Source organism: Durio zibethinus, chromosome 6, assembly GCF_047325235.1.
Source record: "Durio zibethinus cultivar Kanyao isolate XHJ-2024 chromosome 6, ASM4732523v1, whole genome shotgun sequence".
Classification (NCBI taxonomy): Eukaryota; Viridiplantae; Streptophyta; class Magnoliopsida; order Malvales; family Malvaceae; genus Durio; species Durio zibethinus.
This window is the reverse complement of record NC_143167.1, coordinates 8567594-8629858: the sequence shown is the minus strand read 5'-3', so window position 1 is coordinate 8629858 and position 62265 is coordinate 8567594. Positions and strand designations below refer to the sequence as shown.

The 62265-nt window shown below is 29.7% G+C and overlaps 2 protein-coding genes, 3 long non-coding RNA genes and 1 other non-coding gene across 8 annotated transcripts; 3 read left to right on the top strand and 3 right to left on the bottom strand.

Moving 5' to 3' along the window:
- Positions 1-4835: 4835 nt before the first annotated feature.
- On the top strand, positions 4836-7771 carry LOC149518408 (uncharacterized). Its single transcript, XR_016343321.1, has 3 exons — positions 4836-5395; positions 5951-6005; positions 6666-7771. It is a non-coding gene; the product is annotated as an uncharacterized LOC149518408 (long non-coding RNA).
- A 1225-nt stretch (positions 7772-8996) lies between these two features.
- LOC111284304 (putative F-box protein At1g67623) lies at positions 8997-9920 on the bottom strand. The gene has a single exon (XM_022873015.2). The coding sequence runs from the start codon at positions 9792-9794 to the stop codon at positions 9054-9056; it is 741 nt and encodes a 246-aa protein (XP_022728750.1). The 5' UTR covers positions 9795-9920; the 3' UTR covers positions 8997-9053.
- A 6212-nt stretch (positions 9921-16132) lies between these two features.
- LOC111285336 (uncharacterized) lies at positions 16133-22752 on the bottom strand. Of its 3 annotated transcripts, XR_002689716.2 has the most exons (5): positions 22612-22752; positions 22413-22516; positions 22179-22317; positions 19874-20059; positions 16133-16405 (listed from the first exon to the last, which is right to left on the bottom strand). It is a non-coding gene; the product is annotated as an uncharacterized LOC111285336 (long non-coding RNA). The 3 variants fall into 3 exon arrangements; XR_016342797.1 differs by having other exon boundaries at positions 19886-20059; positions 22413-22752; XR_016342796.1 differs by having other exon boundaries at positions 22413-22751.
- Positions 22753-28236: 5484 nt separating this feature from the next.
- LOC149518407 (small nucleolar RNA R71) lies at positions 28237-28343 on the top strand. The gene has a single exon (XR_016343411.1). It is a non-coding gene; the product is annotated as a small nucleolar RNA R71 (small nucleolar RNA).
- A 20072-nt stretch (positions 28344-48415) lies between these two features.
- Positions 48416-56041, top strand: LOC149518406 (uncharacterized). The gene is made up of 3 exons (XR_016342795.1): positions 48416-48991; positions 54661-54715; positions 55632-56041. It is a non-coding gene; the product is annotated as an uncharacterized LOC149518406 (long non-coding RNA).
- Positions 56042-56161: 120 nt separating this feature from the next.
- Positions 56162-56954, bottom strand: LOC111284302 (putative F-box protein At1g67623). Its single transcript, XM_022873013.2, has one exon. The coding sequence runs from the start codon at positions 56952-56954 to the stop codon at positions 56214-56216; it is 741 nt and encodes a 246-aa protein (XP_022728748.2). The 3' UTR covers positions 56162-56213.
- Positions 56955-62265: the final 5311 nt, after the last annotated feature.

The following is a 62265-nucleotide window of genomic DNA, read 5'->3' as shown; positions in this document are numbered from 1 at the left end:
TCAAGTTGATTATTTGGGTATTAAGGGTGTCTACATCTTTACGCACTTTTTATTTCATAAAAAATGTACAAACAAGGGCAATTGTAGACACCCTAATCTGTCTGGGGTATAATTGTTTTTTATTAATAAAAATAAAAATAAAAAATAAAAAAGAGAAAATAAAATGGTTGAATTTGTGTGAAACTATTTGTATAGACTGAAGAGTTTGAGTTGGATTTAGAATTTGGAGTTGAAATTTAAAAAAAATTAGAATTCCTTTCTAGTATAAGGTTCTCTTTATCAAAACCCTATAATTACATACACATACCAAACAACAAAGGACATAGATTAGAGAAAAAAAGATAGAAAAAAAAAAGCAGCAAAAGGTAATCACAGATTATTAGAGAGAAAAATATGAAGGCAACTAAAGAATATGAAAATTTTAGAAAAAATTTTTGAAAAAGAAGATTTGCAAATTTTGTTTTTTGGAAAATTTTTCTAAAATCTTAATTTCCAATGGAATTTTTCAATAATCTTTAAAGATTCTGGGAACTCTCTAGCCAAAATCCCAGTTTTCGACGAGATTCACAATTTTTGACATTAGTTTTCTAGAAACTGATGAACTTTTAGTGACTTAACCTTCATTCCGGAGAAAGTTTTCAGAATTTGGTGAATATTTAGCTGGAGTTCTTCTAAGCCTAGAAAGAGAGGAAGAGAAAATAAAAGATGAAAAAGAGAATAAGAGGGAAAATCTGAAGAAAAAAGAAGAAGTTTAACCTTTTATATGTCTGGTCAAATGACGTGGTTTTAACGTTTAATCTAGCCCATGATTCACGTGTTTTATCGTCTGAAGGTTTGACCCGTAGTTTTGACCCACTTTTTTACCGTTCCAGCCTTTATCTCTCAAGTCTAATTGAGCCAAACCGTGGTCTCGAGCTGTTTTGATCTAGCCCCTTAGTCACCAAGCCTAGCCATTTTCCTGTTTTGGTATTTTTATTTTTATTTATTTATTTATTTGTTTATTTATTTTTAAAGTATTTTTGTATAATTAAATTTTAGAAAAAATTAAAAAATTAAATAAAAATGTAAAAACAAAATTGAAACACTATTAATTTTTTTGAGAATAAATAATAATTATCCAATAATGGAATTTTTAGAAATTGCAAAAGGTTAATTTCTATAAAATTTTTAGGTGAGAAAATTTTTTAAATTTGTCCCAAATGATAGAATAATTTAGATAAAATTTCAATAGCAATAATTAATATTTATTTTCAATTTAAAAAAATAAAAAACACAAATTTATTAAATATTTTTGGAATTTAATGTAATTCTTAAACATTTCAAATGGTAAATTTTCTAAGAAATCTTTAGGTGAGAAATTTCTCTAAATTTGTCTCAAATGGTAGAATAATTTATATGAAATTTCAATAAATATAAATTATATGTTCTTTTTCCAAATAAAAACATTAACAATATAACTTAAAAATTTTGGTTGAAAATATTCGACAATTATCCAAAGATGAGAATTTTAGAAATCTCAAATGGTAAATTTCTTAAGAAATCTCTAGGTGAGAAATTTCTTTAAATTTATCCCAAATGGTGGAAGAATTTAAATGAAACTTAAAAAAAATAATTGCCATATTATTTTCTTTCCAAATATTAGTAAAAAGAGAGAAAATTTTTAGATAGACCCAAATGGTGAAATATTTAGAATTTAAAAAGAGAAAATTCTAAACATGCCCAAATGGTGAAAAATTTAGAAATAAAAAAATAAAATGAAAATAATTTTCAAGGACGAAATTCTTAGTAATCACAAATAGATGATTATCTAAGAAATTTCTAGATGAGAATATATTTTTAATTTGGCTTAAATGGTGGAAGAATTAGATATATTTTCAATACAAGAAAACCAAAATAAAAAAAAAAATGACTTTTTCCGATGATGGAACTTTTTCAAGAAAACAAATGGGATTCTTGAATACTCTTGAGATGAGGATGTGTTTTTAAAAATTTTGCCAGATTGATGGAGCAATTTTAAAATTATTTCCAATATTCAATATTAAAATTTAAGACCATTAAAATCAAGACCTTAGGATTTAAAATAAAATAGTATCATCCTTTGGATGGGTATGTAGAGGTGCTATAACCTTACTCATATCTAATCAAACTCCCAAACTTTATTCTGATTAGTAAACCAGAACATATTCTTTAGGAACCTTTAGTTAAGCTTAGGAGTTCTTAATAGATAGATTTATTAGGTAACCAATAACACCTAAATAAAAAATGGGTGGCAACTTCTCTTATGAAGTCTAACTATAAATTTTTGAATCTATACATTATGATATAAAAAATAACAATTCTTCCTTGTAAGAGAATTTTTTTCAAATTATTGATTTCATTTGGAGTTTCTAATACGAGGAAGGAAAAAGGGGCATATATTCATTCATGGACAAGATTTTGCAATTCCCACTAGAGTGAACTATGGGATTTTGTAAAGGCCTTCATCACCATTTTAATTTGTCCCCTAAGATCCTACTTATTTGCCAATACTTCTTAGGCAAAATCATTATTGTTTGGAAACTAGTCTCAATGAAAATCAGAACCCAGTGGATAGTGGGAAACAAAGAGAAAGAAATGAAAAAGTTTGTCCAAGGAAAAAAAAAAGAAGGAATATAGTTATGTTTAGTGCTTTGAATCTATTCTCTTAATTATACATCTCTATCCTGCGTGTTGCATGGCTCAAAATTTCTCAACTAGCAGTTGAAAGGGTATGATATCACAATACAATATTTAATCATGTTTGGCAGGAAGGAAAAAGAATAGAGAGAATAGATGGAAAGAAAAAAAAAGAGAAGGAAATTTTTTAGGTTAAAATTATAAATAAATATTTAATTTGTTAAGTAAAAATGTTTTCTTTCTCATTTGAAAAGCTTAAATTTGGGGTGAAGAAAAATATATAAAAATTTATCAAAAAACTTTCTTTTTCTTCTATCAATAAAACAAAGAAAGTAAAGGAAAGAAACATTATTTTCTTTGCACTCTTTTTCGCTCCTTTCTCTTTTTCTCTTACCAAGGATACTATTAGATAGATGATCTTTTCTACTTTATCCATTGGAAAAAAAGTACCCTAATCACCGTGCCATGAGTCCAAACGGTACTAAACTTATAAATCCACTTCAAAATTTAAGAAGCTATAATCAATTTATATTAGATATAATAAATTTTCATGTTTAAATACTTCATACTAAAATACATACATTGATTTTATTGTGAAAAGTATTAAATTCTGTGGCTCAAGTTTGGGCCCATACATGAAAATGGAAAATCCTGGGCATGGCTGATTTATTATTATCTATTAATACTTGAACATCAGAAAACAACGCAAGGATAAAAGAAAGGTAGAGTTGAAGTTGGACATCATGAAAGGAATGAATTCAAGATGAAGCCAGAAGCCATCCAAGACGTACCAGCCTAATGCCAGTCAATCAATCATTAACGACAAAGACCATCTGCTGATTTTGATCATGACTAGAAGATATGGGAAACTTGGCATCCGACCCATGCCCCCACCGGCCCTTTTCCAGGAATTAAACTGACGCCATAATATCTATCTGTTCAAACATAATTTCATTTCTACGGCACAAGAACTTCCAAAAAATTTCCCGTATATAGCAATAAGGCAATGCAGAAAAAGCAAAGCTCATTGGCATTGAATGCCCCATGCCAAGTTGCCAATGCCATGAACCATGATTGTCCTGTGTGTGCCCAAAAGCTTGTCCAAGTTGAAAAAAAGACACACTCAATAAAGATGCTCCTTGTTTGCATGATGTCATCAGCTTAATCAGTTTTGAAACATGTTCATGTCTGTTGCTGAGCAACACACACACATACACACACAATATTCTGATTCTTTTGTATGGTACTAGAGAGAGGGATGTGTGAGGACCAGATAGACGTTCACATCAAGAGCTCAGCACATCTCTGTACCAGAATCTATGGCTTCTATATTGTTTCCATCAATTGCAGATTCTCTTTTCTCATTATAGCTTTTTGTTTAATTTGCAAGTTCTTCCTCTGTCATGTGTCAGTGTCACCTTCCAGGTTTCAGCTTATATAATATCGTAGAAGTTCTCTTCCATTGTTACAAGTGCTGGATTTCATTGTGAAGGGGCCACCCACAAAGAAAAACATACAGGCTGCAGTTTCTTGGATATATAGAGTTACAGAAAGCCGAGTTTGCACTGTAAAGGTTAGTTTTTCTTGCATTAATTTTAATCAATTCTTACAGTTCTTAGAAGGCTTTGGGGTTGTTTTAAAAGTGCCTAATCCCAAGTTGTGTTAAACAAAAAAACGTTCAACATTATCATACTATCAACTTTTATATATTTAGGACCCGTTTGGAGTTCATTGCACCTCCGGTGGCAAGGAATCCAGCCCCTTTTTTGGGTTAACTGAAACGTAGGGTGTATTTGAGTAGCATCTTGCAATGTAGTTGCCTGGATTACATGCGTAAAGTGAACAACTAGATCCTAGCGCAGGCGACTGCCCTCTGTAGAAATAAAAAATCTCAACACTATCATTGCGTTTGCTTTCAAACATATGTTTTCATAATTAATTTTAATCTTGTCACTTCAATATCCAATGTCAACTAATCTCAATACCATCTTTTTTTTCAATCTCTCTAAAAATAATCCCGCCACTGGTTCATGCAAGTAAACCTTTAGAAACTTTATTTTCAAATGGAGGCCACCAAGGCGACCATATGTAAGTGATTTGTCTAATTTTGGGTCCGCATGTTGACACGTTGGTGACATGCGTCAGCGGAATTAGTACCGATCTAACTCTTAAAACTATGTGATTTTTGCTAATATTTTCTTAATTTCTATTTTCCTTTATTGTTGTTTCTCTAATTTTCTGTTTCAAGTCCTTCCTTTCCACACTTCAGTTTTTGAGGTAATTCTGATACTTCGAACTCTCAAGGTGGTATCCTATATGGTTGTTTATTTATTTCATCTTTTATTCATCACTTTGTTCGGCATCAACCTTAAACAAGAACTCTAATGGTGGCTTGAAGGAGTTGTAGCCTTTTTGAGTTTGAACCTGTCCAAAAGGTTTAAGTCACTAGATTCACTGTCTACCAGGAATAGTAAAAAATCACTGACATAGATTGCATTTCTAGAAACAAAAAATTTCCCAAAAAGCATGCTGTAACTGTTGATGCTGGTATTGATTTAGCAAAACTTGGTTAAATAAAAGCATTTCCTGATTGTACTCAATGCCATAAAAGTACTGAATAATGTGACCTCTGCATGCAGGATATAAACACAGTTGAGTACCCCACTAGGTTATGACATCTGCTTACTCTTTCTGGTTATTCAAATCTGCTTTATGTACCTGAATGCATTTCTTTTAACAGGTTTGATTTGCACCACCACATAATTTTCCTTGCAATTAGTAAACTTAACTGTTATATGTAATTTCTCTTAATTAGTTCCCTGTTCTCATTTCATTCGAAATGGAGCTTTGATTCTTTGACACTGTAAATATTGTAAATATTTCATAAAACCGATGAATAAACAAATTGTTAAATATATATATATATATATATATGTATACTATTCTCAAAAGAAGGATAACAGATTCAAAGTAGATATAAAATATGAAAACAAGTGGAAGATTCTTCTTCAAAGGGAGTAGTGCAATTCTCACATGTGAATGTGAAGGTAAAAGACAGAGAAATTGACATACAAAAAATCAGAACAAACTGCACTAGAAAATTCTAAGAATTTGAATAGCTAGGTTCCCTTTCCATGAGTTTTGTTCTTTGATCCTCACCCTTGTCTTCTTTGGGAGGAGTTGAAATAGAAAAATGATCAGTCGTGGAGAAAGAAATCAGATGAAGGCATTTACATATGATGTGGAGTGAAGAGAAGCTACATAGGAAAGACCCTGACAACATTTTTTTGTTCAGGAATCTGTAAACATCATGGAAGGCAGCAGTAGCAGCTCCTACAATCCTCCAGCAGGTACCAAATTCTTACTACCTTTCAATTAGTTTTTATTTTTCCCTCTACGACAGAGATGACACCATAAATTCCGAACTTGTCCAATTTATCAATTAATTAAAATGACTCAAATCAATAGCTTTTTCCTTGAAGAGAACGGTTTTCTTTGTACAGTAGCCTTAGATATTTGAGGCATTTACAAACTAGTGAGCTAGAAAGAAAGTCAGAAAACTGAACAATGAGCTCTCATGCTTTTCTCTAATGCATTGCTGTCAAGAGTTCAAATACTTTTTCTTTTGAATTTGTTGAAGTTCAAATACTTCCCCTCTCTTCTCTTTCCCCAATATCATGCATTTTCTCAAATCAAAAGTAACATTTGATTCATGAATGTATGGTTTAGCTCAGTAGATTCATGAAACCACTCTTAAATGGTGGCATTCAGGTTTAGGTTCAAATCCCAACACCTGCGACCTCTTCCTCTTTTTTTAGACAGCGGTGGTGTCCCTGTAACATCTGATTCTCTATCTAAAGTGAAACTAGTAACATTATTATTCATTACATTATCAGAAACAACCTCTAGAAAGTAAATTTCAGAGTAAATAATAAGAATATATAGCGTATATGAAATCTATCGTTTCTTGGATTTTGGTTGTCTGAGACACTAAACTCTTAAAGCTTTAGCCAAAGCACCATCAGAGTTGGAAACACTGCAGAAACAGCATGAGGAGAAAATACTACAGATCCAAGTGCTCAAGAGACAAATCGAAGCTGTGAAGCTTCGCCTGGAGAAGAAGAAGAAGGATATCCCCGATGAGAAAAAGGAAGCTTTCAATAACCTAAGCGAAAAATATAACAGCCTGAGAGAGGAATACAACGCATTGTTGGGGGAAAGGTCAAGGGAGCAGAATTGAACAATCGCTTCAGTTTCTTCTTGCAAGTCAGGAACATGCTACCCTACCGACCTGACATCTTATTCATCAGAAACTGCTATAATAAGCTTTCTCGTAAATATTTAATGTTTTGTTTAGTTCGTCACTAATGTTTACTTTGTTTGCTAAACCAAAAAGACTCCAGTCATCTTTAATTATTAATAGCAACTATAATTTATTCAAAACTTCTGAATTCGCGTGGTTTGCTGGTAGAAAACTGATTTCTTAGTTCAGATTAAAATTCAAATTCTCACCGACTCAAATAAAAAAAAAAAAAAAAAACTCTTATGAATCCAATTATATATTATTTTAATAAAAAGATGTAAGAGAATAGATATAGAAGAATTAGCTATTACATGCAGTAGGCCGACTAAACGCCTTTAGGAATTCTTTTTTCCTCAAGCATAGTACAAAATAAAGTTGCCTCACGAATAGGACGGCAATCAACCCAGTCCCCGACGGGTTTCGGCCCGACCCGACCCTATGGGATCGGGTTTTTTTGAATTTCGCTTTTCGAATCGGGTTGGGTCGGGTATAGTTAGTGAATCACGATCCCAAAAGCAGGAGTCACAACAAGGGAGGTTTTCAACCATGTCTGTGTTGTTTCTTATTATCCAAGGATTGTGTTTTCTTGGCGGAATATCGTGCTCACAATTGCGGCCGACTACTTTTGCTTCGTTGAAAGAATATTCTCCTGGCCCAGCCAAAGAAACAAAGACCCACATACGGCTCAGCAACTTCTCTGTTTTGGAACGGCAGCTAGCAATCTTGAAACGCCTTTTGCTCGAAGCAGAGAGATTGAGAGAAGACAAAACTTGAAGCCCTTGTTTCCGTAGCTCACCCCCCAAACAAATCAAGATAATGCCATAAGAATATATGGCTTCGACATGACCTTTTTCGACTGCTTTCTTCAAGTAACGCAACCCTGAGTCAGTTTGCCTTCGATTGAAACAGTTGCACATTCCTGTCTTATATAACTAGAATAGATATTTTCTGTTTCCTACTTACACGAGCCCATATCCTTGCTTTTCTATCAATCTCTAATTCGAACCTCCCCCCCCCCCCCCCCCCCCAATCTGATATTATGGTACCAGTATAGACCGAAATTCCGTGAAGAGAACAGTTTTCTTTGTACAGTTGCCCTAGATATTTGAGGCATTTACAAACTAGTGAGCTAGAAAGAAAGTCAGATAACTGAACAATGAGCTCTCACTTTTTTTTTTAAATGCTTTGTTGTCAAGAGTTCAAATACTTTTTCTTTTGACTTTGTTGAAGTTCAAATACTTCCCCTCAGTTCTGTTTCCCCAATATCATGCATTTTCTCAAATCAAAAGTAACATCCGATTCATGAATCAATGGTTTAGTTCAGAAGATTCATGAAACCAGTCTTAAAAGGTGGCATTTAAGTTCAAATCCCAACACCTGCAACCTCTTCCTCTATTTTTAGACAGCGGTGGTGTCCCTGTAATATCTGATTCTTTATCTAAAGTGAAACTAGTAACATTATTATTAATTACATTATCAGAAATCTGAAACACTAAACTCTTAGAGCTTTAGCCAAAGCACCATCAGAGTTGGAAACACTGCAGAAACAGCATGAGTAGAAAATGCTAAAGATCCAAGAGCTCAAGAGACAAATCGAAGCTGTGAAGCTTCGCCTGGAGAAGAAGAAGAAGGATGTCCCAGATGAGAAAAAGGAAGCTTTAATAACCTAAGCAAAAAATATAACAGCCTGAGAGAGGAATATAACGCATTGTTGGGGGAAAGGTCAAGGGAGCAGAATTGAACAATCGCTTCAGTTTCTTCTTGCAAGTCAGGAACATGCTACCCTACCGACCTGACATCTTATTCATCAGAAACTGTTATACTAAGCTTTCTCGTAAATATTTAATTACTTTGTTTGCTAAATCAAAAAGACTCCAGTCATCTTTAATCATTAATAGCAACTATACTTAATCAAAACTTCTGAATTCGCGTAGTTTGCTGGTAGAAAACTGATTTCTTAGTTCAGATTAAAATTCAAAGTCTCACCGACTCAAATAAAAAAAAAAAGCACTTATGAATCCAATTATATATTATTTTAATAAAAGATGTAAGAGAATAGATATAGAAGAATTAGCTATTACATGCAGTAGGCCGACTAAACGTCTTCAGGAATTCCTTTTTCCTCGAGCATAGTACAAAATAAAGTTGCTTCACGATCCCAAAAGCAGGAGTCACAACAAGGGAGGTTTTCAACTATTTCTATGTTGGTTCTTATTATCCACGGATTGTGTTCTCTTGGCGGAATGTCGTGCTCACAATTGCGGCCGACTACTTTTGCTTCGTTGAAAGAATATTCTCGGGGCCCAGGCAAAGAGAAAAAGACCCACATATCGCTCAGGATCTTCTGTGTTTTGGAACGGCAGCTAGCAATCTTGAAACTTCTTTTGCTAGAAGCAGTGAGATTGAGAGAAGACAAAACTTGAAGCCCTTGTTTTTGTAGCTCACCCCCCAAACAAATCAAGATAATGCCATAAGAATATATGGCTTCGACATGACCTTTTTCGACTGCTTTCTTCAAGTAACGCAACCCTGAGTCAGTTTGCCTTCGATTGAAACAGTTGCACATTCCTGTCTTATATAATGCTTCTGGATTCCCGGCATCTTTGCATAGCTTAAAGAAAACTTGCTCGCTTTTATACAATGGTAAGATGCGGTGTTTCTCCATTGAAACATTCTCAAAAATATGATTATAGTTTGATGCTCCAAAAAATGCCCTACAACTTAGCTTGAGATTGACGAAATCAGAAACTGAATTGGAGGCTGCATGCCTAAGAATCTCTGACAACATCTCCTCCGGAAGAGACTCAATAACGCTGTTGGCAGTTGTATTCGTCATGGTTATGCTAGAAAACGTAAAAAGAGAGTTTTTCTTCCTTTTTTTTTTTGAGAAAACGTAAAAAAATAATTTAGAAGAAAGCTATGTATATATAGGATATAGCAAGGGGAATCAGAGGCGGACTCCCTAATTGTTAAGGACTATAAAAAACAAATCCTATATTTGGCAAGAAGTCATAATTCCTACCTCAACAAGGATTAATGCAACCTTCACTTTGCCTTCCACTTTTTGGCTTATCGAAGTCTTACAAAAACATATAAGTTGTATCCTATCGCCTTCTTTTTTTTTTTTTCTTATTATTCTATTGCTATTTCTTTTACGTCACAAATTGCACCAACTACAATTATTTTAGTATAATTAATTAATCAAAATTTAATATTATATTAAATTTATCAAAAATTTATGTAAAATTCACATTTTAAAGAGATTTACTTTTACATAAAATTTTGTTATAATTAATTAATTGCATGATTGAAATATAAATAATTATAAGTAAAATAGTCTCAATTTTAATCCGATTACTCATCCTATATCCTTAATTTTTTTTAAGTTTAAATGTATTTTTTCTTTGCATCAAGCCGTATAAGTTAAAAAGTATTTTTTCTTTGCATCAAGTCTTATCTTCTGGAATGAAAATAATCAGTTTGTTTTCGTATATAAATTTATATAAATTTAGGAGTCATGACCGGGCTTAGGTTGTTATGAGTCAACCTTGTATAGGGTCATAACCGGATAGAGGTGCTAAGGGAGATGATAGATCTATTTTGTTAGGAAAAAATGTCCCCATTTCAAATATTGTAACGATTAGTGGTAGTGTTACGGTCCATATTAATTTGTGAAGTATTATTCGTTTTAATCCGTTAACCTCACGATTTTATCTCATAAAAAATGCCTCACAAGTTAAAAGGGTATGAACTATTATATCCCAAGATCAACTCTAGTACACAGTTGATGTGGGATTTATGGCTCCTCTCTAGGATCATGACATCCTCTTTCACTCCAATGGAGGCTCACCATCCTCGGTGGCATATCGCTAATACCCCCAGAGCTAACTTCAATATCAAATGTCACGGTCCATACTAATTTATGAGGTATTATCTGTTTTGATCCGTTGGTCTTGTAATTTTATTCCACAGAAAGCGCCTCACAAATTAAAAAGGTGTAAACCCTTATATCTTAAAATCAACTCTAATATATAGCCGATATAGAATTCATGATTCCTTTCTAAGATCAATGATTAAACATGTATGCTTCAGATAATGTACATGTAACTATCAGTAAATTTATTTTGAAGTGATCAATCTTTTCAGCTTCTAACTTTTATCTACGTCTTTATTGTATCTATGAAGTCATTTCTTGGCAGTTCTGCTTTACACTGAATATGTGATTTGTTTTTTTAGAATAAGTCGTATAATGAAAAAAGTTCCTTCTTTCCATTCCCCTCGCTTTTTTCTTGGTAAATGAACAAGTGATTTGTTGGTTGGGAGGGACAAGAATTGACATATCATATGAGAAGTCTTTTGCAGATAACGTTGAAGAAAGTGTTTATCCTTTGATTAATAGTATCTGCAATTATCTATTACATTGGCCTATATTGCATGTAAAAAGTTATTACTTCAATGATCATGATCTTTCAAAGGATTAGGGTTGCTAAGTCATAACATGTCATGGTATATTTTGATTTAAAGACGTAAAATTTTTTAAGAGAAGTTGGAAATTGTTTCAACCTCTTCTTTTTTTCTTTTTTCCTGAAGTTTATTGTCATATAATAAATGCCTAGAATCCCTAATCTATGTGGCAAGGGTTACTCGTACAATTCTTGTTTCTGCAATTTTTGTAGGGTACCTCGTGAGTTGTACCACCGTATGCTTAAGAGCAAGTCATTCCTTGGTAAGATGTGTGTATATAATAAAGCATCATGTTTGTAATTTTATTTTAAATGCTATTAAATATTTGTTTTATATATTTTTGTGTATTTATAATTTAATAGTTTATATGAAATCATACTAGATTAAGATCATAAATAAATTAAGATTATTAATTTAAAAAATAAAGTTTTTAGTAATATCTTAACATTTATATTGTCAATATTGATCGTTAAAAAAGATACAACATCATATCCATTATTGGTTTTGACAAAAAAATTTAAAAATATGATTGGTATTTTGATGGACGTTGATTATTGGTAAAAGATATAATATCGGTCAATCTATCAGTATAAACACAAAATTAAAATATATAAGTTTATACTGACAAAAGTTAATCATTGATAAAAAATATATCAACGAAATACATAACAAATATTATAGCGACAATTATACATTTATTGACGGACCTAAATCATTAATATATTTTTATAACCTATTCTGATAGCTAAAAATCTATCAGTATAGATTTATGCTGAAAAAAAATATATCAATGATTAAAAATTTGTTAAAATACACATTTTATTCATCGATATAAAATTTTTAAATTATATCAATAAATTATTAATTTTTATCGATGATTTTTTAAACGTTAGTATATGAAAATTCTCTTATAGTTTTAAAAAGAACTTCATTGGAGGTTTATAAGATACTAATTATAATTTAAGTGACATTATTTTTATTTTTTAAGCTGCCTGTTCTTCGTTAAGCAAAAAGTTTTAATTGTAGCAGAAGGGTGCACCTCTCATGAAGCCGTCATTCATCCCCCTGTTTACAAGCAAATGAAATCTGTGCCATTAGAAGCTTGTACATACAGTCTGACCCTCTTCAGGCTTCATTTAGTTCTTGTATTTTTTTTATTAGGAATCCTACCATCCTCCAATCGAAAAATAAATAAAATGCATTTTATTAATTGGAATGAAAATTTTCCTTCAATAAAAGGAGAAAACTAATGAATTAATTTTACAAAATTTATCGCCATGCAAAAGACACAAATTATAACTTATTCATCATATACTAAAATGTCTACAATTTGAGTTAACATCAAATAAGAATAAGTTATTATACCAAAAAAAAAAAAGAATAAGTTAAATTATACATTATTATAAGAAAGTTGACATATATTGACGCTTAAAAAACCATCGATAAAATAAAAAAAATTGTCAGTATAACATAATAAATCTTATACCGACGGTTAAAATGTGTATTCTGACGAATTTTTAACTGTTAGTACATCTCTTATATGTATTGACCTATACTGATGTTTTTAAGATGTCTGGATAGCTCACAAAGATATATCTACGATTTAAAACCGTTAGTAAATGTATATCTGTTGGTACAGCATCTATTGTGTGTTCCACCATTATACCTTTTACCGACGGTTAATACATGTCAGTACAAACTTGTATGTTTTAATTTTTTTTATTTATATTGATGGTTAATGCCTGTCAATATAGACTTGTATGTTTTAACTTTCTTGCTTATACCGACGGTTAGCGCCCGTCAATATAGATTTATATGTTTTAATTTTTTTTACCTATACCGACGGTTAACGTTTGTCAATATAAACTTATAATATTTCTTACCTATACCGATGCTTAGCATCCATTAGTATAGACTTGTATTTTTTAATTTTTTTATCTGTACCTACGATTGGAGATTGACAGTATATACTTATATGTTCTAATTTTTTTTATTATATTTTATTGACAATTGATGACTATTAGTATCGCTTGAAATATTCTAACGATCGAATATGTCAATATAAATGTTAAGACGTTGGTAAATTTTTTTAAAAATTATATTTTCAATTATTAATATTAATTTATTTATAATCATAACATGATATGTTTTTATGTAAACTAAAAAAAAAAACCACAATAAAGTAAAAGATATTTAGTAACATTAAAACTACAAGTAAATTATTTATAATTCACACAAACTTAGTATAAGTAAAACACTAAAGTCATTGTACCAAGTCTAACAAAACAAACATCATGACAAGATAGATAAAGAATTACACTACCTCACCCTAAAAAATACAATCATAAGTTTGCAACATCAAACACTTAAAGACCTTTTGATCACCTTAAAACTTCAATAGAACTTTGAACAAAATAATCTTAAAAAAATCTATAAACCAACAAACAATTGCAAAACCACCTCAATAAGAAAAAACATACATGCACCTATTACAAGCCCTTTCCAAAACTAAAATATTTTAATTCACACAAAATATCACAACTCTTGAAAAAATCAACAAATATAGCCACATCATATAACTAAAAAGCTCAATGAACCCAGCTCACTAACAGTATTCAACACACCAATCAAACATCACAAAACACAATAACCTTATTTCAAGAAAGTGTCTAACATTCAAAACAAAACCAAATCCCCTTACAAACATAATGCTTAGAGTAAATGAACAACTTCCTAAAATAAATGATCCCATTTTAAATTTCTACAAAGAAGCATTTGCATAGCATAAAAAAATCTAATTAGATAATTCTTGTAAATTATTTTATATATACAGAAGGTAAAAAGGTAATCATCCATTCATATAAAAGTAGAAATAATTTTATAAATGTTTTATTCATTCATATATACAGAAGGTAATCATCCATTTATATACCACCAAAAATAATTTTATAAACATCCTATTCATTAGTGTTATGCATGAATGAACTAGAAATAACCTAATTTGCATATGTAATCTTCTCATTCTTTTAGTTTAATTCCAAAAAATAACTTAATGAAACCAACCTAATATTATTTTAGTCAATAAAACTATCATTATGTAAATATTTTCACTATAGCATTCAAGTCTACAACTAGAAAACATGCTTACATCGTAAGGAAACCTTGTTAAAGGAAAAAAAAAAAAGACAAGAAAGCCTTCTTAAGGGGAAAAGAGTAGGCTTTAAATCATAGTATAATTTAATGATTATGGCAAAGACAATGGATAATGTTTCAAGAACACAATTACATGATTCAAAACCTAGATTCAAAATTGATTTTGACATTCTATTTAAGAAACAAGTATCAAGCAAAATATTTTCACATATATATCATGTGATGACAAGTTTATCATTTTCATTTTGATTAGGATGATAACTTGAATTTAAAGAATGATAGTTTACACGTGTGATTTTTGGAGCATTACTAGCATCAAGAACCTAAAATTAATTAAAAAAAAAATTCAATAAGATTTAAGATTCATTAGCAAGATGACAAGTTACATATGTATAAACTAAAATAGATGTTATATATACCTCTCTATTCACCATGTGAGTAACAGTATTCAAGATATCCATATTCTCATTAAAAAATTATCTTTTAAATACCGATAAGATAGTACTGAAAGTTTCTTTCAAGTCTTTAATTTTAGTTTTCAACTTTTGTACCTCTTCTTTATGCTGAACCAATTCAAAAGATGAAGGACTATACTATTTAGATGAAGTAGATATTGTACCCATGCAATGAACATGCCATTTTCTCTCCGATCTTTAAACTTTTGAATAAATATCATCTTTCCATGAACTCCTTTCAGAATTTTGAGCACTAGTTTCGCTCAAGCCCTTTTTCATGAGTTTCTAAAATTGTAAACAAACATTTTAGGATAAAGAAACTAAACATAAATAAAAGTAAGTAATAATTAAATTAAATACCACAATTTCAACTGTCTTGTCATTCACAACACTTCTATCTTTATGTGTATGAGAAAAATATGCAATTCAACACGTGATGGTGGAATTCCATTAGCTTCTTGTTTCTATAAAGGTACAACATTAATTATTGTAATGACAAAATCGCATATATAAAAAGTAAACTTCATATTCATTTAACTGAGTGCGACAAAAAAAATTGATATCTGTACCAAAGTTTAAATGATCCTCGAGAATGATTTTATTCCTGTGCAATGAGATTAATCTAATTTTGAGCGTTTTATTTTATTTGTCTTACTTTGTTCTTTTAAACAAATGAACAAGAAAAGATATATTATAATAACTTTGCAATTATTATCATAGTGTTAAAACAAAGTAAATAGTATATTTAGTAAACATTTACTTTCATTTTATTAATAAACCAATGTGCAAGAAGAAATAGGAATTGACTTTTATCCACTCGAGAATCGTCAACCTTTGCAGCAATTTCCTCCAATATTTTATGTTCATCATAAAATTTAGACTTTAATTCGTTTTTCCACTGCCTCCACTTAGCATCCATGTTTTTTTATTGTCCAAGACTTAATTTTTTGAAATATTTCTTCATCAACGAGCTCATCAAAATCAAATTTCTAAAATTCAAACTTCGACTGCAATTTGAATGAGGTAATTGGAAAGAAAATGTCCATATATATTATATGAATTGATACTATTAACTAGAAACTACAAGATTATTGTCATGGCATTAACTAGCAACTAAAACATTATTATATTAATACCTCTAATGTTTTTCACATTTTTTCCTTCTTATCATCTAACATTTCGTGCCAATTTGTATAATTAAATGATGCAAAGCTAGGCATTCTCACCATGCTACCAATGAATCGAGTTAACAAGCAACATTCATCACTGATAGGAATAACATCATCATTAACCTTAACAACATGCTCCCCTTTTTCCAAATCCCAAATATCATCCATACGTCTAAGACCTCGAGCTATTTTATGTTGAATATTTCCTACATAAAAAAATTACATGTAAAGAAAACAATTAAATTCATTAAAAAATGTAATTGTACAACATTATAACACATAAAGAATTGTACTAATAAAATACAGTGTTTTCATACCTAAATTATGTTCAACTTGTTCATCTTGATTTTCATTATTTATAGATTGAGAAATTAGTTCTTGAGATTTTTATAAAGGCTCATGTTATAAAGCTTTTGGATCTAGAGGCACATGTTTTTCAGATTGTGCTTGCAATTGAGAACTAAAGGTATGATTTGCCCTAATGATATTCAATTGTCTACGTTTTATCATCTCAAGTCTAATAATACACAAAATATACTAAGTATAATATAAAAGAAAACTTGATACTGGCAAACCATATAAAGCACTAAGTACAATTTAATAGATTACATGATCACACAAAATTAAGTAATTCAAGCTAGTAACACAAAAATAAAATAATAGTGAACTATGTTTTACATTGCAAAACCTTAACAAAAAGTTAAACTATTACATAGAATTAAAAAATATCTTCCCCATTATGTTTATCTATGGAATCTTCTGTTACATGCTTATTTTTCATTTCTGGTGTGAGCTCCATTCCTTTATCATCAACTTCACTTCTAACCCAATTTGAAGTACTATGTGTGTCATCAAATTCAACATGAATTTTTCCATTCTTTTGCTCTCTATATAAGGATGATTCATCACTCATATCAAATACATCTCTAAGTTTTGCATGCTTGACAAGAACCCAATCATTATGTCTTTCATCCTTAACATAAAAAACTTTCTTAGCTTGTTATGCCAAGATAAAAGGATTATAAACCAAATTAGTTCCACTATGAGCTAGATGTGAAAATTTTATAAAAGTGAAACTAAACTTATCTTTCTTAGAATCTCTATTTATATAAATCCAATAACATTTAAATAATACAACCTTTAATCTACCGGTAAAATTCACTTGAATGATGTTTTTTAAAATCCTATGATAGTTAACTTCCTCCTCAATAGGTTGTGCATCTTTTGTACTTACATAACTCATCATCTTGGTTGCTACAACAACCCCACTATTTTTGAGTTTTCAAGTATCTCTTACGTACCTTGTTATGAAAACTAAAACCATTAATGATATAACTAGTGTATTTTCTAACAGTATCAGTTAAACCATGAGCAAGCCATCTAAGTTGATTTGTGATGTTTGCATCTCCTTGTTGATCCAAATTGACAACCTATCCAATTTCATAGTTGGTTAAAATAATAATCCAACTATAAAAGCTTTAATTACATATCTCAAACCATGATATTCGACTTACACGATTAAGAAACCAATCATGAAAAGTTTCACTTCGCAACTTTTATATCTCAAATAGCGTAAGCTGATGAGGCCGATTACACCTCTTAATAAATTGTTGATTTTTTTATGTGAAAAAAAATTCTTAAAAAACTATACAATATACTACAAAATAAAATTATCAAGTATAATATGCATGTAGATAAATGTTCTTATTTTATAAAAGGAGCAACCTTATCAGAATTAAATAGTACATTCGATGTGCTTGAACCAAAGTTATAGCATCAAGTACAATTTGTGAGACTTTTTTATGCTTGTTAACATTAAAACCTTTACATTTTAATGTTCCCAATGGTCTTCCTATAGTAGAAAGAATGAATATTTCTTCCTCTACAAAGGAATTCTTGTCTTTATTTCGGATGGGTCGATTAAAAATAATTTCCATCCCATCAAAGTATCTTGAACAAAACGTTATGCATTCATTTGCTAAGTAGCCTTCTACAATTGAACCTTCAAGATAAACTCTATTGCATACATATGATTTAAGAGTAAGAAGAAACGTATATAAATAGAAGTTCAATAGAAAAAATCATTAGCAAATATCCTAGTTGAAATTTACGTATAAAAATCTATAACACTTTAAGATATACTTCTTAATAGGATAGATCCACTGAAAAATGACTGGATCGATAATTTTTGCTTCATTTGCCAAATGGATAACAAAATGTACCATTATTGCGAAAAAAGATGAAGAAAAAATCTTATCCATTTCACATAAAATTGATGTAGTATGGACTCAAATAATTCAAACTTATGTTCTTCGAGAACTTTAAAACAAGGTTTTTTAAAAAAATGTACATAAATCAATAAGAATCAAGCACACCTTATCAGGAAAAAACCATTGTGTTGCTATAAGAAGAAAATTTTGCATTAAAAGATGATAATCATAACTTTTGAGCCCTATTAGCATCTATTGTTTAAGTTACACACAACGTGAGATATTTGAAGAGTATTCATCAATAGTTTTAATTTCCTTGAGAATCTTTAAGAAAGAATTTTTTTTAATTAAGCTTATTTGATATGAATTTTGGGGCAAGTATTAGGTGTTAGTGTCAAGCCGAGTCTTTGGATGAAGAATACTCTTTATACCCATTTCTATAAGGTCAAGTCATGCTGTGTAGTTATCCTTTGACTTTCTTTCTTGCCTAATCAATGTACCAAGAAATGTTATCACAAACATTCTTTTCTATATGCATTACATCAAAATTATGATACAATAGAAGATGTTTCCAATAAGGTAATGTAAATAAAATGCTCCTTTTGTTCCATACCCTATCTTCATTACCATTACATTGTTCCAGCTATCTTAACACTTCACTATCGGATGGTGGTGAAATAACACTTTTAAATTCTCAAGTCCCATCAAATGAGATTTTATCTTTTCAAAACCTATGATTAGGTTGTAACCACCTATGATGGCACATGTAACAATAGTTTCTACCATGTTGTAACTACTTAGATGTAGTATCAAATCCACAGTAAAGACATGCATACTCTCCCCTAGTACTTCACCTAGATAAATTGGCATATGCAGGGAAGTCATTAATGGTCCAAATTAATGCTGTACGTAGTTGAAAGTTTTTATTTTTTGAGACATCAAAAGTTTAAGCACCAACTTTCTAAAGTTCCTGCAACTCTTCTACCAAAGGTTGCAAGTATATATCTATGTTGTTTCTAGTACCTTTTGGATCAGGAATAAGTAGAGAAAGAAGAAAGTTTGGTTGTTTCATGCACATCTATAGAGGCAAGTTATGCACATCGTTAATGATTGTTGAACTCCAAATATTATGTAAATGTAGATCTAAAAACTAATTTCATAATAATATAATGAATTTAAAAACAAATATAAAAATCAAATGAAAAAATGTAAGGAAAAACGAAAGTTCACGTGAGAGTAACAATCACTGGATACAAAACCATAGTTGTGTTAATGATTACATGAAGAAAACAACCACCTACAACATAGAAATTAGTAGTCATCTTTTGCATTGCTTTATTTTTCTTAAATGTAAAGGATCATTTGACAGTTGACATTAACAAATTCGAATCTTGTTCTTTAAATAAAAACACATATATGAATAATTGAGAAAATTACTAGGGTTCGGTTTATAACTATTCTTACATGATGTCATACCATGCACATTTAGGTGCCTCAATTTGCGACCTAAACAAGGCACCCCAAGTATCAATCATGATGGCTTCACATAAAGCTATAAAATTAACTGTTGCATTCTTGATGCTGTCTGCTCATAGGAAGAAAGATGCAACCTTGATAGCCATGCTCAGCTGCATGGTTCCATATCTAGATCTAAACAAATAAGAAGTCATAATCAAAGAGGATCACAACATGGAAAGCTAATCATTGTTTCTTACTTAATTTTGGGATTTATCTATGTTTTCAATGAAACTCTAATCTTTTGGAAGCATGAAGAAGCTCAATGATTGTTTCCCCCTTACCATTGGTACTTATTTTTATGTTTCCTGTACCTATATGTTTTTTGGCGTACTGTTTCAAGTTTATTGACATTATTTAATATTTTATCTATAAAATATATGTATATATATACACACACATATAAAAATATGCTTCAATTATGTACATCTATATGCGTATATGCAAATATAGAATTTAAAATTTATAAATATTTAATATAAAAAATTTTTAAACTTAAATAAATATAAAATTATGTTCAATTACCTAATTTACCGAACATATATTATTTTTGGATAAAATTATAAAAATAAAAATAATTATGAAAGAAAAAATATTAAAATTTGATTAAAAAAATCTTGTATCGTTTAATACAAATCGAATTAGTTTGCACAAATCAATAAAAAAAAAGGTACATAAACTTTGATGTATCAAGTTTTTTGAAAACTGATACCAATAACATTGGTAAATACTCTTTTTTTTTTTTTTCATGTTAATTACTTTTAGAACAGCAATTGCAGAGCAAAATTATTTTAGGGTCAGACTGTCTGACGCCAAAGATTTCTGTCACATTCCAAACAAGGATCTTGAATATAATTGTCCATTGTTGGTTAGTTTTTTTTTTTTTTTTTGGCTGACTGTACATATATATATATATATATATATGTTAATAAAGAACAAAAAAAAAAAAAGAACAAACAGCTATGCATATTTACAAGTAATATTATTTTCAATCCAATTTAAACGTAAAAGAATATTGATGGCATTCAACTTTTCCTCTTTTAAAATTACTTGTAATTCAACAGACTTTACTGTTGACAAAACAAAAGTTACAAATTAATGAAAGAAACTTGAATTTAAAAAAATAACTAGATCTAGATATGTAGATTCAATTTCAAAGTTGATTGTCAAATATAAAATATATGTTTCATGAATCAGAATTGTCATCTATTTCATGAAAATTAAATTTTATGATGCTAAAGTGATGCAAAGTTTGCTAAAACTTATGGAAGCAGAGAAGCTATTAGGTAATCCTTTAGTTTATGATAAATATGATAACATAGAATTATTAAGAGGGTTAGCCGACAGTCATGCGTGGTTTGTTTGTACATACTGAGTTCTTAATTTTTATTTAAAATTCAATCTCTAAAACCTTAAGTACAGAAAAGAAAAAAATTATTAAGGAGGTTTGGAAGGCCTAACTGCCCAAGGGAACTGACAATAATAGCGATAAAAATGCAAGGTAATGGAGGTGGAGGATGTCTGATTTTCAATGGGTTTCTTTCTATAAGCAAGGTGATCAAATGTGGATAGGCAGTGTGTATGCGTAGTAAGAGAAGTGCATTGGGAACCATTTGTGCTTATTCACAGAATATTTTCTGTTCCAAAGAAACATCAATTTTAAAAAAACTCAGCTTCCCCATATTAAGGTGTGATGAAACCTGCTTTGATGCTGAAGCTTCTTTGAGATGAAATAATTGTTGTGTTGGAATGCTGAGTCAGAATTTTGAGCATTAGACTTGTCTCTTATCAATTAGTTTTCATATATATAGTCCAAATTAGTTGAAATAAACAACAAATAATTCTTTAAAATAGTAGCTATTCTTTCTACTTCGGATATGTTAAATAGATAAGCCATTTTTCAAACAGGTATACTAAATTAATGATACCCCATTTTTAAGAGTTTTATCTTATATCTGACCAACTCTAAAACATTTTTCTTTCAAGTTTTCCTACTGTTAAACATAGTCATAAAGAAAAGTACCAAAAAAGAAAAAACCATAAATTTGAGCATATCATCATAATACTTTCATTAGGTACCAAAAATGAAAAAATGATTGTAAAACTGCATAAAGGTGCAAGTCAAAAGCTTATCGTTTGTTTACAATTCAATCAATATCCACAGTAATAAGACTGGTATCAATATTTTCCCTCCACTTTTTCTAGCTACTACTCCCTATAACAAATAAGACATGAGGGCCATCAGGAATCATACCTGGAAAGCAAGTTGTTCTACACAAGTTGATGACTCAGTAGCAGCTCGCCAATCAATAGATTTGCTTCTCTTTGCAAAATCAGGACTCTCAAGATAACGTATGTTTGGTAGCTTTTTGCCCCCAGTTATAGAATTTGAACTTCAAAGAAATTCAAAATCATTGTTTAGTTTAAAAAATAAAATATTAACAACACCAACCAGAAAACTTAAAAGAAAACGAGGAAAAATGTAGACCTTGCCTAGCAGCCGTAGAAACAAAAGAGCGAAGTAAAACCTTCCAGTTGAACAATTGACGAGAAACCTTACCACCCCTCCACCAACAATTACTTGGTCCAAAACTAATAAAAGTAAAATATTAACAAAAACAATGATAGCAGATGTATCAAATAAGTAATTCTAATAATAAAAAAATTAAGAAGGGAAAAAAGCAAACATGATAGTGGAAACGAGATGAAGATGATGGGGAAATTCAGATGAAATGCAAAGAATGAGGGGATTCTTGGACAATGGAGATGGACAGTGTCTAGGAAAGGATAAAAAAAAATGGGTATTGCAGGATCGGCTTATGGCAAAGCCAAATGGACGGCTGCTTTTTTTGCTTTATTTTTGGGTTTTCACATATTTTTTGTTTCATTTTCTTTACCATTTTCTTTTTCCTATTTTAATATTTCTTTTCTCCATGGTTTTATTTGTTTTTTAAAAACACAAATTCTTTTGTAGCATCTCCTACCAAGCAAGAAAGATCCAAAAGTACCCATACAACTTTTATAGAATTTTGATTCAAATTATACATAATTGTGTTGAGAAAGGAGAGAAATTCTAATTTTGTTTAAAAAAAGAGTGTCTTATTAGTGGAATATGAGGAAATATTATATGAAATTAGTGTTTCACGTTAATATATTTATCTTTAACTTGAATCATATGGTGTAATTATGTTATTAAAAAATCAATCATTTATTATATATCATATGTGATAATTAAATTAAATGATAAATATTTATTTTAATAAATTCATTAACAATTTTAATAATAAATAATATTTCAATTTAAACATTTTTTAGTATAATATTTAATTATAAATTTATTAATTAATATAATACTTAAAATTTTTTTGTAGAATTTATTAACATTTAAAATTAATTAAGTTACAAATTTTATTTATTAATAATTATAGTTTTTAAGAAATTATAGTTTTTGGAAAATTTTATTACAGGAAAGTATTATGAATTAATATTTTTCAAAAAAATTAAGAATTAATTTTTTTTAGAGCTTATACTTATGATTATTATAACCGTCAATATATAACGTATTTATACTGATGAATATTTATATAACGTCAAAAAAAGTTTACCTATGTCGAAGGTTGTACAAAGTGTTGGTATAGATACTCTTTATATCATCAGAAAAAGTTTACCTATATCGAAGGTTGTACAAAGTGTTGGTATAGACACTGTATATATTGATAATAACAAAAATTCATCAGTATAGATACTTTTTACTTATATTATTTGACCATCAGTATAGGTAAGTGTCAGTATATAGTATATTTAAACTGACAGATAGTTATATATCATCAAAAAAAGTTTATCTATATCGACGATTGTATAAAGTGTTAGTATAAATATGATATATTTTGACGGTATTAAAAAATTATCAGTATAAATCTCTTTTACTAATATAATTTAACCATTAGTATAATCAAGCGTCTGTATATGAAAAATTTATTATAATGCATTTATACACCTTTAGGTTAAAATCAAATAAAAATATTATAAAAAAATAAAAGAAAAAAAGCATTAAAGCAATTGGTTCTTTTGTTCAAAAAATATAATTCGAATTCTCTCATCTCAATATAAATATGAATAAATCATGTCTTAAGTCTAACTTGAATAAGAAAGTTACTCAATTTTACATTTAGTTTTCATGATATTAACTAGTTTGGGCTTCAAGGGCAAATTTTTTTAAATAAACTTTAGTTTATTAAAAAAATTATCTATCAAAAATAACTTTTGAAAACATTGTCTTATTTTACATATTCTATTATATGGAAATGTCAATCTAATTATATTTGGTTATAATGATAATTCTACCAATAATGATAGTTCTAATAAAAAATTAAAATTAAAATTAAATAGTTTAAAAGTGATTATTCATCAAATACATAATTTATATCAAGAACATTTGATAACTATTTTATTTTTAAAAAAATTTATATTCTATTAATAACTAATGTGTATATTATTAATATTCCTCCAATCAACAAATATATTAATGTTTATTTTATCAAATTATTCTTTAGCATCATACTTTTTCATATTTTCTTAATTGACTACATATAAATATATTATACTTGTAACATTGTATAAAATGTATATAAGATTTAAAATCATGTTCACAATATTTATTTAATAATAATTAGTATTAATTATTTTTTTTCTTCACATTAATTATATTATAGTTGATATGATTTATTATTTATTCTTTAATTTTTCAATAAATCATTATTTCATTTGCTTATATAATCAAAGTTATTAGGAATTTTAAAAAATATCACTTTCAATTTTCCTAAAAATTATATTTTTGAAAAATTTTTAAATAACTCTTTTATCATTTTATTATTTTTTGTTTCTCTTTTTTTTTTTCCTTCTCTTTCCTTTAACCATTCCTTTATTTCTCTATTCTTTACCCCTCCAAAAGAATAAAAATGCCATTTAAGAATAGACTTCACACATTCACTTTTCTATTTCTCTCTACTAATATTAGATCTACATATTCAACTCAAGATCAAAAGATCTTTTAGGCTTATAATGTAAGGTTTGGCTCAAAATAGGAAAAAAAGGAATTTTTAGGCTAAAAAACCTTAAGCTTATTTTTTTTTTTTTTTAACTTTTTGGACTTTAAACAAATGAGAGCTCTTTTAAAAACTTAACTTGACAGATATTACTTTATTCTTTTTGTATTTTTGGCATTTTACTATTTTTTTAATATAGCAATTTTTGGTTTTATTAAGCTTTGCTTTTTATGCTTTTTCTATTTTTTTTTTTTCTTGCACCTGACTTCCTCCTAAATACAAAAATATATCCATAATACACAAGTAAGCATAATAGATTAGGTCAACAAAAGAAAGGATAACAATAATCAAAGAAAAATGTTATTGGGCTATTATGTCACTAAAATAAACAAAGAAAAAGGGATAATGTATTAGGCTTAAAGTATAGTACTAGGGATGCATTATCATAGGATGAGGTTGAAAAAGGCTCAAATAGTTTAAAAAACTACCTAGATCATCTCTTGAGTCAAATACAGTCTAGAATTTTGCCTTATCTTATGCAAATCCATATGTTACAATCTTTCACAAAAATCATAGCATTTCATATAAAGAGAATAGAGATGCATGTATAAAAATTATATGCAAAATAAAACATGCTTAAGAATTTTTTTCAAGTTTCACTATATCTATATTTAAACTCCATATCATACTTTAGTCATTTTAAGAGAATATGTGAAATTTTCAATTAAGTGAACATCACTATGAGTATTAGCATGTCAATTTGGTTTGAAAGCAAAAATGCCTTTAAGATTTTAAATTAAATGTTTTCTTTTCTCTCATACTTAAATAGAATCATGTATCAAAAACACAAAGAAAAAAAGAAATACTCCCTAAATTTCCTAAGGCCTAATATCATGAGGCCTCTCCGTACTTCTTTTCATCTCTAAAAATAAAAACAACTCAAACAAAACATTAAAAATATTCTTATCCTAATAAAGGATAAAAAAAATTTAAAAATCATAATTATTAAAGTAGAACTTGGGTTGCCTCTCAAGCAATGCTACTTTTGGTCAAACTTAACCATCTTTAAATTTATGCAGAATCATCTTACCTTTTTGGAGGGAGTTTACCTTGTTGTCTCTTTCTTTATGGTATGACATAAACATATTTCATTTGAGGAGGTGGACTAACTCTTCTAGCAAGGATCACGTAAACTAAGCTTGAATTTTTGGAAAGGTTGACATGACTGGAGCAAAGGTTTGCTAAATGATTTAGAAGGTCAAGGGGTTTATCCAATAGGTTACACTTTTCAAGGGTTTCCTTGACTTTAACTGCACTGCTATCTTCTTCATCTCTCAACATATCATACTCTATAGATACAAATTGTAACTTTTTATTTCTAAATCTAAGAGTAAGGCTAGTATCATAAACATCTATTAGGGCTTTGACAGTAAATAGGAAAGGTTTTCCTAATAGTAATAGAGTCTCATCATCCTTTCTATCTAAAATAGGAAAATCCCCAAAGAAAACATATTTTTCAACTTTCACTAAGACATTCTTCAACATCCCTTGTGGTAACTTAGCAGATTGATTAACAAATTTAATATTGAACTGAAAAGGCTTCAGCTTTCCACAACCTTGTTGCATGAAAACATTTATAGGCATTAGACATATGCTTAAATCAAGATCATAAAGAGCATCAAAGAATTTTCATTTTTTAATTTTGTAAGGTTTAATAAAACTTTTTGGATTTTTTTACTTTATGGGTAGGAATTATTGAAGTTCAAAAGTATAATATTCTACAAATATGGCTTCTTTTAATTCCTTGAACAACTTATTTTGAATAGGCTTTGGGACAAGTGGTGCTATGTTAAAACACAACATATACATTCTGGTAGTCATCCTAGACCTTGGTTAAACTTCCTCTTAGACTTTTTTTTTTCTTCAGGATTTTTTTTTAAAGATATTTTTTTGACGTTATCTCTTCTCTTTGGTCATTTTGGACAGGCTTACCTTAGACTATCTTTTTATGTTCAGGCTCAACGTTATTTAATAGTGCTTTCCCTACTTACAGTAGCATTTACTCTTTTCAAAAGATCTTTTAGTATGCTCTTATAGATTTTTTTTATAATTTATCTTAACATTATCTTCTTCAGGGTCTTCTTTATAAGTTTTAATATCTTCAGAGACCTTTAATGCCATATGATCGAAACCTTTAAGAATTTTTTTACTAAGTCTTAAAATCTCTTTATTTTTTAAAATATCCTTATTTTCTATGAAACCAATTTCAGGTTGTCTTACAAAATTGGATAGGTTAACTACTATGGGTCTATCATCTTCTTAATCATAATCATCCATCCTAATATCCCATAAAGAATATATTACATTATATCCCTTTTTACCTTGCCTTTTTGGATTGGTTTCAGTTGTACTAGGCAGGGTACCTACTAGCCGATTGGTTATGGCTTGGACAAGTTGACCTATTTGATTTTCTAGATTTTTTATTGATGTGCCTTGACTTTGTATGTTAGCATTATTAGCTTGCATTAATTGGGTCAACACGTCATTTACTATTTTACCTTTTTAGATTGGTTTTAGTTTTACTAGGTAAGGTACCTATTGGTCAATTAGCTATGGCTTAGACAAGTTGACCTATTTGATTTTCTAGGTTTTTGATTGATATGCCTTGACTTTGTATGTTGGCATTGTTTGCTTGCATCAATTAGGTCAACATATCCTCAAAGATGGGTTTCTTTTCTTAGGGTAGGTTATAGTTTAGTAGATTGGAACAGTAGTTATTATTTTGGTTGTTGGTGGTTTGGTTGGTTCTAAGAAAAATTTAGGTGATTTTGCCATCTAGGATTATAGGTACTATTATAAGGATTGTTATTTGGTTTGGCTTGTTAGATGTATTGGATTGGTTCTACCCTAAATTGTTATCTTTCTGAGGAATGAGATTTTTCACATATGTCATAGGATACAAAAGGGCTTTGTATGGCATTTACAAGGTTGGTGTGGGATTGGTTTCTTATGGCTTCAATCTTTTTAGTTAGGGCAACTAATTGGGAATTGATAGAAGTAATAACATTAACCCCAAATAAATCAGTAAACTTTTACTATTTATTTTTCTATGTCCCATTGGTAATTATTAGCAACCATTTTTTTATGAGCTCATTTGCTTCCTTAGAAGCCTTACTCAATATAGCCCTTCTAATAGCTAAATCTAAAATAGTTCTCATGGGTGATGTGAGACCATTGTAAAAAATCTAATTTTGAAGCCATTGAGGTACTCTATGATCTAGGCATTTTCTTAGTAATTCTTTAAATCTCTCTCATTAATCATATAGAGTTTCACCATTAGCTTAGAGAAATGTGGTGAGCTCATTCCTTAGCTTGGTAGTTTTTGTAAGTGAGAAAAATTTTGCTAAGAACTTTTGGACCAAATTATCTCAAATTGTGATTGAACCAGGTGGTAAAGAAAATAATCAAGTTTTTTCCTTATATTTAAAAGAAAAAAAAATAATCTTAGTCTTATAACTTCATCAGAAACACAATTATAGCAAAAAGTGTCACATAATTCAAGAAAAATAAAAAAATAGAGATTTGGATCATCGCTTGATAATTTTCCAAACTGTATAGAAGTTTGGACCATTTTTATAATTGAAAGCTTTATCTTAAAGTTGTTGGCTTGAATAGCTGGCCTTCTAATGGATGGTTGAAAACCATCTGCATTGGGAACTGTATAATCCTTCAAAGTTCTTTGCCCCCGTTATTTACATTCGCCATTAAAGTATGTATAGGTGATGCTGATTACTCTTTTCTTCTTCTTTTAAAGATTTTTTCTATTTCTTGATCAACTGGAGTTAAGTTAACACTTTTGAATTTACGCACGCAAACAAGAAAAGACAAAAAAAAAACCAAAGAAAAATAAATAAACAAAAGAAAAAAAAAAGGTTTAGATTATAAAAGCTTAAGAATTCTTTATTGATATTGCAAAACACAACTATAATCCCTGACAATGGCGTAAAAAACTTGGTTGCTACCTTTCATATAGAGCTTGCAAGTGCACAAATCAAATAATAAAGTAAAATATTCTAATATCCCTTAGGGATTATAGAATAGAATATTGGGTTATTCATAATTACCAAAGGTGAAAGCCTAATAGCTTATATCTAAACATATGAAAATTAAGATTTTAAGATTATAGGAGTTAAGTAAAAATTAAAGATGATGTGTAAGTAAGGTTCTTAACTTCACTTACTATCACTAGAGAAGTAAAAGATTAATGCCAAAAACTAAATTTAATAAAATAATAATTAAAAGATTGTGAAACAAAAAAATAGAGTAATAGCTAAATGTTTCTAAAGAAAATCGAGATTGTAGGAAAACAACTTAAAGAACAATAAAGAAAAGAGTGATGGCCAAATCTTGCAAGAAAATAAAAAACCTTCGATCTTGAAAAATAAAATTTGCTTTGTCAAATTTAAAGAAAACAAGAACAAGATTTGAACCTTAAAAATAAGAAAAGAAAGATCTAGAATGAAATACTTCTTGATTAAAAAAGAATTTAAAGAACAAAGCTTTGTTATTGGCAAATCTATCATCTAAGCCAATAACTCAACTAAAGGAATAAAAGAACTAAAAACTAAGAATTAAAAGAGAAAAAAAAAGTGAGGAATGGGATAATGAAATGAGGTTAATGGTCTCCCTATTTATAAAGTGAGATTTGACCAAAGAGATGGGAATTACGAGTTGTATTTTCAAATTCAAACTCTAGGTGATAAGCTTATCTTCATCTTCCAACATGTTATAGCTAAATAGGACTTTTTCAAACTAGAGCATGATTGGTTGAATGGGGTTTTGATGGTGCAATCTTGGTCCTTTTATCAATGCTTGATTCATTCTTGATAAATCTCCATTCTTGGATTCAGCTAAAGCATGGAATTTTAAGAATATTTTAATTTTTCTTCAATTATCTTGCACATCCCTTTCTTTATCAGAACTCTTCATCGGATGAGTTAAAGAGTCTATCATAGGCACAACCATTTTTTATCGAATAGTGGATAGTTCTTGGTGCTTGAAATTCTTCAATGTTAAGCAAAAGAGTCCTCCTTGGATAAAATCTTCTTTGGCTGAATGAATTAAGCTTAGAAAATCTATGGTCTTACAATTTCTTCTCCTTTGCATGGCTGAACATGATAAAGTCATTGTGCAATTCATTCTCTTCATGGCTAAGCAAAGAAAGCATGCTTATCTCAAAATTGTATCTTGTTCGAATGTGGTGGAGTCCAAGTAAACTTGAAATTGCATGAATATGCACCAAAGTGGGTGGCATTAAGCTTCCATTATTGGGTCAAATATACTCTTTACATGCTTGTATGCATGGCTTGCATGAAAATGAAGTCTTGAGCTTGAAAAACCTAAAGCCATGAAAACAACATGGAAAGCACTAAAAATCATCCAAAATTTTAAATTTTAACACCATTTTTACATGTAAAAATCTATATATTTTAGTGCTATCAGTAGGGGTGCTAATCATTTTTCATGTATAATCGACTCTCGAACCTAACTTAGTTTTCATAGATCAAATTTATTTTTTTGATATTTTATTATTTATTAAAAAGATAAATATTTTAGGTGACAAATCACACATAACAAAAAAGATTGGTGGTGACTCCCCTTATTTTGAAAATTTTAAAATTTTTCTTCCAACTATCCCTAAAATCATTATGACTTAGGGTAACAAGGCATTCTTATTTAAATGTAAACATGCATGAAGGTCATAAAGAATTCAACTCATTAGTCTTAGTCAAAATTATTCCATAATTTTTTTTTTTACAAGGAGACCATGGTCTGAAATAGTTTTTCTGATACAAGGAAACCATGATTTGAAATATATATATATATATATATATTAAAAAGAGGAAACCAAACTATTGCTATAATCCCCGATTTCTTTCCTTATAGCTTTCATTTTCTAATTCACTAAAACTAATTTCATACTTTGAATGCTTGCTAAGGTAGAAAAAGCTAAAATGGTGATCAGTTTTAGCTAGACTTTGCTTATTTTTTATCAAAAATTGCAAATAGATAAGTTTCTATAGGTTTTTTTGGCCTCTTAGGAGTTCTATCATGAAAATGATTGATCAAATTTTCATAGTAAGTGCTTGCATTTTTAATAGTTGCTGTGGCCTCATTAGTGATGGCCAACCAGTCTTTAATACAACAATCTCCAAATTAGCAAACCTGGAAGCCTTTTCAGCAAAACAAAAAGCATCCAATGTTGCATCAAAAAGGTTTTGATAACTATTGGTGCCATCTTCTACCAATGTTCCCTAAGCAACAAACAAGGCATAGTCAACACCTATATTTTCTAGGTCACCAATATAGGCAAAGTAAAGGTAAATATTGGCAAGAAAAGGTGCCTTAGTGCTTGATAAGAATTCAATAATTGGTGTTATGCAAGAACTAGTAATAACATAAAAAAGTATAGTAAAGGAGGATAAGAATTGCCCAACAAACTTGTATATAATAATGTAGAAACCTTAATATCACCATCTAATTTTGCTAACACCAAAGCATTATAAATGTTTTTCATTGTAGGAAGAACGTATTGATTTGCTTCATTGGTTGGCTTTATTTCATTTCCAACAAAAATATATCCAAATTTGATGGTTGGTGAGAATGTTATTACATTTTTTTAAACCCAATCATCTGCAACTAAGGCAATGGCAAGGGATTGAAGGTCATCATTTAGGACACCAATGATTAGTTGTAAGTTTGTTCCTCTAAGAGCCTAGAGAGCTGCTTTATTTGGATCATAGATTATAAATTTGTAATGTGACATTTGAATTAGAAATTCATTAATTGATGTGGTATTTAAAGGATTATTTTTCCATTATGTATAATCATTTAGAGCTAACCATTTAGGTTTAGGGTGAGAACTAAATTAATTAACAGATTTAAAACATAGGGTATCATATTATAGTTTTTTAAAAGTTAGATATCATTTTGAATATTTTATTATTTCTTTGATTAGTTTGAACCATCTGACAGTTTTACATTTATTCGTTTGAATAATCTTCTGAATAATTATTTGATGAGTGTGAATCATTAGTATACTTCTTTATCATAAATAATAATTATGGAATTTGTTCATCATCAAAGGAAAATATTGATTCAAGATTATCATCTAAAAGATTAATAATAGAAATATTAGCAATATTTTGTATCATTTAAACATATTTCTTGGCTAATTTTGGACATTGTTTGGCATAATAAGCTATCTAGCACTATTACACAATATTATAGTGACAATGACCCGAGAAAAGAACTGAACTGTAACTAGATTAATACATCTTTTTAAGTACTTTATATAACAAGACAAATAATTTTATAAAATAGATAAATAACTTTAACAAAGTAGAAAACTTTAATAAAGTTGATGTGATAACATAACTTTTACATTTACCGAAGTGATAAGGCTTCACGTTTATAAAAAAATGTACATTTTATAAGATAGTTGTTTGACATAACTAATTAAGCATGCATAATGAAACAATACTTTAATTATTCTGGTTAGAATCGTAGACTGAAATAGGGTATCAAAGTTTTTTTACTCTTGAATTGGACTGTGATATGGTGACAGAATGCAGCTTTACAAAGAATAGAACACAAGTAGGTCAAGTTAGCTAACACTTTGATTAGAATTTAATTAATCTTTAAAATGTTATTCTTAAGATCCAAGAAAAAAATGATTTTTGAGACTAAGAATTCAAATGATTGACTAAAACTAACAATAGTTATAATATTGCTTTTGCCCAAAAAGAAGCAAAAATGAAAAGCCTGAAACTATAGCTCACTGACCTCCAAAACCATCTCAAGCGAACACCATAGCAATAAATTATGTACCAATATCTTTGCTCTAGTAAATATAGAATACATGACATTTTATGTACCATATATACATCAGCATCACATCCCAAATCATTCTTCACACCCTTTCAATACCAACCAAATATCAATTTGCTGCTTCTACCATCTTCTAAAACAATAACCTATTCATTTATCCAACCAAAATCCTTATTTACCCTTTTTTTCAAAATAATCTTCCTTTTGGAACAATAGAAAAATGGATCAATAGATTCAAAGAAAAATAACAGGTTAAACACAACCTAAGAAAATCATAGAAGACCCGTTCTCTGGCTTTGTCCATCTTATGGGTTTCTTGTCCACAAAAAAATGGTTAAGAACTAAAGCATAACTTATGTGAGTGTTGCATGATAGAAGAAATTAATTTTCTATATTCTCCTAGACCATTTCATAAATTCCTTAAGGTTCAAAATAATTTGGATACAAAATATATTAACGCGATTTGCAAATTGGTATTAGAGTTATAGTTGAGCTCAAAGTTTATGAATAATTCATAACATTAACCCTTATTTTAATTGATACCTAGCGTGTAGCTATTGACAATCCCGAGGATTAAATATTCTTTATTTTAAAATATAAATTACTTAAAATTTTATTTTAATAAAAAATATATTTCTTTAGTTCATTTGATTATTTTATTTTGACTATTTTTAATAAAAATATAATAACTAATGAATAATATATCTAGATTTTCTCAATTATTTTAATTATTTGAAATGAAAATTTATTTAATAAAAAAATTATTTAATTATTTAAAAAACTATTATGTTTTATTTCTTATATTATTATTGTGATTATTTAATTATTTAAATTATTTTTTAATCTTACTCTTTTGACAAATTAATAATTTGATATATTTAATTTACACACAAAATTAAATAAATAAACTGGTTGGCAAATATTTAAATTGTTATTGTTTAACCTAAATTTGTGGTTTTTCTATGTGAGTTATGGCCGTTTTTTATTATCACTGGCTAAAAATAAAACCATCAAATTGTGTGTAATTGTCTTATTCTTTAAAAATTTATTATTATTATTATTATTATATTTTAAATTATTTTATAATAAAAGGTAAAATATAGGCTAAATGCTCAATTTGGAATTAAAGGTTTAGGTGATTGCCCAATTAAGAATCTCAGCTTTAATTTGATTTAATGTATGATATAACATTTTCAAATTTGTTCAAATAAAGACTAAGTTACCATTGTGGCTAACATGGACCGCTAACTCTACTTTCCGTTAACATTTTCCATTAAAGCCATTAACTCCAATGAAAAAAAAAACATAAAAACTAAGCACAATAACAATTATAATCAATGGAGAGGCAGGGAGCAAAATTAAACACAACAATTAACCTCAAACAATCAAGTAAGGGAAGTCATACAATAGTAATTGACAATCATAGGCCATTGAAAAGCAAGAAAATTGGGTAAAGTTTTTAAATCTTTAAAGGGGTAAAAAAATGCACAGTAAATCAGTTGTTCTGATAAGTTTTTTAGGCTAATGAAATTTTTTTTTATTAGGTAATCAACAAAGCAAATTCATCAACAAGATCAATAATCAGCAACTAGCCTCCAATGAACAATTGATCTAACAAAGGGGTTCCAATACACTAAAACAACTACAACAGCAAGATTCTAGAATTTATTAGCAAGGATTTTTCTTGGGTTTGATTCTTTTTGCGAATTTCTTAGCAAGGGGGTTTTTTTTGGGTTTGATTCTTTTTGGAAATTTATGGGTTTTAAAATAGAGTTAGAAAATGAATGAGGTGCTAATTGATTGGCAGCACAGTGAATGCCAAATAGCATCAAATTGTAGCAATGAGATTCTATGATTCTTGAGTTCTTCATTTTTTGGGTTGTAATTAGGTTTTGATTTGGGGATTTAGAGAAAAAAAAAACACAAAAAAGGGTTAAACCAAATATTCTGGTTTCAATCACAAAAAAGTTATGCTATTGGTGAAAGACGAAGACCGGCGGTGGTCATTGGCGATAAGATTGATGGAAGAAAAAGCTTATTTCTAAGTGTTTGTTTGTTGATTAGAAAAAAGTTGGAGAAGGCAGAGTTCACTTGAGAATAGAAGATGGAAAAGGCAGAGTTTTTGGCTATTTTTACTGTTCATTATATTGTAGAATGTGAGTCATATTTTTTTTTAAGTGTGTAAGTCACAGCAATAACAAAAGGCCTTATTTGATCCTTAATTGAAAATCACACAAATGTTAGATCCTTAATTGAACATTTAGCCTAAAATTTAATCTTTATATGATATAAAAGAGGGAAAATAATCATTACCTAATATTGGACACTTGTTAACAAATTTTTTATTATTTATATTTTCAATTATTTTTTTTTTTTGTTAAAAGTAAAATGGTCATTACATAATATCAAAAAGGTAAAAGGGTCATTACATAATACTAGATATTTGTCAACAACTAAACCCTTTAGGGCATTTTTTATGTATAGAATTATGAATAAGATATGATAATATAAGATTATAAATAGAATTAGATTAAATGATATCATTCTACCTTATGTTTTATCTTTATTCTTTTGCAAGAAAAATTTTCAAATAAAAACAACAATTCTTCCTTGTAAGAAATTTTTTTTCAAATTATTGATTTCACTTGGAGTTTTTTTGTATGAGAAGGAAAAAGGGGCATATATTCATGCATGGACAAGATTTTGCAATTCTCACTAAAGAGAACTATGGGATTGTATAAAGGCTTTCACCATTTAATTTGTCCTCTAATAACCTAGTTATTTGGCAATACTTCTTAGGCAAAATCAATATTGTTTGGAAGTTAGTCTCTGAATGAAAGTCAAAACCCAATGGGTAGTGGGAAACAAAGAGAAAGAAATGAAAAAGTTTGTAAAAAAAAAAAAGAAAAAAGGAACATAGTTATGTTTAGTGCTTTGAATCTATTCTCTTAATCATACATCTCTATCAAATTTCTCAACTAGCAGCTAAAAGGGTATGATATTATTATACAATATTTAACATGTTTGGTAGAAAGGAAAAAGAATAGAGGGAATAGATGAAACAAAATGAGAAGAAGGATTTTTTTCTTTTGTATTTTGTGTCATAACGTTTAGGTTGGGAACTTACCCATTAGACACAAAAATCATGGAGTTAACACCAATCTTTTTTTACCAAGATGTGATTGATCATTTATGTGAATCTATCATTTTTAAGGTTGTCCTAAGTGCAAACTAAGAATCTCTAAAAGAATAGGTTATGGTTTACATCAATAAAACTAAGCTTTAGGAGTCAGTTACGTGCATGAGAGGCATTAGCACCCCTTTATGCCCAAAATTGGTATCAAATTAATTATATGTTATTTGATTTAAGCTTTTATCATAGATGGTTTTCATCATACAAATTAATCAATTCTAGTCTTTTTATCTATTTACAACACATGGTGAGACAAAACTTCATCATGAATATCAAGCAATCATACAATCATGTAATAAAAATTAAATCATACCATACAAAAATTATCATGCAAATATATTATAAATCATACCAAATATCATGTAATAATATCATACCTAGATTATGCTAAAATATTCATGCAAGAATGTCATGCAAATATATTAATTATCATGCAATAATAATAATGATATAAACATATAATATCGTGCAAATATATTAATAATTATGTAATTAAATATAATCATGAAATTATGCATGCAATAAATATAAAAACATGCAATAACATATATCATACAATACTGATAAATAAATAAATAAATAACCATGCAAATAAATATATTAATAATCATACAATCACACAGATAAATTAGTAATCATGCAAATAGACATGCAATTAAATATGCAATTAACAATATAAAACATGCAAATAATAATATAAATTATACAAATAAACTTGCAATTAAATATATAATTATATAATAATAATATAAATCATGCAAATAAACATGCAATTAAATATATAATAATAATCATGCAATCACACAAATAAATTAATTAATAATCATGCAAATAAATTAATAATCATGTAAACATATTAGTTTTTACCATCAAAAACTAATATTTCTTACTATAAATCTTAACCTTCATTCCAAAACCTCAAACTCGATGCTCTTGTAAATATTTTTACTTGATTGCTTCTTCCTTATTAATTCAAAACTTTACCTAAATTTTCTCTCATTTCAATGACTTCTGTTTGGTTTTGAAGTCAATTGCTATGAACCCTAACTTTGATCTTGATTCAAGATCCTTATATAAAGATTGAATTCCTTTCGATTTGGAAGAAATTAATTCAACCAAATTTAAGATTTCTCTCCAAATTTTATTCTATGTAATTTTTCTTTTTCAATAAATTGTGCCCTAAGTCTTTCCAAAATTATTCAACCATTAAAGTTAAAATCTGAGATAAAATCAAAGGGTTGAATTGAATCTAAGATTTTTCATGCAAAATCCCATTGTTTTTTCTTTTTTAATTTTACCTTTTTTTATTTTTTTACCAATTGACTTTGACTTTTTTTACTAAAAAACAAAAATTAAATAAAAAGTTAAACTAAAAAATTAAAGTACAAATAAAATTTAGGGTTTAATCTTTGGGCCCAAAATTCACCTTTCTAATTTAGGCCCAATTGCACAATCAAAATTAAAACTCAAAGCCTAATGAATTTGAAAAAATCCCCAGACAAAATAAGATATCTACATTTTATACTAAAAATAAAAAATAAAGAGAAAGAAAGAGATTGAGGATAAATTATAAATAGAATATTTAATTTATTAAGTAAAAATGTTTTCTTTCAAGTTTGAAATGATTAGATTTGGAGCAAAGAAAAATGTATAAAAATTTATCCAATACTTTTTTTTTCTCTCCTATCAATTAAACAAAGAAAGTGAAAGAAAGAAACATTATTTTTTTTGTTCTCTTTTTTCATTTCTTTCTCTCTTTTTTTTTTTACCAAGGATACTATTAGTGTTGGTGTCAAGCTCCAACCTGAGGGTGTTCTTATAAATGCAGAAAGGAAGGATGGTTAGAGGCAAAGGTAGGGCGTGTTCCCTACATTTGTACTATGACGCGCAAATCAGTAAGGATCATGTCAGAAAGAAAGTGAGAAAGTATAAAAGAGAAAAATAGAGGAATATGATGAACTTAGCTTCATGGTACTTAAGTCTTTATATTTATAAGTAAGCTGAGAGGGACAATAAGAGGATAATTAAGAAAGAGCCAAGTTGAGGTGGCACTAACCATGTCAAGTTAACACAAATGATAAAGATGCTCCTAATTGTCTACTAAAGACTTTAAAAGGGGAAAAGATCACTATACACTTTTAACCATTATATATCCCTAACTCTCTGTCCCTCTATCAAGCGGTCTGATTATTAGATCATCAAATTTATTATCGATGTTAATGATGTAAGGCAAATTAACTACATGGTATGTCGAAGGTTGAACATTTTAGGGGAAGGTCAATTTCAGATGATGACTAGCTTTGAGCCATAGTTCGACCTAGAGATTATTTGATCTTGCGCATGTGTTTTGGATTGAATGCATAATAAATTTAAAGGTTACTAAGATATTAATTGTCTAGGCGATTCGAGGTTATTACTGGAGTTCGTCTGGCCATGGTGAAACTTGATTTTCTTTTGAAAATTTGGACTTGAGCCTCTATTTTAGACTTTGAAGGTGAACCAATCTCTTAATTTACCTCTAATAGTTATTTGATTCAGTCCATCTGATCTAAGGTTCCTCTAGTTATGCTAGTCTCACAGTATTAAATGAAAAGAAAGGTGGTTTGAGTAGTAAGATTTAAAATAGGAAGATGAAAAGACATCTTTCTACCCATGCTCTAACACATGGCATGGATCATATTATTCATCTTGTTTGTAGTGCATTTATATATACAGGCTGGTAGGGATTCTACCTTCCACATTTTATTTTCTTTTCTCTTAATCTAACTTAAAATTTTTTATCTCAATGGTTTTTTAGCCTTTAAATTTTTTTTTACACCCACTTTGGTACACATTTCTAATCATGTCTTCTAATATGACTTCTAGAGGGGCTAAGAATTATAAGGTAGAGCCAAGGAAAGGTCAATATGAGCAGCAAGATGATGACCCGATCCTTCATATTATTGAGGGCCATAATTATGAAAGGATGGCTTATTGGTTCAATCTAATGCCCGAGAAAGGGCAACGGCACAATGAAGAGAATGCTTGAGCAAAAGGCAAGCTAGTTTTGAGCACGAAAGAGCTATGTGCTCATATCAACTTCAAACTTCAAAATCCACTTACTTTCTCTATCTCTTAAGTTGATCTGTCTCTTATGGGCAACGTTTCTTCCTCTTTGGTTGTTTCCCATTCTAGGGTTTAATCTCTTCCACCTCCTACCATTTATGCTCTCCTCCCTCAATTAGTTTTTCTTAATATCTTATCCTCTCATGAGGGGTTTTTACCTCATTTTTTTTTTTGGATTGAGTTACTTTTATCCACTACATTTTCTCAAGATTTATCTCTCACCTAAGAGTCAGATTTTTTTGACAAGGAGGTTTAAAAAAGGAATAAGAAAAAAGGAACACCTTGGCTAAAAAAAGTGATGACGAGAAGGATAATCTTATAAAGCATGATGAACTTACCGAGGTCCCTATATATACTCTGTGTGACTTTGATGTAATCTCCAAGGATGTGATGAAGGAGCTAAAAGACAAAGCAAATCTTGAAGATTGTCTTAACATATGTTTGGCTCATCACATTCGAGCTTTAAGTACCATTTTTTTCCCAAAGAGAGGTATAGTATAATAACGCCAAACTCTTTAAACCAACTTACTAATAGACTAGAGCCATATTGGTTTTAGATATATTGGGATTCGTTCGTGGTTGGTCTAAGGTTTTCACTTCATCATTGATTTATTTTAATTTTTAATTCTTACAATTTAACTATCATTCAGCTCACCCAAAATTTTATTTGTTACATAGTCATTTTAATTATTCTTTGTCAACAATTAAATATTATTCCTTATCTTCCTTTATTTAGGGAGTTCTTCTCTCTTCAAAAATATCCTAGTGATAATAGGAGGTTTTATATCATAGCTTGATCAAACAAAAAAAATTATCACCGATTGCCCAAGCTCAATAAAGAATTAGAAGCTACTCTTCCTATGCCTTGATAAACAAAAAGCTAATAAAGATGGTGAACCTGAGGTTGAGGCTTGAGAAATAAAGAGTACATCTAGCTCCTTTATGGATGCATCGATGGTCCTTTTCATCTCTGATATATTAAATTAGGATAAAATTTTAGATTTTACACATAAAAGGAAGCTCATTATCGATGCTCATGGGCTGACCTCCCTAAAAGAAATAAATAGGACAAAGTATTAAGGTAGGTTTGAGGTAACCTCTTAGGATTTTGTTTTAAGTTAATTTTTTAACAATTATTAACTCAGTTCTACAGATATGGCTGAAGCCAAAGAAGACTTTGATGTCTCCCTATATCAACATGCCCTGAGGCTTAAAAGGAAAAAAAATCTAGCTCAAGGTCCCTCCACGTGAATGGGGACAAAGTGATTAATATAGCTATACCCTACACTCCTAGGTAAAAAGTCAAAAGCTAGAGTAGGTCAGTACTTATCTTTTACATCGGCACCAACACCACCCCTTCTAGCCAAAAGACTATAAGTGAAGATCTTGTCCTCTGCTCTTGAAAACCTCGAAGCTAGGATGTTAAGGCCTAGCTTGAAGAGAATATTTATGGGGTTAGAGTTTACTCCAATAGATGACCCTATCTCTAACCTCGACGTTGCTAGAAAGTTTTGTAAGGTTATGGTTCCTCCTCTTGGTGAGTATCTCCTGACCTCAGTTCAATTTCTCATTACTACTTTTATTTTTATTTTTCTAAGTTTGAGGTCTTTTTATGTAGTCTAAAAGAAATTCCCTCATTATCATGTAAAGAACAATAACCAAGCCTTTCATCACACTTATCTTGTCATGATGCATATACTAAGGGTTGGGAAAGATATGGCTACCCTTACTGAAAAGCATAAGAAAAGCTCAGAGGCATTAGGCAACATCAAATTAAGCCTCAGCACATCTCACAAAAAGGAAGCTGAGGTAAAAACAAAAGTAGATGAGCTGACAGCGAAGCTAAAAACTATCTCTGTGCATAAGGCCCCAACCAAATCGATAAATGAATAGGCTGAGCTAAAACTAAATTAGGTTCAAGCTAAATTATGAGCCTAAGGTCTAAGCTAAAGGCTTGAGGCAAGAAAGAGGAGGAGCTAGAGATGAAGGCTATGAAAAAGTATAAAGCCTTCAAAGAGTATTTCCAGGTAAAGGTAGAATTCTCTAGGAAAAATGTTTTTTATGCCTTCTAGCTAGCCAAGAATGAGGTTCTCCTCTCAACCTTGACCTTTCTGATATTTACATTAATAATATTAATTAAGGCTTTGCTAGAATCAACCCAAAGATGATGAAGAAGAAGAAAAAAATAATGAAAATGAGGATAAGCTGAAAGCTACCATGGGGACAGAGGAGAAAGATGTGACGGTCATCAAAGCTAAGGTCATCTTTCTTTCTCCTGCTGATGACAATACTTTTCCCACTACCATTGTTACTGATGAATGAATTTTGTAATTTTTTGTTTTTGATATTGTAAATTTTTTACTTTGAGGTTAGTTTTTTGTAAAGACCTCCCATACTCCAACCTATTTATTTTGTTATAATGAAATAGAAAGAAAAATTTTCTAAGTTTTAAGTCAGATGTTCCATTATTTCTTTCTTATTTGCATAAGTTTGAAATCAGTTAACTAAACTAAAGGTAAATAATTTGGACTACTTAGATCAAATGAACATAATTACAATTTCTAGGTTGAATTTTTTTAAATCACTTAAAGACAAGCTTACCAAAGATAATTTAATTTATATGTTCGCATGCAAAATAATCAAGTGTGAGCTCAATTTGAATCGATCTTTAGGTATTAAATTTGATTTGTATTTCGTATTCTTGGGATGGCAGTGCCATTTATAAAATAATACAAGTGTGAGCTCAGTTTATACCATGCTACTGATAATAAATCTTTAAGTTGTTTGCATTTCATATCCTTGGGATGATGTTGCCATTCAAATCTTATAATTTATAGGTTGCATCGGGGATGACCTTTTTAACAATACATGGTCCTTTCCACATCGGGACCAATTTGCAACCTCAATCATCTACCTCTGAAGCTTCAACATTTTTTAGTATCAGGTCATCTTTCTTGATATGTTTACGCCATACCTTCTTATTATAATAATTCGCTACCATTTGCTGGTAGGCTACAATCAAGGTCAATGCTATGTCTTTTTGTTTTTTGGTGAGGTCGAGGTAGGCCTTAAGCATTTTTTTCACTTTTTTTTTTATATCAATTCCACTCCTAAGCTTGGTCGGTCAATCTCAATTGGCACTATAATCTTTGTTCCAAATACTAAGTGAAAGAAGGTTTCTCCAGTGGACACCTTCATGGTCATTCTCAAGGCCTACAAAACTTTCAATAGTTTGTCGACCCACTTCTCTTTTGTTACGTCTTGCCTCTTTTTTAAAGCTTCTAATATTGTTTTATAGGCAGCTTTAGCCTACTCGTTAAATTGAAGGTGGGCAACTGACGTGAACCTAAAGTCGATGTAAAAATTTGAGCACTATTATCTGAACCTCATATTATAAAATTTTTTGTCATTGTCCGTTATTATAGACTAAGGTAATTTGAATATGCAAACTATGTTTTTCCACACAAACTTATCAACTTATGCTTCCGTGGTGGTTGCTAGGGCCTTGACTTCTAACCATTTTGTAAAGTAATCTACTGCCACTAAGATGAATCTCCTTTAACCTATGCTCGGGGTGAATGGTCCAAGGACATCCATTTCTTATTGCATGAATAGTCACAGACTGATGATGAGAATGAGCTCAATTAATGAAAGATATTGCATGTGAGTAAATCTTTTACATTTGTCACATTTCTTCACAAGTTTGATCGTATCCCTTCGGATAGTGGGCTAGTAATATCCCTACATCAGCACTTTATAAGCCAAAGGTCGAGGTCCAAGGTCACTTTCACATATTCCTTTGTGGATTTCTTATATGACATACTTTACCTTTTTTTTCATTAACACATCTCAAGTAAGGTAGGCTAAAGGATCTTTTGTATAATTTTTTTTTTATCATTATGTATCGAAAGGCCTCTCTCATCAGTATTTTAGCCTGAACTCTTTCATCGGGTAACATTCTTGTGGTCAAGTATACTTTAATTAATGTCATCCAAGTTTCTTTCTCTGTGACCTATCCCACGAGCTTGTCCTTGGTATTAGTTTTTCTACCAAAACTTGGTTTAGACTTCTCATTACTGCTACTAAAGCCAACTTAGATAAGGAGTCTACTATTAAATTTTTTGACACTAGTATCTTTTTCACCTCAACTTTCTTGAAGCTAGCTACCAAGGCTAATACTTTGTTGATATACTTTTAAATTCTATCTTTTTAAGCTTTAAACTCCTCATTTACCTAAACGACCACTAGTTAAGAGTCATTATAAGCAGTTATGTGCTGAACATTCAGCTCGATTGCCAATTTTAGGTTGGCTATCAATGCCTTATATTTCACTTCATTGTTAGATGCCTTAAACTTGAATCTCAAAGTGTATGGGTAATATAGCCCTTTAAACTGATCAGAATGAAGATGATTCCTCTAGCTTATCTTGTAGTGGATTCGTCTACATAGAGCTTTCAATAATCATTATTTGAAGTGTTTTTCTTTTTCTCAAGCTATCCTTTTAATTATATTGAAGTGCGTTCTACTACAAAGTCTACCAACACCTATGATTTTAATATTGATATGAGTAAAAAGTGTAAATCAAATTCACTAAGCTCTATTACCCATTTGATTAGCCTTCCTGACATTTTAAGCTTTTGTAAGACCTACCTCAGTGGCTGATTAGTCACGATATGGATCATGTGGGCCAAAAGTATAGCCTAAGTTTCTTGGCCGAAGTAATCATGGCATAAGCCAATTTCTCTATACTGCCGTAGTTAACTTCAGGCCCTACCAATACTTCACTTACAAAATAGATCGATCATTGTTTTCATTTTTTTTCTCGAACTAAGATTGAGTTGATAGCTTGATATATGTTGATCAAGTACAAGTATAGTGTTTTATCAATCCTTGATTTAGACAGGACAGGTAAAGAGGATAAGAAATCTTTGAATTCATCTAAAACTTGTTGGCATTGAAGAGTCCATTTGAAGTAAAAGACATTCTTGAGAGTTTTGAAAAATGATAAACATCGTTCTATCAATCTAAACAACAATAAGCTAAACACAAATATTCTGTATGTTAACCTTTATACCTCTTTTACTAAAGTTAGTGCCTTCATTTCTAGGATCACCTCTATCCTCATTTGGTTAATCATGTGGTCGAGAAACTTGCTCGATGTAACCCCAAAAGCACATTTGCTCAAGCTAAGTCTCATATTATACTTTCCTAAAGTATTAAAAGTCTCTCTAAGGTCTTTCAAATGCTCGATCAAATTCTTACTCTTGACTATTATATCATCTATATATACCTCTATATTATGATTGATCTGGTCTTTAAATTATTCACCAATCTTTGGTAGGTCACCTTTATGTTTTTTAATCAAAAGAGCATGACTTTATAGCCATAAAATTTTTTCTCAATAATAAAGGTTATCTTATCCTCATCCTCTTTCAACATTTTGATCTTATTATAACTAGAATAAGCATCCATGAAGCTGAAAAGGCCATGCTTGGCACTATCATCTACTAACCAATCTATGCTAGAGATGAAAAAATTATCTTTCGGATAAGCCTTACTCTGGTCAATAAAGTCCATGCACATTTTTCATTTTTTACTGTGCTTTTTAACCATGACCACATTGGTTATCCACTTATGGTAGGAGACCTCTATGATAAAATCAGCTCATAATAATTTGTCAACCTCTTCCTCAATGGCCTGTTATTTTTTGGGGGTAAAAATTCTTTTTTTTGTCAAACTAATTTGACCTCAAGATTAATATGTAGTTTGTTGACCATCACTTTGATATCAATTCTGAACATATTGGATAGTGTCTAAGAAAATAGGTTGATATTATCTTTTATGAATTGAATTAGTTAGTCTCTATATTAAAACTTGGCTCTGATTTGCATGTATTTTTTAGGAGTGTTGTTCCAAAATGGAATTGTCATGAGATCCTTAGTCGTCTTAGGTCAATTTATGTATATGATTGATTATCTCTTTTTGTTTCATTAGGTCGAGATCATTTCCTGCAAAAATAGATCCCCACGTGATGATTAGTATATTGATTAACTTGTTGAACATATTAGTAGAAGTGAAGTATATTCTTCATTTAATGCTATGTTTTGGCTGACGTGTTAGCTCGATCCAAGTAATATCAAGTTTTTCACCCTAACTTAAGAGCTTGGTCATTTCTACTGTTGCCTCAAAAAAATTCAAGAAATAGAACAAAATTAAAGTTTTTCAGAGCTTAGGAGCTCAAAGTGGCTTAAGAGCGCACTTCTCCTAGGTTGACCTTACATTTTATGCTTTTATCAGTAGTTTTTTACTTTGTCATTTTTTTATATTGGTTTCTCTTTGGCTTTAATCTTGGTATCAATCAAGCTACCATCTGTTTTTTAGTCTTACCCTTCATTTTTGTGACATAACATTGCAATGTCGTGGACTAGTCTCCCCCAAACTTTTCCAACCCCTATAGGTGTTGCGAATTTTACTTTCAAATAGGGAGTTGAGCCTATAAGGTGCATAAATGATTGGCTAGGTTGGCCTAATATCATGTTATAGGCATATGGGATATCCACCACTATGAATTCTACAACTGAAGTGATTGTCTTTGGTTCAGTTCCTAAGGAAATTAAGAGCTTGATAGTTCCTCTTACAGGTACTTATTCATTTTCAAACCCCACTAATGTGGTGATGATCGACTTTAACTGATCTTCATAAATCTTTATTTTTTTGAAACAATTGTAGTACATAACATCAATCGAACTCGTTATCAAATAAAATTCTTTTAACCATGTAGTTATACAACAAGGTTGTGATCACTATAGCATCATAGTATGGGTGTTGGATTCCTTTCAAATTTTGCAAGCTAAATAAGATCGATTCATCTCTTTAGTCTTTTTTTTCTTAATCGAGGTGCCTATTGCCATTACCATGCCTAGGTTAAACTTCCTTTTTGCCAAAGTGGAGCTACCCTCTATGATCACGTTAATCACCCCAGTAATTGGCCTACTATTGTTAGTTTAGCCTTCTTCTTAATTTAGCTCTTCTCTTTGGGCATCCATTCTTTCCTCTTTACCTCGTATGGGTGTTTTATAGTTATGTCTGCAGTTCCTTCTAAATTAGTCTTGTATTTTTTATCCCACAAATCTTTTCAACTTATTTCATCTTATTAAAGCTTCAATTTCATTTTTTAAGTTAACATAGTCTTTGGTATTATGGTCGATGTCCCTGTGAAAGACACATTTTTTGTCGAGTCTCACCTTGTGTTCTGTCTCAGTGGTTTAGGCCATCTGAGGTTGAGATTTCTTTTGATTTGCATCAAAATCCTCTTACAAGAGGTATTCAGTATAATGTAGCTTCTTTCTCCGCTTAAGCTTCTAGCCTTATGTTGTCTCCCTCTTAGGGGAAAATTATAGAATTTCTTACTTTTTTAAAACCAAGGAGAGGGAATGAACCTCTTTCACCTTGGTTTGTTTTCATTATAGCTTTAGCATTAATATTTTTCTTTGTTATTAGCAGGACATCGGCAAGAGTCTTTGGCAGTTCTAGTGACAATATCATCTTTAAATGGTACTCCTTATCATTAAGTCCACTAGTCAGTATGACAATAGCAGCCATCTATTTCAAGTCTTTAACTTGTAAGCTTCCATGTTAAAATGCATGACATAGCTCTTCAGGGTTTCATTTTGCCCTTGGTGAATTGACATTAAACTCAGGGCCATTTTGTTAGCTTTTTGGCTACTCACAAATCGGGACAGGAATGAGTGGCTGAGCTTTTTGAATGTAGTGATCGACCTTGGCTCCAAACTGCTATACCAAAACTGAGCTGCACCTTTCAACGTAATGGCCAGACCTTTGCACAGTAGAGCCTCGTCTACCCTCTGCATCATCTGTTAGTTCTATAAAATTTCAAATGATTAAAGAAGTTAGAAGTATCGTTATATGTCTCTAAGGTTGGTCTTTTAAATCCTTTGGGTGACTTTGTCAATCTCTTCAGTAAAAGGTGAGGTCTTCAAGAATTTGAGCTCATCCTCTAATACCACTACTTTTGTTTTCAGCTTTTTCTTCATAACTTGTATCTAAGCTTCCAAATCTTTATTCGATTGAAGTTCATGGTCTGTTTGTCTGGATTTTTGGGTTGTGGCATGTGTGACATTGTGGCTAGGGTGGTGATGTGTTGGGTTTGTGTGTTCTTTTTCTCTAAAGGCCGAGGAACCTTCCCCCTCTTCATAGCTTGGTTGCCTGACAATAACTTCCCGATCTGGTATGACTAAGTCTGGCACGTTAAAGACTTATGGTGGGGTTATAGTTTGTAGCATTTGCTTGAAAGCTTGTATTTGTTCGATCGAGACTTAGAATTGCTCCATGGTTGGTCCCAGTTGTGGTTGAGTTGGGCGAATAGAGTGCTGGCTTAGGTGAGTTTCTGTTCCAGCTGGGGTAACTACCTCTCCTTCCTCTTGGGTTCTTTTTCTTTGTAGTATTGTCTTGTGCTCGGCTAATATGAAAATGTTTTCCTCTACCTAGCATGCTAAATGTTGGTGTTGAGCTCTAAACTAAAGGTGTTCCTATAAATGCAGAAGGAAAGAATGATTAGAAGCAAAGGAGTGTTCCCTGCATTTGCACTCTGACATACAAGTCAATAAAAGTCAGGTTGAAAAGGTAGTGAAAAAGTAAGAAGGAGAGAAAGAGAGAAATGGAATGAACCTGGTTTCATGATGCCTAAGTCCTCATATTTATAAGTAATTCATGATGCCTAAGTCCTCATATTTATAAGTTAAGGGGGATTATTAGGATAGGACCGAGCTGAGGTTACACTGATCATGTCAGGTTAGCACATATAACAAAGATGCCCCTGGTTATCCATTGAAGGCTTTGAGAGGGGAAAAAACCACTATACCCTTTTAATCATTATATACCCTAACAATTAGATAAATGATCTTTTCTATTTTATCCATTGGAAAAAAATTGGCCTAATTGTCGTGCCATGGCTCCAAACGGTGCTTAAGTAAATCTACTTGAAAATTTAAAAAAACTATAATCAATTTACATATGATATAATAAATTTTCATCTTTAAACATTACATACTAAAATACATTAATTTTATTGTGAAAAGTATTAAATTCTGTAACTTAAGTTTGGGCCCATACATGAAAATGGAAAATCCTGTGCATGGCTGATTTATTAGTATCTATTAATACTTGAACATCAGAAAACAACACAAGGATAAAAGAAAGAATTGAAGTTGGACATCATGAAAGGAATGAATTCAAGCTGAAGCCAGAAGCCATCCATGACATACCAGCCTAATGCCAGTCAATCAGTCATTTACGACAAACACCATCTGCTGATTTTAATCATGACTAGTAGAGATGGGAAACTTGGCATCCAACCCATGCCCCCACCGGCCTTTTCCAGGAAGTAAACTGACCCCATAATTTCCATCTGTTCAGACATAATTTCATTTGTAAGGCTCAAGAACTTCCAAAAAACCTCCCATATATAGCAATAAGGCAATGCAGAAAAAGAAAAGCCCATTGGCATTGAGTGCCCCATGCCAAATTGCCATTGACATGCACCACGATTGTCCTGTGTTAGCCCAAAAGCTTGTCCAAGTTGAAGAAAAGACACACTCGGATAAAGATGCTCCTTGTTTACATGATTTCTTCAGCTTAATCAGTTTTGAAACATGTTCGTGTCTGTTGCAGAGCAACACACAAACATACACACACACAATATTCTGATTCCTTTGTATAGTACTAGAGAGAGGGATGCGCGAGGACGAGATAGACGTTCACATCAGGAGCTCAGCAAATCTCTGTAGCAGAATCTATGGCTTCGATTCTGTAAAGGTTAGTTTTTCTTGCATTAGTTTTAATCAGTTCTTACAGTTCTTAGAAGGGTATGGGGTTGTTTTAAAGACCAGGACAATTAAGTGCTTAATCCCAAGTTGTGTTAAACAAAAATATGTTCAACATTATCATACAATAAACTTTTATATATTTAGGACCCGTTAGGAGTTCATTGCACCACCGGAGGCGAGGAATCCAGCCCCTTTTTTGGGTTAACTGCGACGTAGGGTGTATTTGAGTGTTATCTTGCAGTGTAGTTGCCAGGATTACATGGGTCCAGTGAACAACTAGATCCTAGTGCAGGCGACTGCCCTCTGTAGAAATGAAAAGTCTCGACACTATTATTACAGTTGCATTTAAATATATGTTTTCACCGTTAATTTTAATCTTATCTCTACTGCACTACAATATCCAATCTCACCTAATCTCAATATCATCTTTATTTTTCAGTCTCTCTGAAAATAATCCCGCCACTAGTTCATGCAAATAAACCTTTAGAAACTTTATTCTCAAATGGAGGCCACCAAGGTGATCATATATTAGTGATTTGTCTAATTTTGGGCCCGCATGTTGACACTTTGGCGACATACGTCAGCGGAATTAGTACTGATCTAGCTCTTAAAACAATGTGATTTTTGCTAATATTTTCTTAATTTCTATTTTCCTTTGTTGTTGTTTCTCTAATTTTCTTTTTCAAGTCCTTCCTTTCCATACATTAGTTTTTGAGGTGATTCTGATACTTCCAACTCTCAAAGTGGTACGTACATATGGTTGTTTATTTATTTCTTCTTTTATTCATCACTTGTTTGGCGTCAACCTTAAACAAGAACTCCAATGGCGGCTTGAAGGAGTTGTAGCCTTTTTGAGTTTGAGCCTGTCCAAAAGGTTATGTCAGTAGATTCACTGTCTAGCAGGAATAGTAAAAAATCACTGACATAGATTGCATTTCTGGAAACAAAAAATTTCTCAAAAAGCATGCTGTTACTGTTGATGCTGGTATTGATTTAACAAAACTTGGTTAAATAAAAACATTTCCCGATCGCCATAAAGTACCGAATAACGAGATCTCTGCCCGCGGGATATAAACATAGTTGAGTACCCCACTAGGTTATGATATCTGCTTACTCTTTCTGGTTATTCAAATCTGCTTATGTACATGAACGCATTTCTTTTACAGGTTTGATTTGCACCACCACATAATTTTCCTTGCAATTAGTAAACTTTAACTGTAAGAGGTAATTCCTCTTAATTAGTTCTCTGTTCTCAGTTCTCAGTTCATTCGAAATGGAGCTTTGATTCTTTGACTCTGAAAATATTGTAGATTTTTCATAAAACTGATGAACAAACAAATTGTTAAAAAAAAAGAAACTATTCTCAAAAGAAAGATAACAGATTCAAAATAGATACAAAATCTGACAAAAAGTGGAAGATTTTTCTTCAAAGGGAGAAGTGCAATTCTCACATGTCAATGTGACGGTAGAAGACATAGAAATTGACATACAAAAGATCATAACAAACTGCACTAGGAAATTCCAAGAATTTGAATAGTTAGGTTCCCTTTCCATGAGTTTTCTTCTTTTATCCTCACCTTTCTCTTCTTTGGGAGTTGAAATAGAAAAATGATCAGTCATGGAGAAAAAAATCAAATGAAGGCATTTACATATGATGGGGAGTGAAGAGAAGCTACATAGTGTAGACATTTAATTTTGTTCGGAATAGTTTGATTGTGTTCAATTTATGATTTTGACTTGAACATATTATGTTCAAATGATTCGAGCATTTTGATTTGATTGGGTTTGAATTGTTTGTACATTAAGAATTCGAGATCATTTTGCTTGGGCCAGTCAATTCAATTTTACGTTAGTTGGGCTTAAGGGTCCGATAAAAATTTATGTTAGATTTTTCAAGTCCAAAATTCAATTTTAGGTCCAATTTCAATTTTGAAGCCCAATTTAACATTAGGTTGAGTTCTTAGTATAGGACTAAAATGGTCCAAAAGTTAATAAAAATTCGTATTTGTTTTTACGAGCCCAAAACCAAATACATATTTAAAATTTTAAAAAAAAAGAGATCAAAGGGTCGACTGTCATGACAACAACCTCCCTTCACTTTCCTATCTCTCCAAATTGCTTTTTCTTTCCCCTAAATTACCAACACCATTTTTCAGCTAATCTGTTTTACCTCTTCAATTTTCACCTATAGCACCATAGCACCATCGCAAGGATTCATCTAAACCCATCAACCAATAATTGTAGTGGCTATTGTTGTAATATCAAGCCAAAAACCTCAATTTTCTTTTTCAAAAAAAATTGAATTTACTAGTAAAATAGTGAAAAACTTTTAGGAATTCTTAATAAAATCCTAAAAGAATTCATAGTAAAAAAAAAAGGCTCAACAAAAAAAAAATTGGGCATCATTCGGCCAAAGAAAAACTATCATCTCCATTATCATCCTAGTTGAAAACACCACCCATCCCTAGTGTCCACCATCAAAATAACACCCATTACCACCATCATCGCCATAGTTGTCTCTTGCTTACATTGAGATCACCACCCACAACTTTAGCTATCGTCTTTTACCAGTCTTGATCGAAAAATTAGAACCCAACCCTTCATGCAACCAAGACATAACTTGTTGCCTGAAACCCACCACCAAAAACCAACATGCACTATCACCTGCGACCCCCACCAAGGCCCCATTGCAAACCAAAATTCCAACCCCAAACCTCAACTTCCAACCATCCGTTAATAGCACCCTAAACAAAAACCAAACAAAAATCCATTTCATTCTTCATTCCAAAAATCACAAAAATAAAACAAAATAAAAAATCACGATTCTTAGAACAAGGACCCAACACAAAGAACCACACTTCCAAAAACGAAAAAAAAAATGTTTGACCAAAACCTTGAAAGTCAAATCTAGGTTACTTGAGATTTTTTTGGTGAAAAAGAGTTTGGATCAATAAGAAAGGGGTTAAGATGAGCATTTCGGTGGTTTTTGTTTTTTTTTTTTTGGGTGATCGGCATTGGCAGCAGGCAACCATTGATGATAGCTGGCACGGTGGCATGGAAGCCAGAATCTGGGCTACGGCATAAGCTTTGGAAAAATTTTTAAGAGTTTTAAATTATTTTTTTTTTGAAAGGAAGGAAATGAATTGAAAAAAAAATCATATTTTTATAGCGAAAAAGAAAAAAACTAAAACGACATCATTTCAAGGGTGAAGATTTATGCGTTGATATACCCCAACCCAAGATATGCACAATCCACCTGCTGATATGTTCTTTTTTGGCTAAATTAGCAAAACTGGCTTGAACCAATTTGAATGATTGTGAATCGCTCCAGACCACATTAGACCGCCAATAATCGCGTTGAACTGGTTAGACCATTCCAAACCCATTGAAAAATGCTAAACCAGTTGTTGAACCATTGACTGCTTTGACTAGAGGCATTTTTGGTATTTTTTATTCTTTTTATTTCTCTCATTTTCTTGCTCAAATTTTTTTATATTTCTATTATTTTGTTTCTTATTTTTTGCATTTTATTATATTTTTGTGTGAGAATTTTTTATAGAGAAATAAAATACATTAAAAATTCTTAGGAAAAATAAAATGTTTTGGATTTATTATTATTATTATTATTATTATTATTATTATTATTATTATTATTATTATAAATAAAAATAAATTTAGACAAAGATTGGGTTGTCATTCTTTAAAATATTCTCCAAATAAAAAATAATAAAAATAAAAAAATGAAAAGCTAAATTAAAAAAATAAATAAATATGGAAATAAAAATAATATTAAAATTTCTTTCATTTTATTTTTTTAAAAAATGGGAATGGTGAAAATAAATAGAGAAATAAAATAATAATATAATAATAATAATAATAAAGAATAAGATTTCACATTTCTCACTTGTTTCAAAAATAACAAAAGAGGAAAATGATAAAGGGAATATAAAAACTATATTTACTTTGAAAGTTCGCCTAGATGACAAGGATAATTGAGAATATTCAAGTTTTCAATAGTTACCATACTTTCTTTATAAAAAAGGTAATAATAATAACAAAAATAAATAAATAAAATGTTACAAAAATCGAAATTATTTCGAAAGTTCACCTAAATGCTGTAAATGATTAGAGAAATTTAAGTTTTTAATAATTCTTGTCTTAAAAATAAAATAATAATAATAAATAAATGAAATCCCAAAACCTCGAAATTCCAAAAGCTCGAAACCTTAAAATATTGAAACCCTAAAATCTCAAAACCATAAAACTCAAAACTCTTGTCTTAAAAATAAAATAATAATAATAAATAAATGAAATCCCAAAACCTCAAAATTTCAAAAGCTCAAAACCTTAAAATATTGAAACTCTAAAATCTCAAAACCATAAAACCCAAAACCTTCAAACCCTAAAACCATAAAAGCCTAAAATCTCAAAGCCTTAAAACCTAAAACCTTCAAACTCAAAATCTCAAAATTCTAAAATCTTGAAATCCTAAAACTCTAAAACCTTGAAATCCTAAAACCTTGAAACCTCACAACCCTAAAACATTGAAACCTTATAACCTTAAATAAGACGCTAAAAACCATGACCTCTGCCCATACCCAAACCATCGCAAAACTCTAAAGATTCATATAAAAATCTCATATAAAGTAGTATGTTCCTAAATACCGTCTAAATGATGAGGTACATAGGAAAGTTTATTTTGTTAAGTTTTCTTACGATTCTTTAACCCTAAGTAATAATAAGATTAAATGAAAGAGTAAAGAAATATCACTAAAAATGAGATATTAAATATAAATAATTACATTTAAACTTTGTTTAAATGTTGGAAAGTCTGGATGGTCCTTTATATTTAAATATCCAATCACAAAATTGTATTTCATCTTCAAACATAACATCTATTTGCATATGTTTATCTTTAAATTGTTTCTTGAATTCATTTTCACATATTTATGTCTTTTGATTATTATTGTGGATTCTTTGTTAATTGTAATACCATCGTTTTTCCGTATAAAATTCATTATGAAAAATTTTACTTGAAAATATGGATTTTGAAATAAAACTAAAATAACATTTCGAATAAAATAATTTTTAATACATTGCCTAGATGTCGGAGAGATACTAACAATTATCATCTGTAAAAAATGTTAATTTCCTTTTCAAGAAACCTCGTAGTGAATCTTTGGCAAAAAGAGTTATCTTTAAAATTCTGCATAGATATTGAAAAATTTTAAATTAATTCTTTAACTTAAATATTTTCACAAATTCCTAAACAAAATCTTTTAATAAAATTGATTTTCTTCTTTAAAAAGTGAAGGGAATTATTATTAAATTTCAAACCAAAATTATTTTATCAAACACTAAAGATAATGCATGATCAATTGATATCAATGTTTATAAACGTTGTAAGAGTGTTAATCCTTCTTTACATTTAACCGACATCTGAATCTAATTCGATTTTTGTAGACTAAAATTATCTTTTTAATAAATTTTGAACTCGTTTTACTATTTTATTAAAAAAATATTTTTTTTTGAATGATCAATTACATCTAAAAAATATTGATAACAATTTTCTTTATTTTTCTCGATTTTACATTTTTTTCGCCTAACGGTCCAACCGTTATGACACATAGGAAAGACCTGACAACGTTTTTTCTTCAGCAATCTGTAAACATCATGGAAGGCAGCAGTAGCAGCTTCTACAATCCTCCAACAGGTACCAAATTCTTATTACTTTGCAATTAGTTTTCATTTTTCCCTCTACAGACAGATATGACACCACAAATTCCGAACTTGTTCAATTTATCAATTAATTAAAATGACTCAAATCAATAGCTTTTTCAAAGAATTTCTTTTGTAATTCCTTACACAAGGATTCAGAAAATACCGGATTCCCGCCTACACAAGAAAATTGTTGATAAAACTCCAAATTTTCATTTTCTTTTGACCCAATTTTTTTTTCCCTTATCGGTCAGGAAAGACAAGAAAATTTCAGGGTAGCAAACATTCTCTAGAATTTCTCTTAGATTCGAACCCATGGCTGATGATAGAACTAGAATAGATATTTTCTGTTTCCTACTTACACGAGCCCATATCCTTGCTTTTCTATCAATCTCTAATTCGAACATCCCCCCCCCCCCCCCCCCCCCCCCCCCAAATCTGATATTATGGTACCAGTATAGACCGAAATTCCGTGAAGAGAACATTTTCTTTGTACAGTTGCCCTAGATATTTGAGGCATTTACAAACTAGTGAGCTAGAAAGAAAGTCAGATAACTGAACGATGAGCTCTCATTTTTTTTTTAAATGCTTTGTTGTCAAGAGTTCAAATACTTTTTCTTTTGACTTTGTTGAAGTTCAAATACTTCCCCTCAGTTCTGTTTCCCCAATATCATGCATTTTCTCAAATCAAAAGTAACATCCGATTCATGAATCTATGGTTTAGTTCAGAAGATTCATGAAACCAGTCTTAAAAGGTGGCATTTAAGTTCAAATCCCAACACCTGCAACCTCTTCCTCTATTTTTAGACAGCGGTGGTGTCCCTGTAATATCTGATTCTTTATCTAAAGTGAAACTAGTAACAGTATTATTAATTACATTATCAGAAATCTGAAACACTAAACTCTTAAAGCTTTAGCCAAAGCACCATCAGAGTTGGAAACACTGCAGAAACAGCATGAGTAGAAAATGCTAAAGATCCAAGAGCTCAAGAGACAAATCGAAGCTGTGAAGCTTCGCCTGGAGAAGAAGAAGAAGGATGTCCCAGATGAGAAAAAGGAAGGTTTCAATAACCTAAGCGAAAAATATAACAGCTTGAGAGAGGAATATAACGCATTGTTGGGGGAGAGCAGAATTGAACAATCGCTTCAGTTTCTTCTTGCAAGTCAGGAACATGCTACCCTACCGACCTGACATCTTATTCATCAGAAACTGTTATACTAAGCTTTCTCGTAAATATTTAATTACTTTGTTTGCTAAACCAAAAAGACTCCAGTCATCTTTAATCATTAATAGCAACTATACTTAATCAAAACTTCTGAATTCGCGTAGTTTGCTGGTAGAAAACTGATTTCTTAGTTCAGATTAAAATTCAAAGTCTCACCGACTCAAATAAAAAAAAAAAAAGCACTTATGAATCCAGTTATATATTATTTTAATAAAAGATGTAAGAGAATAGATATAGAAGAATTAGCTATTACATGCAGTAGGCCGACTAAGCACCTTCAGGATATTTTATTTCCTCGAGCATAGTACAAAATAAAGTTGCTTCACGATCCCAAAAGCAGGAGTCACAACAAGGGAGGTTTTCAACTATTTCTATGTTGGTTCTTATTAGCCACGGATCGTGTTCTCTTGGCGGAATGTCGTGCTCAAAATTGAGGCCGACTACTTTTGCTTCGTTGAAAGAATATTCTCGGGGCCCAGGCAAAGAGAAAAAGACCCACATAAGGCTCAGCAACTTCTGTGTTTTGGAACGGCAGCTAGCAATCTTGAAACTTCTTTTGCTAGAAGCAGTGAGATTGAGAGAAGACAAAACTTGAAGCCCTTGTTTTCGTAGCTCACCCCCCAAACAAATCAAGATAATGCCATAAGAATATATGGCTTCGACATGACCTTTTTCGACTGCTTTCTTCAAGTAACGCAACCCTGAATCAGTTTGCCATAGACTGAAACAGTGGCGCATTCCTTCCCAATATAATGCTTCTGGATTACCGGCATCTTTGCATAGATTAAAGAAAACTCGCTGGCTTTTATACCCTCCTAAGGTGAGGTGTTGCTCCATTGAAATATTCTCAAAAATATAATTATAGTTTGATGCTCCAAAAAAAGCCTTACAACTTAGCTTGAGATTGACGAAATCATAAAGCGAATTGGAGGCCGCATGCCTAAGAATCTCTGACAACATCTCCTCTGGAAGAGACTGAATGACGGTGTTGGCAGTTGTATTCGTCATGGATATGATAGAAAAAAAAAAAAAAAAAAAAGAGAATAAAAATAATAGAAAAAAATTTTGGTTTTAAAATGTGAAGAATATTTTTTAAAAAATAATTAAACTTTTAGAATAGAGTAAAACTTTAAAAATTTTCAAATCAGAAGTAATGAAAATGATTATTCTGAACATTTATTTATAATGAATGAATAGATATAAATTTTTATTTAAATAGTTATAACATTTTATATAATTATAATTTTTATGAATAATAAACTATTTAGTTTTAAATAGTTATAATTATTTGTTATATTATAATTATTTTTATTTAAAATATAAATAAAATTAAATCAAAAATTAATTTTATTTATCAATAATTTAATTTTTTATCTAATAAAAAATGGATCATATTATAAACTACCAGCAACTTATGAGATCAAGAAGCTTGTTTGTTCTCAAATCAAATCTTGCAATGCAATAGTATTATCAGACGTAAAAAGAGTCTTCTTTTTTTTTTTTTTAGAAAACGTTAAAAAATAGTTTAGGCGAAAGCTACATATCTATAGGATATAGGAAGGGGAATCAGAGGCGGACTCCTTAATTGTTAAGGACTATGGAAAACAAACCCTATATTTGGCAAGAAGTCATAAACATTCCTACCTCAACAAGGATTAATGCAACCTTCACTTTGCCTCCCACTTTTTGGCTTATTGATTAAAAGGTCTTAAAAAAACATATAAGTTGTAAATTCCAATCTTACCATCCCATCCCCTATTCCGTGGATTAAAAATAAAAAAGCAACCTTCACATTTCTTGCTTATTATTCTACTGCTATTTCCTTTACGTCATACTTTTAATAGGATTGCATCAATTATAATTATTATAGTATAATTAATCAATCAAAATTTAATATTATATGAAATTTATCAAAAATTTATATAAAATTCAAATTTTAAAGTGATGTATTTTTACACAAATTTTTCTTATAATTAATTAATTGCATGATTGAAATATAAATAATTATAAATAAAATACTCTCAATTTTAATCCAATTACTCATCCTATGTCCTTATTTTTTTTTAAGTTTAAAATTATTTTTTCTTTGTGTCAAGTTGTACCTTTTGGAATGAAAATGCCTGTTCGTTTTCGTATATAAATTTAGAAGTACTTTTTGCCTATTTAAAATTAATTAAGATATTTTTTATTAAAATTTTTATTAAATGCATTAATTGATACATATTTTATTAAATTAATTAAGATAATATAAATTTCAAATGCATTACAAGAGTGCTTTTAGTGCAACAAAACTCTTTTATTTATTATTTATTTAAAAAAAATTATTTCATCTATTGATTATTCTTATATTTGTTATTCATTTATAAAAAATTATTTTGTCTACTGGTTATGAAGTTTTAAATTTATCAAGTGATGTAACAAGATGATAAATATTTTTTAAAATATATTAAAATTTTAATTAAAAAAATTATATGTGATTGACAATCTATTAATCTCACTTATAGATTTAAAGAAATACAATTATCAGTGTATAAAAAATGTAAATATAATTTAATAAGATGTGTGAAATCTTCCTTTTAAAATGTAAAAGAAGGTGATTGAATTTAACACGATCAAAGGTTACTCAAAGATGATGGAAAATGGGGCAGTTTTTTAACAGTGTCTTTGATAGGATTGATAGTTACATGACAAAGTGCTTGGAATTTTTATAGAATTGTATGATATGGAAGTTAGAAAAAGAAAATTCTCTTTAGTTATAGACTAATGGTTAAGCCGATATGCTTCAGACAGAGTACATGTAACTATCAGTAAATTTATTTTGAAGTGATCCACATTTTCAGCTTCAACTTTTTATCTACTGCTTTAATATTGTAGTGTATCTATGAAGTCATTTCTTGGCAGCTCTGATTGACACTGAACATATGATTTGTTTTTTTCTTGGTACATGAACAAGTGATTTGTTGTTTGGGAGGGACAAGAATTGACATTTTATATGAGAAGTCTTTAGCAGATATTGCTGAAGAAAGAATTTATCTTTTGATTAATAGAATCTGCAATTATCTATTTCATTGGCCTATATTGCATGTAAAAAGTTATTAATTCAATGATCATGATCTTACAAAGGCTTAGGGTTGCTGAGTCATAACATTTCATGGTATATTTTGATTTAAAGATGTAAAATTTTCTAAGAGAAGTTGGAAATTGTTTCAACCTCTTCTTTTTTCTTTTGCTTTTTTTCCTGAAGTTTATTGTCATATAATAAATGCCTAGAATCCCTAATCTATATATGTGACAAGGGTTACTCATACAATTCATGTTTCTGTAATTTTTGTAGGGTACCTTGTAAGCTACCACTGTGTGCTTGAGAGCAAGTCATTTCTTTAAAAGATGTGTGTATATAATAAAGCATCATGTTTGTAGACAATGATGTTTATTTTTATCTAAACTTAATATAATTATTTTAATTTTTTATTTATTTTTAGTTTGTGTATTATAAAATAATTTGTTTATAATTTTATTTTAAATGTTATTAAATATTTTATATTTTTTGTGTATTTATAGCTTAATAGTTTATATGAAATCATACTAGATTAAGATTATAAATAAATTATTATTAATTAAAAATATAATTCAAAAAATAAAATTGTTAGCAATGCCTTAACATCTATACCATCAACAGATCCATTATAACATTATAGGTTTTGTAAAAAATTTAAAGATATGCATGGGTATTATGATGGACATTAATTGTAGGTAAAAGATATAATATCGGTCAATCTGTCGGTATTAATAAAAAAATTAAAATATATAAGTCTATATGATAAATGCTATAGTGACAGTTATATATTTATTGACAAATTCAAACTGTTGACATATCTTTATTACTTATTTTGACAGCTAAAAATTCATTAGTATAGATCTATACTAATAAGGAATATACTAACGATTAAAAATTTATTGAAATACATATTTTGATCATTGGTATAAAATTCTTTAAACTATACCAACATATTATTAATGTTTATCGATGATATTTTAAATGTTAGTATATGACAGTTTTCTTGTAGTTTTACAAAAAAAACTTCATTGAGGGTATATAAAATACTAATTATAATTTAAGTGACATTATTTTTTTGTTTTAAGCTGCCTGTTCTTCGTTAAACAAAAAGTTTTATTTGTGGCAAAAAGTTGCCTTTCTCATGAAGCCGTCATTCATTTCCCTGTTTTCAAGCAAATGAAATCTGTGGCATTAGAAGCTTGTTCAATCAGTCTGACCAGGGTCTGCTTCATTTAGTTCTTGTATTTTTTTTTATTAGGAATCCTACCATCCTCCAATCGAGAAATAAATAAAATGCATTTTATTAATTGGAATGAAAATTTTCCTTCAATAAAAGGAGAAAATTAATGAATTAATTTTACAAATTTTATCGCCATGCAAAAGACACAAATTATAACTTATTCATCACATATTAAACTGTCTATGATTTGTGTTAACATCAAATAAGTATAACTTATTGCACCAAAAGGAAGTTGATTATACGTCTATATACCTTAGAGTTAAAATCAGATAAAAATATTATAAAAAATCATATAAAAATAGCATTATTATTATAAATTACATAAGAAGAAATCGTACAGCTCAATTGTGAGATGCCCTTTAGTTGAATAGTTGTCTGTTGTAGACAACTTTAATATAATATAATATAATATTACATTTTTTATTAGGGTTAATAAAGATTTGAATAGGATTCAATTCAATTTTTTAAAATAATTTATATTATTATAAATTTTTAAAGTTTGATTCGAATTTAAATTAATTTTTTTTAAATTAATTTGATAATCAAATTTTATCAGTTCGGTTCAGTTAATCAATTTTTTAATTTAATTTAATTTATTTTTATATATTATTTTAATATAAATTTGTAAACATATTTACGTATATTTAAATATAAAATAATTATTTTATTTGTAAAATTTTAAAATTAATTAAAATAAAATTCGAGAAGTCGATTATGTATGAAAAAGGTTATAGCGCCCTTATATACCCAACCAAAAGATAAAACCAATTTATTTTAAAATATCATAAGGTTTATGGATTTAATGATCTTAAATTTTAATATTTAAATATTGAAAATAATTCTTAAGATTTTTTTATCAATCTAATAGAATTCTTAAAAATACTTTCTCATCTTAAAAGTATTCAAGAATCATATTTGTTTTCTTGAAGAGGCTCAATCGTCGAAAAACTTATCACATTTTTTTATTAAATTTATGTTATTGAAAATATATATATAATTCTTCCACCATTTGAGCAAAAATTAGAAATATTTTTTCACTTAGAAATATCTTAGATAATCATCCATTTTTTATTACTAAAAATTTTATCCTCAAAATTTATTTTTTATTTTACAAGTTTTGTTTCTAAATTTTTCATTTGGGTATGTTAAAAAAATTTATTACAAGTTTCATTTTTAAATTTTTCATCATTTGGGTTAGATTTTGAATCTAAACTCTTGTTAGTTTCTTAATCTTTAAGAAAAAGTATAATATCACAATTATTTTTTGAATTTTCATCTAAATTCTTCCACTATTTGTGTGAATTTAGAAAAATCTATTTACATAGAAACCTTATAAAAGTTCAACTATTTGTGATTTTTTAAAGATTTTATCCTTAGATAATTATCAAATATTCTCTCACAAATTTTTAAGTTATGTTTTTCTAATTTTTAATTTCTAATTATTATTTTTTAATTTTTAATTATTAATTTTTTATTTGAGAAAGAATACAATTACTTTTACTGAAATTTTATCTAAATCATTCCACCATTTGAATTAAATTTAGAAAAAATTTCTCACTTAAAAATTTCTTAAAAATTAGCTATTTGTAATTTCTAAAAATTTCATCATCGAAATAATTGTTACTTATTCTCCAAATTTTATTTTATATTTTTTATAATTTTCTTCTTTTATCTTTCCTAAAATTTAATCATACATAATACTTTTAAGAAAATAAATAAACAAATAAACTAAAAATAAAAAAAAGAAAAACCCTAAAAAGAAAATACCAAAATAAGGAACTAACTCGACTTCTCTGAAAAGCTACCTCAGCTGCAGGGATGACAGGCGATAATGCAGCTCGACATGGTGGCTAGGCTCAACTAGAGCCAAAAGAACTAGAATGCAGGTCAAAGACAGGTTGTATACAGGCATGGGTCAGGCAACAAAAATATACAGATCCTAGGAAGAAATAAAATATCAAAACAACATCGTTTGACAAACCTATAAAAACCCTTCAAACTCTTTTTCCCTTAGATTTCTT

Coding starts and splice junctions, on each gene's coding strand:
- LOC111284302 (XM_022873013.2), bottom strand. CDS start 56,954: ATGACGAATACAACTGCCAACACCGTCATTCAGTCTCTTCCAGAGGAG.
- LOC111284304 (XM_022873015.2), bottom strand. CDS start 9,794: ATGACGAATACAACTGCCAACAGCGTTATTGAGTCTCTTCCGGAGGAG.